Source organism: Condylura cristata, unplaced genomic scaffold (assembly GCF_000260355.1).
Source record: "Condylura cristata isolate star-nosed mole 26May11 unplaced genomic scaffold, ConCri1.0 scaffold00008, whole genome shotgun sequence".
Lineage (NCBI taxonomy): Eukaryota > Metazoa > Chordata > Mammalia > Eulipotyphla > Talpidae > Condylura > Condylura cristata.
The window spans coordinates 22,892,054-22,962,595 of record NW_004567109.1 but is presented as its reverse complement, the minus strand read 5'-3'; the positions used below and the strand labels follow the sequence as shown (position 1 = coordinate 22,962,595).

At 52.3% G+C, this 70,542-nt stretch overlaps 1 protein-coding gene across 1 annotated transcript; it reads left to right on the top strand.

Moving 5' to 3' along the window:
* The first annotated feature begins 38,491 nt into the window (after window positions 1-38,491).
* On the top strand, window positions 38,492-64,793 carry SLC2A1 (solute carrier family 2 (facilitated glucose transporter), member 1). Its single transcript, XM_012722561.1, has 10 exons — window positions 38,492-38,759; window positions 49,870-49,965; window positions 59,816-59,976; window positions 60,121-60,361; window positions 60,924-61,086; window positions 61,173-61,360; window positions 61,595-61,699; window positions 62,065-62,166; window positions 63,236-63,439; window positions 63,796-64,793. Exons 1-10 carry the CDS (start codon window positions 38,742-38,744, stop codon window positions 63,994-63,996), a joined length of 1,479 nt encoding a protein of 492 aa, XP_012578015.1. The 5' UTR covers window positions 38,492-38,741; the 3' UTR covers window positions 63,997-64,793.
* Window positions 64,794-70,542: the final 5,749 nt, after the last annotated feature.

Below are 70,542 nucleotides of genomic sequence, written 5' to 3'. Positions count from 1 at the left end.
CAATCATTTCCCCTGTCTTCCCTAAGTTAGCAGTCTTGTCTTACCACCACTTAGCACGTTGCACCTCCTCCGGTAACACGTGTCTGGATGTTCCGTGCCTGTTGCCCTCCTGCTATGACTTCCCTTACTAAATGCCTCGACAAGGGGCTGGGTTCGTCTTTGCACTCTATGTTGGTCTCAATGCCTGCCTTGGGGACCTAGTCCCCAGCAAGTGCAGTACGTAGGTGTTCCGTCACTGAGCGTGTAGTGAGTACCCACGGTGTGCCATGCCTTCCATGTATGGAGATACATTTAATCCTCACAATAGCCTTACCAACCTGAGTCATCCTGTATTTGAGAAGTACTCGTGCTGAGAGTGCTCTGTCGATCTAAGACCTTGCCATCAGAGCATTTGCAACCAAGGGGGAAGCAAAGAGGAACACATGCCAGGTCCCTGGTGCCAACTTTAGGAGGCTCAGGATGGGAAGTGGCACTAGAACTTTCTACTTTAGCTTAAAAGGAAGCCATCTGGGACCTCCCCAGTAGCACAAGCTGTTAAGTCTTAGCACCATGAAGTATCCACAGCCACTGCAGCACAAGTTTGATCCCCTGCCAGGGAGCTAACCCACATGTGGCACAGCAGACCTCTCCTGCCTTGTCCTCTGCTCCCCTCTCCTGCCTTGTCCACTGTGTTTCAGTCAGTCTGCCCATTCTGCTCCCCACTCTGTCTCTGGTGAGTCCTCTCACTGTCCCCTGTCCCCCCACCCCCCGCCACACACACCCATACCTCTTTATACCCCAGTTCTTGGATATCTGGTCTTAGAGTGATTTTTCAAGAATAGCCCATGTCAGCTATTGCCCTTCCCCCAGGACACAGGACACATGGGACCAGGCTGGCAGTGCTGGGTGCCCACGTGCTCTGAGCAGAATCAATCCATTTCTAACCCGACTAGACTCAAGAATCCTTGTGACTGGAGCCCCCTGGGTTTAAGCCTCCCTGGCTGCTCTGCTTGTAGGTGGGAAGGCCCATCAGCTGTGGCAGCCGGTGCTAAAGGTGGAGTTCCAAGAAGGTTCCCCTTGGCTGGCCAAGCAACAGAATGGCCATCTACGTGGTGGGATGGGCATCTGCCAGCTGGACCTCCCTGTAGAGGACCCACTTGTGCCACCCCAGCTTCCTTCACAGAACCATTGCTCACATCTTTATTCAAGAGATAACCAAACAGACAGGATTTGCAATTATTTACAACCCATCTCAGACTGTTCTTTTGGATTATCGCCCTTGGATGGCAGCTCAGTGTCAAAATGCCTGGTTTCTCAATGTTGACTCAGAAGTCTGGTACTTACCTCAGCGTGCACTGGCGACAGAGTTTGCACACCAGTGTTATCTGTGGACCATACTTTGCAAGGCCCTGGAATAAGGGCCGGTACTAGGCTAAGATCTGCAAGTGAGGTAGGAGGTGAGTGGGGAGAAGTGAGAATGGGAAAAAGGACCCCTGAGGGCTGCCCTGGAGAAGCACAGCTTCCAGAGAAGGACTCTGGGGCTCAAATGGGCTCTCTGTGTGCTGAGCCACACACACATTTTCTCATCTGGAAAATGTGGGTGTCTACTGAGAAGAGGTCTGTTTCTTTCTGCATAGTGTCTGGACAAAGATAGCATCAGACTCTCAGGTCACATGCCAAAGTTTGGATGGGAATGGCCCCTTCCCTTGGGATCAGGGCTGAGTAGACAACTAGTAATTGTTCCAGAAAGCAGCACATACTCAAACTGAACCACTTCAGACCTGTCTTGGCTCCCATGTGGGATGTGTTAAATAAGAGATGCTCTTTTTCTGGTAGGATTGCTGAGCACAGGAGAGCCTTTCTAAAAATAAAGGAAACTGAGCCAAAGACTGGAGAAGTGTTCCTGGGGATGGTGTTTGAGCACCTGGATCCAGATGAGCCTGAGGCAGGACTGACTTGTGAAGCTTTCATACGGTAGTGTGCCGTCTTTAATTCTTGAGTCAGATTGAATTTAATTTTGCTACTTGCCACTAAAATCTTTAATACGCCTAAGATAAGATGAAGTAATATGTGAAAACATGCCTGGTATCTGAGAGTAAACATACACAAATGGAGGCAATCCCCATCATAGAGTATTGAGTGCATCTTACATACTATATGTGGGGGTATAACCACAAATCAGATAGAATATTCTATTCAGTCTCTGAGGAGACATGAATCAAAAAGACCCAATTTCTGTAAAAACCAGGGTAAACGCCCTCAGTGTTAACAGAATAGAACCAACTAAGAGCCGCAGGGGTGGGAGAGGCCAGCCAGGGTCCACTGTCAGAGCTTCCACCAGCCCCTCTCCTCCTCCCAGCCACCGTCTCTGGTCAGAATCATCAGCTCTCTGCCTCCTCTCTGACCTCCTTGCTGACACAAGCATCCAGAGTGGGTAAGGTCAAAGGATGTAGTTTGAAGTCAAGGGCAGGGGCCAGGTATGTGGCTTTGGATAAGTCTCTGGGTCTCAGTGTTCTCATCTGTCAAATGGGGCTGCTGTCTGTCCCTGACTCACACAGTTCTCAAGCCCTCAGCACAGTCACGAGCAAACATGACTCAGAAACGTAAAGTGATGGGCATTCACTCAGGGCGGGTGCTGCCCTTTACTGGGCGCCCTGAGATCACGTGATGTGTGCAGGCACACACAGCATAGAGAAAGTGCTTCGTCAAAAAGGCAGGGAGGCTCCATCCTGGGAGTCGACAGCTGCCAGAACCAGCACCCGAAGGCTCAGCACAAGAAGCACAAGAGCCAGGACATCTACCTAAGGCCCTGGCTTAAGCTGTACAGGTTTCTGGCCAGGTGAGCCAGCTCCACCTTCAACCAAGTTGTGCTAAAGGTTCCAACCGACCAGCTACCCTGTCCCTTTCCCGAGTGATCTGGAGAATGAAGGTCCCTGGCAGCTCCGTGATTGTCAGATCTAACGTGTGACATGCCCGTCCAAGAGGCACCACACTGAAAGCCTGCGCTCTGCAGCTGTTCCCAGCAGTGTCGGCAAGGCCAAGGGTGCGCTCCTCACTTTCTACCAGCTGGCCCTGGACCCCGCCAGGGGCTGTGGCACCAAGGGCTGCTCTCTGTCCTGGAAAGGGAGAGACGGTGCTGGGGGTGAGGGTGGGGGTGGGTGGGGGGAGTTCCGCAAAACCTTGGGCACCTCCCATGGCCACACCAAGACCTACATGCGCTGGAAGGACCCGCTGTTCCAGTGCACCAGAACTAACCCAGGATCCTGCCTTATTATTATTATTTTTTAAGGATCCTACCTTAATATGAAAAAGATTGCGGACCCTGACCAAAAATAAAATAAAATCCAGTCTCCATGTTAGCTGTATGACACTTTGCCCATGGTCCAGTCTTAGTCCTTGTTTCTCCAACTATAAAATGGGATAAGAACAGTACCTACCTGCCAGGTTAGCGTGAGAATGGTGGTAATTAGATAAAGCCCGTGACAGATAACAGGGGCTTTAAGTTGACTTAGTTAAAACATTTCTTAAGGAAGAGGTTTCTTGTCTGTCCAGTATACAGTGTTCCTCTCTGGATGCTTCCTGAGTAAAAGGCATCGTAGAGATGCTCCCCATTCTGGCCTGAGACACACCATCCTCTAGGGACCCTCCTCCCTCCCCTGCTCCTCTTTAGATCCAATCCAAGGCCATTGAAACTCTGCCACACTCTTGTATTCTGGTCTCCTCCTCCACCTCCTACCCCCTCTGCCTGCTGATAACCAACAGGCTGGGTCTGCCCCACCCAGCCCCTTCTGCCCCAGCTCAGCGCCTCCCCCTGCACCACCTTCTGGGTCTGGCAGAAGCACCCCTCAAAGTTCAGAAACCCTCCACATTGCCAGTCTCTAGTGGGACCAGGGGCTGCCATGAGCCTTTCCTTCTCAACTTTGCTTTCTACGACAGGTGCTGTGGGTACAAACGCAACCTCAAGCCCCCTGAAAGTCCTGCACACCCTGGAGGCCCCTACCTGTCTTCCCGAGGGGGGGTGGCGGCAGAAGCGGGCTCCCCCCCCAGGCAGGATTTGGTGGACAAACACTGCAGCACCCCTGTCCTTCAGTGAGATGATTCTGGAGTGTGTTCTATACTGTCTCTCAGGGGCCCCCTGTGGGACTAAGCCCCAGTTACCCAAGGGGTAACCTGTTCATCTCCTAGAGACTTTCTTCCCTTCTGTCCCCCTTCCCCTTTACTCTGTCCCCAAATTCTTTTAAGATTTTTAAATTAATGCATACAAGATGTGGGGTACAGGTCACAGGTGTGGGAAGTAAGAGGATCCACCAGAGACAGAGTGGGGGGCGGAACTAGGGGAGCAGCTTTGCCCCTAAATTCTTGATTGAGCATCTGCTTTGCAGGGTTCCCCTGGTAGGACCGTTAGGGTCTCCTCACTCCCTTTCATAGTCTTAACTAAAGCCAACTTACACAGCAAACTAGAGACCCATGTTTGCATCTTTCCGTGTCTTTGTTCTCCTGTGTCTGTTTACCTGGAAGTTCTTCTTGCTTACGCACCTGGCAACTCTTATCTATTTTTCAAGAACCAGCTCAGGTTCCATTTATTTCACGATAAGCTCAAAGACCAATCTCTCCCTTTGAACTCCCAAAGCTGCCTATCATTTCTTCGCATGACCACAAATAACCCTTATCACCCCCATTCCCCAGAATGGCTCCTGCACTGAGGTCTTAAACTCCAGGGTCCCAGGCAACCACAGCCCCCTCACTCTGGGGCATCTGCTCTGTCTTATCAGCTCTCCACTCCCCTCTCCCCTCCAGGCCAGACCTACCCTACCAACCCCACAGGTCTTCCCCCCAAACACCGGGTCTCTTGGTCTTTCCCCCGACTGTGCTATTGCACTTTGGGTCAGGTTCTCCACCAGCCTTTCTGGATTCATCTCTACCAGCCAGGGCCTGAGAAAAAGTGCTTGGCGGCTCAGGGCACCCACAGGAATCAGCAGGGTTGGAATCCTGGCTCTACTACATATTTGTTGTGAACTTTGGGTGAATTACGTAAGTTGTGGTAGGCAGATTCTTTAGCTATAAAAGAGAAAAATAATAAACTACTAGGGTAGAGAGTTCAATTTTTTAAATGCCAAAGACATGGCAACCCCCCAATAGCTGGTCATGTTGACCTTGCTTTCATTACCACGTGTCTACTTCTTCAAGCTGACAGAGGAGAATCCAATGAAAGAAAGCTCGCAAGGCACTTAGAGCCCCACTGGGCACAGGACAGGCACTCCATGATGACAGGCTGCTCTTATTATTACTGAACTAGGTCCTTGGGCTGTCGTGTTAAGTTACCACAAACTGGGTGGCTTTAAACAACAGAAATGTATTATCTCACAGTTCTGGCAGCCAGAAGTCTGAAATTAAGGTGTCGGGAGGGTTGGCTCTTGATTCATGCCTTTCTCCACTCTGGTTGCTGCCGGTTGGGGGGAGGGGGTTGCTCCTGATTTATAGCTGAATAACCGCCCTCTCTCACCTGCACCAGTGTCCCGGTCTCAGCTCTCCCTCTGACTTTGTCAGAAAGACACCTGTCCTTGCATTTAAATGATCTCATCTTGAGACTTCCTTACATCTGCAAAGATCTTTTTCTGCCAAATACTTCACATTCTTAGGTTCCAAGGGTCAGCCTCAGACCTGTATTGGGGAGGCTTTGGGGTGGGAGGTAGCATTCGGCCCCTGACAGTGACCATTACAAAGCATTTCCTTGGAGAAGCAGATTGCAAAGAACTGAGACAAAGGGGAGGTAAAGAAATGTAGATGATATTTGAAAGACTTGATTAAGAAGGAATGCAGATGGAGGGGACTAAGTAGAAGAGGAATTTTGTTCCGGGTTAATACTTGAGTCTCTTGCTGGGGGTGGGGTGGAGGTTGGTGGGGAAGGGGGAGAATTGGAAGATGCCGAGAAAGGAGAGCGGGAGCAGAGCAGGCAGTGCCGACTCGGAGCAAGGCTGCCCTCAGTAAGTCAGGGCTGAGCAGATGACTCAGTAAGTCCTAGGATGCGCCAGCTGCACAGTGACAGGGCCACGGAACAAGTCAGAGCAGAGATATTGTTGGAGGAGTAACGGGTGAGCCAAGGATCATCAGAGACAAGAGAAAACATAACCAGCCCAGCCTCTGGGAGAGCCTGAGGTTTAACCAGGCTGAGTCAGAGATCATCCAGTGGGCAGCTTATAAAACACTTTCTCTAGTTTCTCATCGGAAGTTCCAGATACTGCTGGAGGGCAGGTGAAATTATGATGCCCCTTGGGTAGGGGAAGAAACCAAGACCCAGCAAAGCTTAGGTATTTCTGATGAGCACACAGATGGTTGGGGTTAGCTAAGGACACGTGGCGCCCCAGTTATGGCGGCCAGGGGCGCAGGGAGGTCTGGGCAACGCTACCTGCTGCAGGAAGAAGGGTCATGGCGGCTCACCCGAACAAGCACTGGCTCGGAGCTCAACAAGCCCCTGTTGCGCCCTCCTGGGCCCCTAGACGATGAAGCTCCCTGGCTTTCCACTGCCTGGACCTTTCTCAAGCCCCCCTCCAGAACTCCTCTTCTTTCCCCAACCCACAATTTTTATAAAGATTCACTTCACTGCCATTCCCCATCCCAGCCAACTGGCTCTCCCTCCTGTATTCCTGACACCTTTGCCGTCCCCCCTTCCAGAGCATCACCAGCTGCTGTCTCTTCTGCCTCCCAAATACCTCAAGACCTTGCCCTTTCTCTCCAGCCCAGTCCTTGCCAGCCTACGGCCATGGCTCTCTCCAAGCTGCTACACCGCAATCTACCTTATTACAAAGATGATGCTCTCGGCTCACCCATTTAACGTCTCTGCTGGCGTCCTCACCTCCACTGGGTAAAGCATTCAGACCCTTTATGGTCTGCCCTGCCACATTCTCTAGCTTCATCAGCTGCACTCATAGCCCGTCCTTCAGCCACACACGCAACTTGCCATTTTCAAATGTTTCCCACCTCTCCATAGATTGCTCCTGTTACCTGGAAAGCCCCTTTTCCATCCACAGTCTACCCAAAGCCAGCTCAGGCTCCCACAAGAAGCTTTGTCTCCCTCCTTCCCATGGAGCTAACTCCTGCAAATGCACTTTCCTCCACTTTCACGACACTTCTCACACTCCAGGGGTGATTGTTTACCTGCCTGTCTACCCACAGATGGGAGAGCCATCCCGTTTCCCAGGGTGCAGCTACAAAGCTGACATATGTGCTCTGTACTGGATTCGTTCCTGCTGGGCTGGCCTGAATCACCAACGTGTGTACCCATTTACAGTGTTCAGAGCTTTCTTACTTGCTGCTCCATTGTCCCCACTCTTCTCCATGACACAGAGTCTGCTGAAATCTTCCCATCCAACTAAGTTCTTTTCACCCGTCCATGATTTACTTGGTATATATTCCCTCAACTGGTTTTACTTGGCCAAAGTTTAAATTTGCGTGTGTGGCTTTTATTAAGCATTGCCAAATAGATGGCTACAAAGATTATGTTGATTCAGTCACTCATGAGTGTGTGCCTGGTTCCCTGCGACCCTGCCAGCCTGAGGCTACTGTTTTCATTCATAGCACTCCATAACTGGCACCAGAGGCCTCTTACTGCAGGGGGAGGCAGGGATGAGTGTGATAATGCCACCCAGCGGGGACCATGGGAGCCCAGGATGGAGGGGAGGTGGGTTCTAGTCCAGGTTGTGGGGCTCAGAAAGAACTTTCTAAAGGAGCTGACATCAACATTGGACCCCACAAGTTGACCTTGCCAGTTGCCTTAAATCTGCCATAACTTTGAGGTCTGCATTGGCTTTGTTGGGAACCAAAGATTTACTGACAAGGAAAGAATTCAGCCTTGCATCTAAGCTTGGTATGGGACTAATTAAAGGGGATAACAAATTGATAGTCAACTGGGCCTAGCATCCGGGAGATACAGGTGGGAGGAACTGGACCTAGCACCAGGGGACACAGTGATGAGTCACCTTTGGAATGTGAGCCTAGATCTATATAAAAGACCCTTCCCCCTTATTGAGTTGGCAGTAGCTGCAGACCCCACGCTAGGGGCTCCGTCTCAGCTGCTATCTGGGAGCAATAAACTCTGCTTGCTCAGCCTTTCTGCCTCCTGCCTTCCTTTCTTGCAGCCGGTCACAGAAGTTGGGACAAAACAGGCTTTCCCAGGCTCGTTACTCATCTCCCTACTGCTGTGATGTTCCCAAGTCCCAGGGATAGTAAACCACAGCAGTTCAATAGGAATTGAAATTTTTTTCCATCTCACAAATAGGGAAACAGGCTCTGCTGACCATGCAGCAGTGAGACCCAGAGCCAGAGTTGTAGACTGTCCCTGGGTCTATGCGCTACAGCAATGCTCTTGAGAAGTTGGAGTGGTGGGGGGCAGAGCATGCTTCCTGGCTCCATGGAAGCCACACTTCACCTGTTATCTCATTCATCACAACCCTGCAAGGCAAGTAATGCTAGCCCCAGTCTAGGAAGGAGGAAAGCGAAACCCAGAGTCTAAACAACCTCCCCAAGACCACACAACCGGGCAGGTCCAGAGGAACAGAGTGTCCCCGTGAACGGGCTCTTCCTTCCCAGAATGGCCTTACCTCCAACTCCCTGCCATACTCATCTCAAAGGGAGCGCATGGTGCGCTGTCACTTGGATGGTGACCCTCTTATGTTGAAGTCCCAACCCCTTGTGCTTCAGAGTGTGATCTTTTTTTCTAAAGATTTATTTACTTATGCATACAAGAACTGGGATACAAGCCAGAGGGCCGGTGTGTATGTGTGTGTGTGTGTGTGTGTGTGTAAGAGAGAGAGGATTCGCTTGAGACAGAACAGGGAGGTCTACTGAAATACACTGCTGAAGGGAGCACTGGGGGAGACAGGCGAGGTCTGCTGTGCCATGTGGGTCAGCTCCCTGGCCGGGGATCGAACTCCTGCTGCAGTGGCTGATGAAAGCTTCACAGTGCTGCACTGTAACCCTTGGGTCACCAGGGAGGCCCCTTCAGTGTGTGATCTTATTTGGGGAAAAGTTCATTATAGAAGGAATAAGGCGAAAATGCAGATGACTGGTGTGCCCTTATGCAGAGGGGACAGCTGGACACAGACACAAAGCAAAGCTGATGTGAAGAGACACAGGAGACTGGACATGGAGCAGCCAAGACCAGAAGCTAAGAGAGAAATCTGGACACAGATCCTTCCCTCCCAACCCCGGAAAGACCCAGCCTTGCCAGCTCTCCAGTCACCCTAGAGGAAGACAATATAGTTTTCTGATTTCAAACCACCTGGTTTGTGGTAACTTGTTACAGAGCCCCAGTAAATTAACACAAAGGGAACCCTAATACGCACCCCCAAAAGAGGAGACTGTGAAGATATTTTGAGCAAATGATTTCTGTGAGCCCTATTGTTTCTATTATTATATATTTATTGGGGAAAGTTTTGAAAAGTATAAAAAAGAAAATTAAAAACACACGCTCTCTTTGGAAGTGAATTCTTTCCTAGAGGGGGGAGAAAGAAAAAAACAATAAGCAGCACGAGTTCTCTCATCTCCTGGTTAAGAATTTGGTGGAGTTCCTTGAGTAACACCCCAGGCACCCCTCATCCCCCACCCCTACAGGGACTTGACTCTGCTCTGCAAGGCTGCCGAGCATAGACTAGGTGAAGTTCTCAGCACATGGTGTTAAGCACCTGGCCCAGCACTGCAAGGGTAGCCACTATGCATATTTATATAAACATTGTATAAAATTGGACTCATGCTGCTTTATAACTTCCTCTTCTCGCTGACCAGCATATCTGGAGTGTTTTCCCCAATCTTTCATATTCTTCAACAGCATGATATTTAATTTGTGCGCCTCCTTCCACAGTGACATGGGATTCCTGCCACTGGGTAATTAGGGGGTTTCCCATTTTCCCCAGTTATAAATAAAGTTAGGAAAATCATCTTTAACCTTAGGATACATGCTGGAAGTCGAATTGCAAAATCAAAATGTAACTCTTTTCAGGGCTTTCCTACATATTGTCAAATGGCCCAGAAAGGCCCCCAATTAACCTCGGTGGTGAAAAGGCACAGACCTCACTTACACCATCTAAGGGTTTTCACTAGTTTGGTCTCGACCGACTTCTACAGGCAAGAAAAACGGGAATCTCTTTTGCATCCATACTTTGGGGTTTCTAACATTTTCGTGAGGTTTTGTACTTCCTCGGTGAATTGCGTTCATCATCCCTTGCCGGGTATCCACAAGGCAGTTCCTCTTATTGTTACAGGATTAGCAGCACTTGAAAGGGCCGCTGCAGATGGAAGCCCCAGGAGGCTTCCTCCCCGCCCTTCTGACCCTCCTCCTCCCCTTTCCCATCCTCACCAGCTTTCCTTTACACCCCAGGGAACCTTTGTCATTCAAACGAGGCCTCCGGACGGCCCCCGGGAACGTCGAATCCCTGGACCCCCAACACCTTTTGCTCGCTTTCTCTCCGGTCGCCCCGCATTCCTGCGGCTCCCACCTCTTCCCTCGCCACGCCCTGCACATTCTCCCCTCCAAATTCTTCAAGGAGGCTCAAAGCCACAGTGGGGGCCAGGCTGACCCAGCCCTGCAGCTGGAATCCCAGCCTCGCCCATCTCTGACCTGAAAGGGGGACTTAGCAGCGAGGTGGGGTGCGGTTCCGACAAGCAGTTATGCCCAGGGGAAGGTCGGGCCAAACGGCGACAGTGCGGGGTGGGCGAAAGAGCTCGTCTGTGCTGTTTGATGTTCTACAACTCAGCTCAAACCCCGGGCCAGTCCTAGCAGGCAGGCACCTTACTGTAACCTTCAAGGGTCCACAAGAGGCAGAAATGTAACATTACTTATAAAGCACCTGGCACAAACCCAGGCGACAGATCACGACAAATGCCAAAGATCATGCATTCTCCAGAAGAGATGGGTTTGGGAGGGTCAAGTTTGCACTTGACAATGGAGAGTGTGTCAGGCCGGAGGAACGCCTTGAAAAAAGGCCAGGAGGTCGGAGGTTCGGGCTGAGTGTGATCGTGGAAATAAAGGGTCTCAAGGCATGGGAGGAGTCCCCTCCCGCAACCGGAGGGCTCCGGACTGGATCCTTCCCTGCGGGCCTCGGCCTCCCCTTCTCTACCCCGCTAAGGCGTTTATGTGGGTGCCAAGACCGTGTGCTGAGGACAAGTCTGGGCCGGAACTATCGGAGCAGAGAGGCCGCCCGGAGGAGTGACACAATGGAGACGGCGGCTTCCCAGAGCACCTTTAACTGGGCCTTGGGGTGGGGGGCTGGTCAGACGATGGCGGGGCGTGTGTGTGTATGGGGGGGTACTAGATAGGCGGCACTGCCTGCAGAGAGGTCACCTGCAGGGACCCGGGGTCGGCGACCCGGGGTCGGCGGCGGGGTTGACAACGCAGGTGGAGGCGCGCGAGAGGCTCCAGAGATGCCTCTGGAAGGCCCCAGGCCCGGGGAGAGGAGGAGAGGCGGGAGGGAGAAGAAGGGTGGGAGGAGCCGGCAAGCCCCCCACCCCACCCCGCCCTCGCGGGCCCGCTGCACGTAGCCCTCGTCGCCTCCGCGCGCGCCTGCAGGTAACAAAGGCCCAGTGTGGAGCCGCGGCGGGGTGACGCCCCAGCTACCTGCCCCGACTCCCGCCCGCCCGCCTGATTGGGGTATGGGGCCCCGCAAACGCTAAGGGGAGGCGGGGTAGGGGCAAAGGCCTTCGGGCTTGATCAGCCTAGGCCAGAAACGTCGCTTTCGCTTTGAGCTTTCCCTCCCCGGTGGCCCCCAAGGCCCGAGGAAGGCGGCGGGGTCTCATTGTGGCAGAAGGGGTGTCTGAGGCCCACACAAAGAGAGGGGCTGGCTCTGGCTCCCGCAGGGGAACTTCATGACCGGGATGAGGGGGCGAGGGACGTGTTTTGCAGGAGTGAGGCAGGCAGGGCTCCCCTCGTAAGTACTCCTTCATGCCCCAAGTGCTCAGCCACCCTCACCCTACACCCCCATGAGGGCAGCGACTCTGCCCCAGGCCTCAAAACGGAATTTTGTGGACGAGAATATTCAGGCACACAAGTCTGCGCTCCGGAATGCCTTATCTTGCAGGGGTCCACCTCGATTTTTCGCAAGACTGAAAACAGTCGGTCCTGTCTGCATCAAAGCACGAGAGAGGTGGCGCCATCAGGGGTTAGGCAGAGGCCCCAGCCGCCTGGAGCCCAGGGCGCTCCCCCACCCCACCCCCACCCCCGTGCCCTGCTGCGTGCTCACAGTGCCCGAACAGGGGTCCCCACGTCTGCTAGCGCACGTGTGTGCAGACCCTCAGGCCGTGTCCACACCTGACTACCCCCCAAGAGCCATTCTAAAGGCCTTAGTTGTCAAGGAGGGCTGGTGTGGACCTTTGGGATTGTCCCCCCCCCCTTCGCTGCCCCCATTTTGTCCTCTAGGCAGGGCAATGGGGCAGATGGAGGAGGAGAGAGGTCAGAAAGTACTTTGGGAGGGAAAGCCCTCTGGCCGGGAGTGGCTGCCCTCTCCCACACTCCCAGGGCCCATTCCATTGAGAAGGGCCCTCCCATCCCCCTTCAAAGAGGCCTTGGTGGAGGCCAGAGGACCACCCAGACAGGTTTTTAGGCCTTGAGAGAACGTAGCTTAGAGGTTCCCCCCCCTCCCCCCGCGGCTGTAGAGGGTAAGGGGCTATTACTTCCTCAGCTTCATCAGTACACTGGGGAACCTGGCTGAACCCAGTGATCTGGGATCCTCAGCAGAGCTAGGGTCTGGGGATACTGTGTGTGCAGAACCTGGCCTGGAGCCCCGTTCCTGCAGGGGTAGCTCTGGATGTGAAGCTCCCAGCCCCAGGTAGCCTGGTGCGCTGGCCTCTAGGTGAGCAACAGCAGTGAGGCCAGGCGCCCTGCAGAGGTGTCCACGGCTCTGTGCATCAGTTCTAACACAGATGCAGACGTGGGGCAGCTTCTGGGCACTCAGGACTGCTGTTCAGAGAGGGAGGGGTGGCTCCCTGAGCAGATTGAGGTCAGGTGCACAGTCTGGAACTGGATGAAAGAGCAGGTGATCAGACATGGGAATGAACCTCCGAGGCCATGTACGCATTTGGGTGGGAAACCCTCCCATGGCCAGCCTGGGACTTCTTGGGAATTGTTGCTGCTCACCCCGGGGCCCGTCACCCTCAGCAGGCAGTTAGCTCCTAAGTGCACAGAACCCCTTTGACTCAGCCTGAGTCCTTGCTGAACAGCCAGAGTGGGGTGTTGATGTGACAGCGCCCCACCAGACTGAGAACTCTTCCCAGGCATCTTCAGGCCTGACTCAGATTCCTTCCTGCCCCCCACTCCCTCCCCCCAAGCAGGGACCCTTGGCTGCAGGGCAAACTTGCCCAAGACAAAGACTTTATGAGCCTGACCACTGCCTGGCTCTGGCCTTTCTCTTTATGAGCTTTGGTTTCCTGACCTGTAAAATAAAGATAAAAATGCCTGTTTCACTTTACCAGATGTGTGGTAACTTGCAGCACTGCTCCTCCCCCAACTTCTCCCCCTCAGCAGCCTCCCTGCAATACTTTCACCCACCCCTCCCTTCATACCTGCACATACCTGCACTGCAGGGGCTGGGTCTCCCTCATCTCTGCTGTCTGTTGCCCAGCACTTCCTAACTCATGGTCAGGCACAGGGCAGGGGAAATTTGCATGAATGGGAAGTGATGAGTGAGAGCACTTTTCTAACCAGACAGGATGGTACAGAGATGAAAGCCTCTTGGCTTCAAAGTTGTGACAGTATTTTAATTCAGAGCTTCAGGACTCGGAGCTATTTTCCAGATTCATTGAAGCCCCCATTAACAGATGAAGAAACTGAGATCCAGAATGTGAAGCAGCCTGCTAGACATCTCTGGAGGAGGTCAGCCTACTTGCACCTCAACTAAAATCTTCCACCTCCCAGGGGCCTCCTTCATGGCACCTGCCTAAGTCATTCTCACAGGCTCCCCCCACCCCCACCCCCCTCTTGGCCCCTGACTCAAGCCAGAGGAGACACAGCACATGGACCCCTGTCATCCCCTCTGGTGACTGCTTCCTCAATACCCAGAGCCATGAGCAAATGGGGGTTCTCAAGGCTGAAAACAGGGTGCTGCTGTAAAGAGGCTGTGGCCTCTGAGTTGGCATTTTGGTGGGAGGTCAGCGGCTCTGAGAACAGCCGAGCAGCAGATAGGGCTAGATACAGCTGGCACCTCAGCTGTGGGGTCCCAGCAGAGCCCAGAGCAGTGAATCAGCCTGAACTTCAGAGCCAGCCCAACCCGGTTTCAAATCCTCACTTATGCTCATTAAACAGGTGAGTTGTTGGGACACGTTACTTCATCCGTGAGCCACCTGTAGGAACACTCATCCTTAGCTGACAACGCAGTTGAGAAATTCATTAAGAGCAGAAGCAACTGTTATAGATGGAATGTTGTGCCCCTCTCCCACCCGATTCAAATATTCAAGCCCTCACCCCTAGGGTGTTTGCAGTTGGGGATCTCTAAAGAAGTAATTAAGATTAAATGAGGTCCCATGGGTGGGACCTTGACCCTACCGGATTAGTGCTTTTACAAAATCCCAGGATTAGAGTTTTTCTAAGATCTCTCTCCTCCTCTGCAGAAGAAAGGCTTCTCACTGGACACAGTGAGAAGGCCGCTGTCTAGACGCCAGGAAGGGAGCTCGCCCCAGAACCAGCAACACTGACACCCCTGGGCTCAAAGTTCCGGCTCCCAGGACTGTGAGGAAATAAACTTCTGCTGTTCAGACCGTGGCATTTTGTTATGGCAGCCTGAGCTGTGTCTACTTAAGGAGAAGGGCCATCTTGGCTGTCTCCAGTTCCCCTCTACTCCGGGAATCCTGGTTTGCTGCTCCTTCCCCCTGCCCAAAGAGAGTAGTAGTGTGGGGGTGAGGGCTGTGGTAGGCCCAAACGGCTACCCCAGAAGATGTTCAATTCCCGGTGCTCATTGCCATCTAAGGCAAACTATGTGAGTAAGAGACGTGTGAACAGGCGCTTTTCCTGAAATGCTGTCTTAAGTGTCCTTATGAGAGCAGGACAGAGGGACAGACAGAAGTACAGAAGCAGAGGAGAGCAGCAAAGACATGATAGCCGAGGAGCGGCTGCAGCCCCCCAAGGCAAGGGGCAGGTCTTTCCCAGCATCCCAGGGGACACAGAGCCCTGCAGACACCTAGCTTCAGTCCTCTGGCCTCCCAAACGGGGGGAGAACACATTGCTGCTGTTTTAACTCACTGATACGGTCATACAAAGTGGACACTTGTCTACTGGCTCTGCTCCCTGGCCTTCAGGTATGTGCCCACTAAGCCGTTCTTCACCCAGTCTGGACCCAGACCTCAAGCACTCACCCACTAGGCCTTCAGGCCCTGGGCTCTAGGGACCCTGCTTCTCACCGCCAGGCCAGGCCTCAGCTGCCCCCTGCTCCTTGGCCTGCCGGCTCCTTGTGTTGTAGCACCAGCTTTTGGACCCATCACATCCAGTGGGGGTAGGAGATGGGTGGGCACACTTGCTGAGGCCCAGGATGGTCACTAGGGGAAAACCACTAACAGGGAAATCAGGAGGCCTCCAGATGAACTTGAGCACGTCACTTAAGCTTGCTGGCTCAGTTTTCTGACTGCCAGACACCCAGTTAGAGGACATGATTTTTTCTGGACCTTTCAGTTTTGACAACATGAGCAGAAATATCAGGGAGAGGCCAGCAGGGAGGGAAGAGAATGTTCAGTTTTCTAAATAGGGTTTGGTTTTCTTTCGTGGATTAGACGAGAAGCGATGTTAAGGTCACACAGTGAGTCAAGGCTTGGGAGGAGGAAGCACTTGAGGCTGGAGGTCTGCATAAGGGGTGACTATCACAGGGCCCACACAGCACACTCTTTTCAAGGGAAATGCTTCTGCCCCCACCACACAGCCCAAGCAAGGGCATTCATCCCCTGCAGACCGAACCAACCAGAAGATGGAGGGACCGAACCAGATACATGGAAAGGAAACATGGAGAAATCCAGAGATGTGAGCCCATTCAAGCCAGTGACCGAAAAAGAAAGAAAAACAACTAAAGAACATGAGCCAGAATGAAGGAAACCTGGCTGGGATGGTAGTTGTGTTCATGCTGAGCTGTGAAAGTTGGTGCTGCTAAAGGTTCCTGGCATGGGGTGGGGTTGGGGACAATTGACTTCGAATTAGAAGGAACATGGTTTTGAAAAGTGCACACTTAATCCCTGGCGATACAGGGATAAGTCTCATGCTATTGCTGCTGTGGCCAGGGAGCTGACCCACATGGCGCAGCAGACCTCTCCTGTCTCACCCCTCAGCAGTGTATTTCAGTGGCCCTGCCTGTTCTGCTCCCCAGCTCGGTCTCTGGTGAGTCCTCTCGCCCCTTATGCCTCTAACCTGCATCCCAGTTCTTGTATGCACAAATAAATAAATCTTTTATAAAAAGGAACGTACACTGCAGGAGAGAAGGAGCTCACTCACCAACCAGAATTTGAGAAATATCTCACTGGTTTCTTAACACATCAAAATTATAGACATCTACTAAGCTACTAAAACTAAGTTTAGCAAGTTCATAGGATACAAAGTAAATATTCTAAGTTCAATATTCCCATATACTAGCAATAAGCCATGTGCCACTGAAATTTCAACACTTCCCGGAAATAAAATGCTTAGCCATACATTTAACAAAATAGTTGCAAGATGTGTGTATTACCTATCTAGTGATGGGTAACAAATTATCCAAACATAGTGGTTTAAAACAATCAACATTTACTTCTCCTTTTGCACGGGCCAAGAATTCAGGAGCAGCTTAGCTGGATGGTTCTGGCTCAGGGCCTCTCTTGAGGTGACAATCCAGATGTGAGTCAGAGTTCAGTCCTTGGAGGCTGATATGGCTGTCAGCAGAGACTCAAGTCCCTTATCTCATGGAACTCTCCGTAAGACAGCTCTCAACATGGCAGCTGGCTTCTCCCAGGGTGAATGATCCAAAAGAGAAAGGACAAACCACCTACAAAGCCACAGCTTTTTGAGACCAAAGCCCCGCCCCACACTCTCACTTCTGCTTGTTTCTGTCTGCTGTTGCACATCAAGTCACTAAGTCTCGCCGATACATAAGGAGAGAGAAATGGTCAAATAATTTGTGAGATGTGTTTATTTGTTTATTTAAAAGATTTATTTTATTTATTTATGCATACACGAGCTGGGGTATAGGCCAGAGGTACAGAGAGGGGCATGCGTGAGAGGACCCACCAGAGACAGAGCAGGGAGCAGAACAGACTGACAGAAATACACTGCTGAAGGGAGCGGCAGGCGGGTCAGGAGAGGTCTGCTGTGCTTTGTGGGTCAGCAACCTGGGATCGAACTCCTGCTGCAGTGGCTGCAATATCTTCATAGTGCTTTGGTTTAACTCCTTGTGCCACCAGGGAAGGCCCCCAATTCCAAAATTTATATGAAATAAAAAGGTCTTAGTGTAACCCACCTGAGACTTATTAACTGGGAATGTTAAGGGGCAGCGTTCCAGATACATGGTTAGCTCACTGTACCTCTGCCCTTTTCTACATGAGGAATGAGGTGCAGAGAAATACTTGCATCGTGCCTGCATTTTCCTAGTAGCCTGGGCCTAACCGGCTCTGGCACCCTCTGCTCCCAGAGTCCACACTTCCCCTTCGCTCCTGTTTAACCTTCTGCTGAGATACGCCCAGACATGGGCCTGACCCTCTTCCCTTCCTAGGCCTTGGGTCTTGGGTTGTTTCCAGCTTGGGACTCTTTTTTTGTTTTGTTTAAAGATTTATTTATTTGTGCATACAGAAATGGGGTACAGGCCACAGGTGCAGGGGTGGCGAAAGGATTCACCAGAGGCAGAGTGGGGAACAGAACAGACAAAGTGATGAAGTCCACTGCTGAGGGGAGGAGCGAGCGGGTCAGGAGGGGTCTGCTGCACCATGTGGGTCACCTCTGGGGCTGGGGATCGAACTCACGCTGAAGCAGCCACCGGTTGGCTTAGTTTTGCAGTGTAGCGCTCCAACCCACTGTGCCACCAGGGAGGGCCTCCAGTTTGGGACTTTTGCATATAAGTCTTATGAATATTCATTTAGAGTTACAAAATGTTTTCATGGCTCTTGGGTAAATAATTAGGTGAGAAGTGGCAGGATCATACTGTAGATGTATGTTTAACTTTTTAGAAGCTGTCAAAGTGTGTCCCAAAAGAGTTAGACCACCAACATAGGAGAGATCCAATTGTTCTACTTCTTCATAGTCAGTCTTTCATTTTAGACCTTCTAATAGATATGTAGTGGTGTCACACTGAAATTTTAATTTGTATTCCCTCAAGACTATAATATGGAGTTTCTTTCCATGTCCTTGGTAGTATCCATATATTTTCTTTCGGAAAGTGTTTGAATCTTTACACGTATTTTAATTTTTTGTTTTCTTAGTGCTAACTTCTAACAGTTCTTTCTTTAGTCTTCAAATAGATCCAGACATTTAATCTTTTCTTTATTCCAGTCTGTAACTTACCTGTATATTCTCTTGACAATGTCTTTCTAAAACTGTAAATTTAAATTTTGATAGTCAAATTCATCAACATGTTTATAGAGAGTGTTTATTCATCTCAGCAAAATTTTATCATTTTCGGTATTCAACTCCTTACACAGTTTTTTACTTATCACTGAATATTTCATTTTTTGAGGCCATTAAAGTATTTTTTTAAAGATTTATTTATTCATACAGAACTGGGGTACAGACCAGAGATGCAGAGGGTGAGAGGCTTCACCAGAGACAGAATGGGGAGCAGAATAGGCAGATCGACGAAGTACACTGCTGAGGGGAGCAGCGGGCGGGTCAGGAGAGGTCTGCCACGCCACGTGGATCTCCTCTGGGCAGGCAGGGATTGAACTCATGCAGAAGTGGCTTAAGCTTCTTAGTGCAGTGCTTTAACCCACTGCGCCACCAGGGAGGGCCCAGCCATTGAAGTATTTTTAAAATTTCAACTTTTGACTGTTGCTAGTGTGTAGCTATAGAATTGAGTTTCCTGTTTGATCTTATGGCCCACATACATTCTGAATTCTTGTGTTAGGTCTAGTCACTTTTTGTGTGGATATCACAGGATTTTCCACCGAAGCAATCACCCCTGTGCCGTGACCTGGGAACTGATCCTGGCAGTGAGCCGAGTCAGTCCTAGGATTTGCCAGTTTATGTCCCCTTCTCTCAGTGACCACTGTTTGTCACTGCCTGATGTGAAATGTCTTAAGTGTCACTGTTTTGTCTCTTTTTCCCTTTGTTTCCAAGGGACAAAAATTCCTTCTGCTTCCAGCAGGAGAAAGGGAAAAGGAACCAACCTGAAGGATTCCAGAACTTTGTTCTCCTTGACAAGTTCTCCCATGGGATGGGACTATTTTCCCTGCTGGTTGAGCAGAGCCTAACTCACCTGGGGCGAGGGGAGTACCCAAGTATGACCCCTCTAGTCCTCTTCTGCCTGAGAAGAACCTGTGAAATTCCAAGTCCGGAGCATAGGTTAACTAAAAGACCAAAACCTAATCCTAACACCAGAGAATGCTTCCCATTCCTTGTTACCACATCATAAAAGTTCTATTTACTCAAGTTCTTTTGTGTTATATGTCATATCCAATTGCCTGCCAAAAATTGAAAGGTATACTAAGTGACCAGAACACAGACTAAAGAAACAGGACAAGACTCAAAACCAGACTCAGCTATGGCAGGGCGATTGGAATTATCAGATGGCAAATTTAGGACAACTAAGATTAATTAATATATTAAAGACTAGTCGAAAACATACATGAACAGATGAATAGTGTAACCATAGAGATGGCATTTCTAAGAAAATATCAAAAATGAATGCTAGAGATAAAAAAATCATGAAAGAATAAAGAACGTCTTTGATGAACTAACTAGTAGACTGGCTATGACTAAGGGAAGAACTTCAGCCTTTTCATGATATGTCAATGGAATCCTTCAAAACTGTTAAGCAAGAAAAGAGTGAAGGCAAAAAAAAATGACCAGAACAGAATAGCCAAGAACTTCAGGGCAACTGTAAGAGGTGTAACTGTTGTAATGGGAATACATAACAGAGAAGCAATATTTAAAGTAACAATGAGTGAGCATTTCCCAAAAATTAATGTCAAGCACCAAACTACAAATCCAGCTCAAAGCTCAAAGAATACTACGCAGGACAATTGACGAGACACTGGCAAATTATATTCAAACTACAGAAAATCAAAGATACAGAAGATATTTTGAAAGATGCAGGGGAAAGGTGGGGGAGGTGGGGTGGTCTGGGACGTTGTTTCTCTCTACAGAGAAACAAAGATAAGAATCACATCTTCTCAGATAACACAGAAGACAGTAGAATGAAATATTTAAACTATTGAGAGAAAAAGACCACCAACCTAGAATTCGGTATCCTGTGAAATTTCCTTCAAAGTGGAGAAGAAATATTTTCTCATGAACACAAAAATGTAGGGAATTTGTTGCCAGTAGACCTGCCTTAAAAGAAATGGGAAAAGAGATTCTTCAGAGAACAGGAAAGTCATAAAGGTCAGAAACAAAGACATAAAAAAGGAAAAACATCAGAGGAGGGATAAGCAAAGATAAACGTTTTCTTCTTCCTAATTGATTTAACAGAAAACTATTGTTCAAAGTAGTATCAACAATGCATTTGATGGTTCTAGCTTGTGTATAAGCAAAATGAATGACATCAATGATACAAAGATTGGCAGGGAAGAATTAGAAATATTTATTATCGTAAGGTATTTACACTACCCATGAAGCAACAGAATGTTGTTTGAAAGTAGACTTGAATTCTTTGTAAACATATCCTATGAACTCTGGGGCAATCAGTCACTCAAAGGAAAAGAATGGAATCATAAAATGCTCCACTATAACCACAAAAGATAGAAAAAGGAACAAAGCAAAGACAAAAATAGGAACAAAGAAAGGGGAATATATTTTCTGAAGTGACAAATATAGTAGGTATTAATCCAGCTCTGTCAATAATCATTTTAAACATCAATTGTCTAAATATACTAATTGAAAGACAGCGATAATCAGGGGAGATTTAAAAAAAAACAAGACCCAAGTACATGCTGTCTATAAAAAAACCCACTTTAAGTATGAAGACACAGACAGATGAAAAGGAAAGGGATTGAGTAAGGATTACCATGTGAACACTAATCCAAAGTAAGTTGGAATCATTATATTCATTTCAGAGCAAGGGAGCTTATCAGATATAAAGAGGAGCATTCATAATGATAAGGAAGTCAATCTTCACATAAGACCTAACAATGCTTATGTGTATATGCCTAATAGTAAAGCACCAAAATAAGTGTGGCAAAAGCTCACAGAACTGCACAGAAAAATAGATAAATTCACTCTTAGAGTCGAGACTTCAACATCCCTTTATCAGAAATGGACAGATCTAAGGCCCCCCAGGTGGCACAAGAGGTCGAGTCTCAGCACTATGAAGATATTGGCAGCCACCGCAGCACGAGTTCAATCCTTGGCCAGAGAACTGACCCACATGGCACAGCAGACCTCTCCTGTCCCGCCCGCTGCTCCCCTCAGCAGTGTATTTCAGTAGATCCACCTGCCTCTGTCTCTAGTGAATCCTCTCACTCCTGCGTCTCTGGCCTACACCCCAGCTCTTGTATGCATAAATAAAATAAATTAAGAAAAAAAAGAAGTGGACAGATCTAGCAGGAAGAGACTGGAACAGAACACTGTTGAACTCAACAGTCCCCAAATTAATACAGTTGACATCTGTCAACTACTTCATACTATAACACAGTGCCCACATTCTTCTCCAACCAACATGGACTAGTCACCAAAGTAAACCACCTTTTGGTGCATAACAAATTTAAAAGAATTGAAGTCATACCATGTCTACTCTCAGACCACAGTGAAATTAAACTAGAATCAATAACAGAAAGACAACTGGGAAGTCCCCAAAGACTTGCAGATTGAACAAACATTTCTAAATAACACAGGGGTCAAAGGAAAAATCTCAAGACAAATTAAAAAATATTTTGGACTAAATAAAAACAAAAATACAACTTACCAATACATGGTAGCTACCACTGTTCTCTTCACCCTTTGGTGTAGCCTGGCCCCATCACAGCTGATCACCTGGTTTATAACGTATCTGAAGCTTCCAGGTCCTAGGTCTTGGTCTTCCTGACACCACTCTGAAATTTCAGCACACCTTGGGCTGGAGTCAGAGCATGATCATAGCAGAAGGAAATTATTTAAGGAACTCTTTATCGAGGCATCTCTACAGCCAGATCAAGACAGACATTATAATCCCACCATGGAGCAGGCCACCTGGCAAGCGAGTTTTGAGTAAAGGACAAGAAGATGGGCACCCGCCAGCCATGTTGTCACAGAGTATCTGCACTGAGTGAGTGATGGGCATGATGGCCTTTATGCCCCTTCCCACTTAGAAAGTTCTGGAGGTTCTGGAGTTCTCCATAATTAGAATTTGTAATCCTTACGTGTGAGATGATTCAAAAATTCCTAAAATTATGCCAAATTAATAATCTGTGAGTTCCAGCTTTTTGTTAGTGGGATATACAAAAATAACCACCTAAGTATATGAACAAGAATTCCTCTTGGGAAGGAAAGGAACTACCTTTATGGGGGGAAGTGTTTGGATAAGGGCTTGAGTAGAGACTCCACCAGAGTTGGGATCTGGAGGAGAGAACAGGGAGAGAGGGGTGAGAAAGAGCTATCAGGTGGGGGAGGGGCTTGGGTCTCATCGCTCCATCTAGATGCAAGAAGAATGTGCTCCACAAGATGTAATCCTTCTCTGGAACATTCAAAAAGCACTGTACAATCTGCTCTAAAGAATGCTTGGGAGGAATGATTTTGTTTCTTATAAGAAAACCTATTAAGAGTCTACGTTTTCTCACATTTGAGTCTGTATGACTCAGGGCAAGCCAGTATCCTTCCCTGGAGGGAGACATTATAGGGTCAGTGGGGATCACGTAGGATTTAGCCAGCTCCTGTCGGGAGAAGAAGCCAAAATCTAGGGGTCATATGACATCTAGGGGGCCCCACTCACATGTGAAAGGCTCTCTCTAAAGGTGCACAGATCACACCCCAAGCCACTGAGTGTGACAGCCCTTGTCCTGAATGTCATCATCATCTGAAGGAGCTCGGAGGTCCATCTGCTGATAATCAGACTGTTTTATTTAGGCTCCAAGTGTAGCGTCTAAGATCCTGGAGTCTGTGAGCCTACAGTTCTGCAACTTTAAGAACCTAAACATAGACCAAGGTTTTATCATTCGAAGGCAATGGCTCCCACCTCAGCCAATGCTATAGTTGCCACATGCCAGGTGCTGCGCCAGGCACATTTTGTGTATTATTTCAATTAATCCTCAACCCCCATGAAATATACACTGTTCTCTCCATTTCCCAGATGTAGAAACTGAGGCAGAGAGTGAAGTCATCAGGTCTAGATTACGACGGCAGAACGCATCAGGGGATCTCTATCTCTGCACTCTACTGCCAGACCCTGCAAGCATCTCCCCATCCTAACAAACAGCCCTCACACCCCTCTCTGGTACTCAGCCCTTGTCTCAGCTCAGGCTGCAGGTGTCTAGAAAACAGAGCCGAGGTCTGAGATGTGTTGAGCTGAGTCACCTTGGGTTGCATTGTTTCGTGCTGTAATAAGTTGTGCTTTGTTGAATGTGTTGGTGCGTTTCACTGGGAACCTTCTAGGTCAAGGACGGAATCTGATTCAACCTGTACATCAGCTAGAAGTCTAGGGACTCACAGCCATGGGGTTGAGACAAGTGTCTGTGTGTAAGGCTGGGCTCTAGTGAGTGCTCTGGTGTCTCTGTCCTCCTACATCATCATTCTGCGGCCGTCTCCTGATGGGGCTGGCAAGGTAGGCATGCCCCCAAAGCTAGCTGAGCAGGTGGAGCCAAGCCAGCCATCCTCACCAGGAGCTTGGAGCTAAGAGACAGGACAGAGGCCAACTCTGGATCTTCCAAAGCAGATGGTTACTGGGGTGACCATCTCAGGAGCTGCCTGAGGGAGTCTCCTTTGAGTAGGGGCAGTTATGGGTAAGAAAATAATTCCAGTGCTCCATGGCCTGTCTTTACAGGTGGTAAGGGACCCAGGTGACTGTTCTAGTAGCTTCTCTCTTCAGCACCATGTCTCCATCTGACTTTCTGCCTGCCTCATAAGGACTTCCCTATGGGGAGACCTGGCCCTGATTCCTACCTGGGAGTCAGGTGCTGCTCTGGAGCCCCCCAAGTCTCTAGACATAGACCTTGCTGCTTCTACGGACCTTGAGCCTCCTCACTGCCAAAGCCCAGGGCCTCAGGATTTCCTGCCAGCCACAACTTCTCTCACCTCGAGCCCTAAAAACACCCCGCTGCCTTTGGTGAGGCTGACTCTGCAGCCTGCCTGCTGCACAACCCCCTTAGTTCTGACCCCCAAATGTGTTCACACCAGCTGAGCCCCCTGCCCCTACCCTAGGTCAGTTTTGGCTTCGCCTACTGGGCTATGTCTGTTCCTCCTCACTGGTGTACCCTTCTCCAGTCACCCCCCAAACTAACATCCACATGTCCTAAAATGTAATCTGCCCCAGTCCCGCCCCTGCTTATAGTTCTTCAATAACTCCCCTCTGCCACCAACGGAACTTTCTGGTGCCTTAGCCCAGTGCTGAAGGCCCTTCATGGAGAACCCCTCTGACCTATCCAGCCTCTACTCCCTTCAGTCTCTTGAAGCTTCTGGGAGCTCTAGCTATTGCAAACCACCTTTCCATGCCTCTTTTACACTGTTGTCCTTGCTGTGGGACACGCTCTTTAAGTTCCTACTCACTCATCCAGAATCAGCCTTCCCTGGGCTCCCCACTGTGCACATAACCCAGGGCACAACCCCGCAGTGGCAATAATCACATTGTGTTATAGTCTCTGTTTGCGTCTGCACCCTAAACACGCAAAGCCAGATGTTTGCAGCTCACCCTCCTTTCTGACACAGCTTTTATGGGCTGAATGATCAGAGGGAGAAATTGAATGGCAACCAGTGGGTGAGTGAGACAATGCCATCCACAGCACCCACCCTGGTGACAGTGTGAGTGGGTCGGGGGGTGGGGGCAAGGGGTCAGGAGACAATGAAGAAACAAACAAGTGCCTGAAGACACAAGGAGAAGACTCCAAGACAGAGGTGAGGAAGTCGCCACAACAACATTCTAGCCCCATCTCGCTGCGTGGGTCCATCCTGTCCCGGGCCGCACACTCTGAAAGCCCCGGAATCCCTGTCATTTCCTCGTGTTTGTTATTTCTGCTACCCTGTAAGGAAATGATCCTTGAGCCTGCCCTTGGGAAGTATAGCTCAGGCCTTACCCACGGTTGTTGCTGCCTTTTTCATGGGCTGGGAAGGTGAGGAGGGGGTTGTATAGCTCACCTGGGCACCTGGCAGGAGCCAGGCCAGGGAGATCCTGGGGACTGGGCAGGCAAAGCCTGAGTCATACAGGAGAGGAGACCGTTCCCTGTGGGGAACCAGGAAACCGTGGGGTCCAGAGGCCGGACGACCGGGCCTCGCTGTGTGGCTGTCTGAGCTCCCGGGTGGCTTCCTGTCCCAGCTGTCTTGTACTGAACCACATTCCTGATTACAAAGGATGCCACGCTCAGCTACGGGAACCAGGACTGACAGAGAACTTTGTAGGAGATCGAGGAGTGATGTCTTATTCCCCACTTGACCTCAGGCCCCAGGTAGAGAACCAGATTGGACTGATTAGGTGGGAAACCTGCTCTCAACCTGCTCTCAATATATGTTGCTAGACCTGCAGTCCTCACCACAGCCAGATGAGGTGGGTACAATGTGACCAGACCTCACAGATGAGGACAGGGAAGCTCAGGGAAATAATTTGCCCAAACCCCCCATTTTCATAAATAGTAGCTCTAACTTCACCGGGAGTTTCCTCTGGTTCCAGAGTCCATAATTCTCCCTGGTTCTCATTTAAACCTCCATTTAGCCAAGTCTCTCCTCCTCTCCTGAGAGATCTACCTTCTGCTTATCCTAGTATGGACTGACCTCTGATCTTACTCCCACCCACCTGCCCCACCTTGACTCCCTGGAAATGACGCCCAGTCTTGCTGAGGTCACAAACCCATCTGTCAAATGAAGGTCTAGCAAGGTTCCACGAACTGAGAATGACTTTAACCATCCATCAGGGTGACTGTAGGTTTTTAAAATTGCACTGTAGTTTTAATTTTCTTTAATCATGGAAGTTATAAATGCTTTCTAATGTGTCCTGTCCTTGTCTGATCTTTATAAAGCCTACTGGAGTTTTCATGGTGTCTGGCTGACCTGAATGCATTTCCAGTGCTGTTACTTGATTCCTGTGAGATCATGAGCAAGTTTTCTTTTCTGGGCCTCACTTTGCCTCATCTATAAGCCGGGCAGGGTACTCACAACCTTTGTGAGGCCTTACGAGCTTTACAAGTGTCAGGCATAAAGCCCTCAATAATCCTTAAAGCACAGCAACCCATAATCTCTAGATGGAGCAACTGTGGTTCAAAAGATCCCCATTGCTTGTTCCATGGTTAATAAGAAGCTGGGCTGGCTCTGAGGTCTGGACCCTGCTTCTATACAGGAAGGTGTCCCCCATTTCACAGGTGTTTGGGGCCGAGTGGAATACCTCTGGTTGCTCAAGGTCAAGGACTACTTTCTATGCCTTTCCTTCGGACTCTCATTAGTCAGACTGCTAGGCCCAGATCACAGCACTAGGCTCCCCAAAGTGGGCCGGAGGGAATAGGCCTGGGTCAGGGTGGGTGTGGTGGGCATGACAGGTGAGACTATGTGTCCTTTACCCACAGGAACAACCACAGACACAGGGCAGGACAACTACAGACTTGTCCACATCATGAGGACATTGTGACCTCATCTCTGCAGCCAGCTCGGTCAGCCATTTTTACAGCTGGCTTTAGAACCTAAATCAGCAGATGGGGAGTCACACTGCATCACATGACTTTCACTCCCACTGATTTATTGGGAAAAATTTCAGGTGAAAGATAAAAACTCTCTTTAAGCATCTGGCTGAGGACAGTTACTTTTATTGTCTGTCTTTTGAAGACAATGGTGAGATGCTATTTTTCACTATGCAACGTACAGACTGATAAGACAAACCACCCCCAGGATCACCCAAAGGATTTTGAAGAGGGCTCATCCCTTTACAACTGGTAAGAGAATGTGTTTCAGAAGGGCAATTTGGCAAAAGTCTTAAAAATGCTCCTGTCCTTTCACCCTCCCTTGCTAGTATTTGTACCAAATTTTTGGTACAAATGACCTTCACAGAATTGTTTATAATAGTCTCCCAAACAAAAGCCGTCTAAATCTAAATATTCATCAACAGGGCACTGATTGTATCAGTGAGGAACTATCAATCAGCTATTAGAAGTTAAGCTGGAAAGAATATTTTCTTACAGAGAAAATGCTACAGACTTAGAGACAAAGTAAATTGCATTCAGAATGATTTACATTGATAGAAGTAGGCTTGTTATAATTTTCTACACAACTGATCCTCTAGGGAGGCTCCCTCTTGAAGCCCAGCAGGCTACCTGAGCAGGTACCCGGCTGAATGCAACTGCATGAGGAACCTCAGCAGACACCCCAGGGACACCTCTACCCAAGTCACAGCTCATGAGAAATAAAACATTGTTGCTGCTTAAAGCCACTGAGTTTGGAGGTGGTTGTTCTATAACAATAGGTATTGGAACTGGCCTGTAATTAGATTTCCTAGGTTTTCAGAACACACTTGAACCATCAGAGCAGAAGTATCTGTGTGTGAATGTCCACCCCAGTGATGGCGTTGCGTGTCTCCCACTGGCCAGTTATCCTCACTGTTGCAATTTCTACCGATGTACTAGTATGTAGTAAATATCTATTGGATACCGATGTACTAGGTGTGTAGTAAATATCTATTGGATAAGGGAACACGTGTCTTAGTTGACACATATTGTAGCCCTGTTAATGATTTATTATTACTCAATAAAGTTCAGATATTAAAAGAAAATAAAAACTATTCCAAATTCTATTACCCATTGCTAACTCCAATTAGCGTGTGGCCTGTATGGACAGAAAATCAAGTATACATGATGTGCACATTACTTTAAGCAATGTGATAAACACACTTTTTTTCCCTACTCAAAAATATCTTGAGGTTCTTTCAGTGAATGTGTATCTCTGTTCAACAGCATATTTGATGGATGCATATATTTGCCTCTGTGACTCCACCAGGGTCATGCCCACATAGAGGGTGTGTGCTGCCAGCTTGTTTATGCTCTGGGAACCCACATCTCAACAGCCAGCTGGACACAAGACAAACATCTCACTCAAACTGGACCTATCGGCTTCTCTCCTCTAGAAACTTGGACTCAGCACCAGAAGACAGTGGAGACAGCCTCTGGGGGGGTTATTGAAATGGTCCCCAGTAAATTCTGGCATTGTGGGGTGATCATATTCTGCCACGTGGAGCAGAGAAAAGCTGTCTTTGAGGAGAAAGCTGGGATGAAGAATGGCCATCTACTGAGTTCAGATCCGAGTCAGCAACTCAGCGTATCTCTGCACTGCTTTGCAAGATGCCTGTGTCCTTTAATAGAGTCTCTTTACTGGCTGAATTTGGCATAAATATACAAACGCTTGCAACCAGAAAATTTCTGGCCACCACTATTTTAGGAAATATTCTAGGGAAAATCCAGGCATCTGGAAGCCAGTAAAAAAAGAACAACCAAAGCTAGAACATGGTCTAGCACCTTCCACAGGCAGGCGGCCACAACCACGGTCAATGCCAGGCACACAGGCTGGCATGTGGCTGGCAGAGGGCAGCTCCGCAACTCGGCAGCAGGGGTCTCCTTCTGTCACTTGTCTGCAGAGCACCTGCCATACACAGGACACTGTGCTTAGGACATAGTCGTCCACCTATTCCTAGAGGTCCACATGTGACCCTGGGACAGTCACTTCCACCTCTCGAGGCCCGTGTTTCCATCTGGAAATGATTTGAAATGCAAAAATGTTCGTACCCATAAATCTAAGCCAGGGTCGCCTTCCCAGCCCTCCAGGAAGAAGGGGTATACAATAAGCTCTAGAAGTGAGCTGGAATTTCCAAATACACTTAGACCCTGGGCTCCTTAGGCTGATTTAGGAATGTGGAAACAGGAGAGGCCAAGATGTTAAGCAACCTGCCAGAGGCTATGCGGCCAGTGAATGGAAGAACTGGAACTTAAATGCAAGTCTGAGCCAATTTCCCCACTGGGAGGAGGACCCCACCCGATAACCCTTGGCTTTTATTATGGTAGTTTTAAGGATGAGGAAAGTTTATGTGAATACCCACAGTAGTCAAATTCATAGAGACAGAAAAGTAGAATGGAGGTTATCAGGGGCTGGTGGGAGGAGGGTTGGGGGAGTTATGTTTTAATGAGTAAGGAGCTTCAGTTTGGAAAATGGAAACATTCTGGAGCTCAGTGGTGGTGAGGTGTGCACAAGTGTGAGGTACTTAACATCATTGAGTTGTACACTTGAAAATGATTTAAATGGTCAATATCAGGTTGTGTAAGTTTTACCAAGTCTTTTTTTTTTTTTAAGATTTATTTATTTATGCTTACACAACTGGAGTGTAGGCCAGAGGTGTGGTGGGTGAGAGGATTCACCAGAGACAGATCAGGGAACAGAACAGACAGATCTACCAAAACACACCACTGAGGGGAGCAGCAGGCGGGCCAGGAGAGATCTGCTGCGCCATGTGGGTGAGCTCCCTGGCCTGGAATCGAACTGGTGCTGCAGTGGCTTCGGAGAGCTTCATAATGCGGTGCTTTAACCTGTTGTGCTACCAGGGAGAGCCCCTACCATGTCTTTTTTTTAAAAAAAAAAAAAAGCAACCACTGTGGTCTAGTAGGATAATAGGACCAATTGTTACAGGGCAAACCATTGAATAGCTGACTGTGAGTCCTCACCCACTAAGATTGGACTGCAAACATACATAACAGGTCAATAATGGGTTTATTGACAAGAGAAAAAGGAAATGAATCACTCAGGGAAAGAGAGAGATAAGTTAATGATTCCTACTAGTCCCGCTGACTTGGAATCCCAATAGCATGCTGAAAGATGGTGAAGAGCCAAGAGACAAACTGTTAGCCACCAGGTGGAGACCAGCCGTGAGCCACCAGGCCACGAGACCCCCAGAGCCCACATGTCCGGTTTTATCCCAGCCTGGCTGCTCAGCGCCACTCTCGGGTCCCATTGTGCCCCTCATTGGTGTTGCTGGGATTTGTAATTCCAGTATCTGTGTGTGTGTGTGTGGGGTGGGGGGTGGAGTCCATGAAACCCATGTCTGTTACACAAGTACTGGGGAAAGACGAGGTTCAGTCCTCAAATCTGCCACTTGCTTCCTTGCTGGACCGAGGACAGATGACCCTGAAATGGCACCTTAGTTTCCCTTTTGTGAGACGGGATGCAATAGTCAATTTTGGATTTAGTACGTGAACTAAAAGTGACTGTTCTGACACATCCCCCACATAGCTGTGCACATGGTAACTGTCAGAACACAGACTTCTTAGGAAGAAGCTTCTCAGCCAGAGTGAGAAAGGTCTTAGACATGCTGGAAGAGCCTGGGAGGTCACCTGCAGCCCTGCAGAAATCCATAACATCGCACAGAGTGGAGCCACCCGCCCTGTGAGTGCAGACCAGACTCCCGCCAGCTCACAGCATATTCCTTTGGCTAAGAGCTTCACTGCCAAGCATTGGGGGGAGTGAAGGGGGAGCCTCGATTTCAAGCCTCATAGAGGAAAGCGGGGCTATTCTGGGCTCTCAGCTAGGTCTCTCTCCCTCTTCTCTGCTATGTATCAGCAGCCCTGTAACGTCTTGTGTGGCTCAGTCAGCCGCCCCATGGTGACATCCAGGTGGGAGCTGGCTGGGGAGAGTCCCCACAACTGGACCTCTGAGGCTGGGGGGGGGTGTGGGTGAGCCATGCTCTTGCTTTTGACTCCCACTGCTACATGGCAGCATGTTGAAGCTGAGAGGTCCAGGTTTCATACCTTCAATTTGATACCAAGTTCTTCCTTCAGTGTGATAGCAAGCATGTGACTTTCACCTCTGTGTCTCAGTCTTCTCAGCTGCCCCACAGACCTGTGAAGAATTCTGGAGGTGCCCTCAGCCCAAGGTGTGGAAGGACCTGTAAGGTGGTTTCCACAGTTAAAAAAAAAAAAAAAAGTATCAACAAAAAGGGAATTGCTATTTCCCTTCCCAAGATAAACAGGGTTCTGAGACCAGAGTCCAAAGAGTTTGTTCCTCCATCAATTCTTCAGGATCTCCCTGCTTTTCTCCCATGCCTCAGGGCACCAGGTTAATGCCTCAGATGCAACGTTGATGGAGAAACTAACTCAGGGACAACCCTGCCCAGAGCCCCACAATGTCAAGATTATTCTGAGTGCCATTTTAGAGTGGAAGTGAGGCTCCCAGAGAGAAGGCAGCTTGGCAGAGGTGGCACCATTGGCAGGCAGAGCCCGGCCACACAGTCCAGACTCCGGGACAATGTCAGCAGTTGCCCTATGTGGGCTCAAGGACGAAGACTCGTAGGCGCAGCATCATGTCTGTTCCCAGTTCCAGAAGCCCTAAGAAGACAACACATAGAAACTGCCACGCTGAAGAAAACCAGGCTTTGTGAATGTAAATCGCTGGAGAATAGTAGCTACCTTATTCAAGTATTTCTTAGATGCCAGTCACCTAACTGTCCCTTTCCCACTGCATCGTTTCAATACATCTTTCAAGCAAGTACAGATATATTCCCATATGACTCAGAAAGGCTAAGGAAGTTGCCCAAAGTCAGCCTGTACGTTGCCTCCCACATAGCACTACTGGGCTCCTCATCCACTCACTCTTTGCTTTACTCATTTGTTAAATATTTATAGCCTCTTCCTGTGCTACAGAGCTGGGTAGCTAGAGGGAAGGTGAAATGTCTGAACCCCTAGCCCAAAGGAGGTCATTATCTCGATGGGTCATAAGGTTCAAATAAGCTCAATAAAAGTGATCAGCGCCAGACCCGTGTGTGGCTTATGCGGGTGCAGGCAGGGCCCTGAGCAAGCACTTGCATGTCTGTCTTCACTTATTTTTTTAAAATCAAGAACAAGAAGTCACAGCTGCTACCTGAGCCATCTTAGGTAAAAGATCCCACTTTCTTGAGTCTCAGTTTTCTCTTTGAGAAAGTGGAGAGAAAACTACTCGTGTCAGAGAGACCCTGTGGGAGTTAAACTAACTGCAACGATAACCGTATTCATTCCTTTCACAAAGATGTGCTAAGGCCAGTGTGTGCTGGGCGCCGTCTGGGTGCTGGCCACGCTAGAGGAAGAGCCAGCAGAATCTCCTTGGGACCACAGGACTTTTTTTTTTTTTTTAAGATTTTTTCTTATTTATTTATGCATACAAGAACTAGGGTGTAGACCAGAGGTATGGGGTTGGGGGGTGGGGGTGGGTGGCGAGAGGACTCAGAGACAGAGCAGGGAGCAGAACAGGCAGATCCACTGAAATACTCTGAGGGGAGCTGCAGGCGAGACAAGAGAGGTCTGCTGTGCCATGCGGGTCAGCTCCCTGGCGGGGGACTGAACTCAGGCCACAGTGGCTGCAACAACTTAATTGCACTAAGAATTTAACCCCTGTACCACTAGAGAGGCCTCCTGGGATGATTTAAGTAAAGAAAAAAAATATTCTTTTTTAATTGAAGCATAAAGTGAATCCAGTTCACCTTACAAAATACAAAAATTGGAAATGCAGATCTTAATTTTTTTTTTTTTTCAAAAACTGAACACACCTGTGTGACCAGCACCCTGATTACAAAATATTACCAGCAGGCTCAGGCCTGAGTGTGGCAGTGGGGCATTCACCTCCCAAGTAAAATTTAAGGGGGGGGGGGGTGCCAAAACATTTAGTCATCACGACCAATATGCTTTTAATGCAATATATTTTTTTAATGAATGCAAAAAGAATCCATGATGACAAAATATCTAAGTTTAACTAAAAGGGGAATTAGTAACAGTGAGAGTTGGAAAAAGATGCGGGCACAAAGAAATCCTGAATACTCTTGACCCTGCCTCACCTGGTTCAGCCCGATTATCAGCCCGCCAGCAAGGTAACTATCCCGACACTGACTCCTCTATATAAGTCTCGCCTGTTGTTGAGGTTTGTGTGCTCAGAATCATGCTCTCTTGCATCTGTCCTGCCCACAGCATGACTGTGAGGTTTAGCCATGTGGTTTGTGTGCCACGGAGAGATGTGTGAGCGACAGAGGCCATGGGGCCACTTGGAAAAACCAGGGTAGTGGCAGGTGGGAGGGTGCATGAACAGGGGGTCTAGAGCAGGGACCAGTGGGACTGGGGCCCACTGACCTGAAGCATAGAGGCCACCGGATAGTGGGAGTAAGGGGGTGGTAGAGGGAAGTCACAAAGACACCAGATAGCTGACGAGAGCGATGTGGTAGATAAGAGAAGCCATCTATAGAGACGGGGTGAGGACTACGAGGGATAAGGGGAAACATCCCATCCAGGGCCCTCCCTCGTGGCGCCCCGGGTTAGAGCACAGTACTATGAAGCTCTCCATGGCCACTGCAGCATGAGTTCAATCCCCAGCTGGGGAGCTGACCCACATGGCTGGCAGACCCCTCCTGGCCTGCCCGCTGCTCCCCTCAGAGTGTATTTCAGTACATCAGCCTGTTCTGCTCCCCACTCTGTCTCTGGTGAATCTTCTCACCCCCTGCACCTCTGGTCTGTACCCCAGTTCTGTATGCATTAAGAAAAAAAAAAAAAGGCCAGTCTAGATTTAAGCATGGCTGAGCATAGGTACCGAAGGGATGTTCGGAGGATTTTCCTGGAGTGGTGCTAGACAAGGCTGGTGCTCAGCAAACAGTGGAGAAGGTCTCTGCTTCTTAAACACCCCTGAGCAGCGGTAAGCAGGTGATGGCCCCAAGAACACTTGCAACAGGCTGGGAAAGGACACAGGGAGGGACAAAGTAAGGAAGCTGCCAAGTTCCCTGGGAGCAGGTGGTTTGAACAGGTGTGTAAAACAGAATGAAAATACTAAATGCACAAAGCTACCCGGCTTGACCCCTCAGGTCCCCCAGGAGTCCAGCACAGGGGTCACGGGGAGGATCTGGGTTGCAACACATCTGCAGATGAGGAGCTCTGGCAGCCCCTGCCAGCCAACCCCGCCCCCCCCCCCGTGCATCCGCAGCTGACTCAGCAAAGCCTATTTTCCTGACTGCCTTTAAAGGCAAGAAAAAAAAAGCCCTTTCTCTGCTCGCCTTACTCACTCCTGACTCTAGAGGCTGGAGCCACCCTGCATGGGCGCCGCCCCTCAGCCACAGAGCCCCCGACTGTGTGTGTGAGCGTCAGGCACGTAGCACCAGGCAGCATCCGCCTGGCCACCTGGCACCTTCCTGGCCATTCAACAACGGAGCTCTTTTCCTCTGATTGGCTAGGAATCAGACCCAGAAAAGTCTGCTTTTCTTCCAGGGGCATGCCTACGGGAGACAAAGCTAAGCAAGGTTTGGGTGGGGTCCCTCGCAGCTGAAAGTTAGGATTGCGGAGTCTCCTCCTAACCCCTCCCTTTAAAGCCATGGGGTGGGGGACACTGCACCGGTCCTAAATCTGCACAAAATCCTCTATGTCTCTCCACTGCCCGCAGAATACAGCCCTAACTCCTAGACTGGCTTTTGAGGGCCTTCCTTGGGACCCCACCTCTTTGGTTTCTTCTCATTCACTGACACTTCCCACTTCGTTGCCTTCTCTCTTCCCCAATTCCCCAGGCTCCTGCCACAGGAGCTGTTTGCTGAGCCTGCCAGACCCTGCTGAAGGGGCCCCTCCAGCACCCACAATACCCCTCCAGGCAGGTGCTCACACCCCCTCCCCTCTCCTGCATCCCACCCTTCCAGGCTCAGAAACCACCTATCTCCTTGGGCTTTTTCTTTCTTTCTTTTTTTTAATGAATTTTTAAAAGATTTTTATTTATGCATACTGGGGTACAGACCAGAGGTGCAGGGGCAGCGAGAGGATTCACCAGAGTGGGGAGCAAAACAGGCAGATGTATTAAAATACACTATTGAGGGGAGCAGCCAGCGAGACGGGAGAGGAGAGGTCTGCTGGGCCATGTGGGTCAGCTCCCTGGCTGGAATCCACCTCACGCTTAAGCAGCAGCCGCTAACTTCGAAGTGCTGCGCTCCAGCCTTGTGCGCCACCAGGGAGGGCCCTCGTTGGGCTTTTTTCAATGTTCTCTCTCTCACTTAAGTCAAATCCTGTTTCCAAGATTCAACTACCTCAATCATAATCTAGCCCGCCTGAGAGTCTAATGTCAACCAATAGCTTCTGCTGAAGTTGCCTCCAAACAGTAGCCTCCAGGGGTCATAAAACTTTTACAGAGAGAGAACACCTAGAAATGGAATTTCAAGCAGGTAGTGAATGGGGGTCTGTCTGGGCAGGTATGGTGGGGTGGGGCAAAGGTAAAGTTGTGTTGCTGGCCACTCTACTTTGTCTTCAAATGTCACCCTGACCATAGGCTAGGGATTTGATTGATTTATGACATGATGGATTCCTACGTCTCTTTGGGTAAAGTCTTATACACATCCTTTGTCCTCAGGCCAGTCCAGGAGGGGGGGGCTATGCCCATCTTACAGATGTGGGTCTTGAGGCTCCAAGAAGAGAAGGGACGTTGCTCAGTGATGTTTGGCAAGGACAAGGGTCTGAACCCAGAGTACGAGTCCAGGTCAGGAGTCTCGGCCCATCCGACTCAGTCTCTGAGTGTGGCCTAGAATTTTTCTTCCTTTCAGCATTACCCTCTGCCCAATTGCTGTCTCGGGAAGTGGTTTATTTTCTGTCAAGAACAGCTTTCCTTGTGGTTGACCTGTTGAACTCATTTCCAGCCTTTTTTTTTTTTTTAAAGATTTTATTTATTTATGCATACAGAACTGGGGTACAGACGCGGTGAGTGGATTCACCAGAGAAAGAGTGGGAAGCAGAACAGGCAGATCAACAAAGTACACTGCTGAGAGGAGCAGCAGGGAAGCGGTGGGTGAGACAAGAGAGGTCTGCGGCGCCATGTGGGTCACCTCTGGGGCGGGGATCAAACTTGCAGTGAAGAGGCTGTGGCTACCTTCCCAATGCTGTGCTCCAACCTGCTGCACCACCAGGGAGGGCCTTTTTAAAAAAAGGTTTATTTCTCTATGCATACTAGATCTAGGGCACAAGCCAGAGGTGCCGGGGGAGGGAGGGAGAGGACTCACCAGAGACAGAGTAGGGAGCAGAACAGGCAGATCTACTGAAATACACTGCTGAGGGGAGCAGCAGGCGGGTCACGAGAGGTCTGCTGTGCTTTGTGGGTCACCTTCCTGGCTGGGGATCGAACTTGTGCTGCAGTGGCTGTGGATAGCTTCATAGTGCTGCGCTTGAAGCTGAGCTACCAGGGAGGGCCCCATTTCCAGCCTTCTAAATCCTACTCAGCATGCCCTCCTCATCCTCTGCACCCCTGCTTGTTGTCTTTCCTCCATGACACAAATTCTGCTCCTGTGTTCATTCTTATCCCTGTGTACACAGCCTGGTTGTGTGCTGTGTCTCTCCTCTCCTGTATCCTCTTCAGTTTGGGGCTCCTTGTCTGTCCCTGGTTAAGTAACCAGCATAGGGCTGGCCTGGAGAATGTAGAGGTGCTGGATGGTGAGTGTGACCCCAGGCTGAGTGGGCACAGACACGCCTGGGAATGGGCATGCACCATAGACTGGACAGGGAGCTAGGCTGAGACTTTGTGCAGGAAAGTGGCAAGTTGGAGTTGGCAGGAATCAAAGAGCCTAGCCACTCACTTGTTCATGTATTCCTATGCGCATGTAGCCATGGGTCTTCCAGCTGTTCACACTAGGTGAGGACAGACCAGACTAGACTAGCAGCAGAGTTAGAAGCACAAAGGGTAAAGAGATTCCCTCTTGGGCAACTCAAGAGCAATTCCCAGGAGTGCTCTGTGCAACTAGACACAGGCCATGTTAGGGTGGAGGAGGAGGAGAGGGTCAGGCCCCGGGAACCATCTGAGCAAAGGAATAAACGTAGAAGGTACTGGAGCGAAGAAGGTAAGGCTGAGCTGGAAACTGGTGCCCCGAGGGCCCTGATGGCCAGGTAGAGCCTTGCTCCTTCAATGACAAGATGAATTGTGAGCTGGGGGTGAGGGGTGATGGTGGTGGTGGTGGGGGGTCGGGTCAGGATGGCAGGCGCTGTACACCTGCAGACAAGGCACAAAGGCACAAAGGTTGAGTGGTACAGGTAAAATCTACAGGACCGGTGGCCTCTAGCACTGGATGAAGAGAGAGGTGGCCCTTAGCTTCCCAGGCTGAGCAGCTGGGAGACCAAAGTATTAGGAGGCAGAGGGATGGGCCTGCCTTCCCTGCAGAGCCCATGCCCAGCCAGGGTGTCCCTTGGGCCAGCATTGAACACAGTCCAGAGGGCTGCTGGTCAGCCCATGTCAGCTCAGCCTCCTTCTTTCCAACACAAGTCACCCCTCCCAGTCCTCCACAGGCAAAGGGGGCTCCGCCTAGCCTCAGGATATTGACCAGACCTCTGGATTGGGGTCCTTCCTGCATCACTGTCTCAAGAAGCCACTCCTCTACAAAAAAGGTGCAGTCAGATGAAACAAAGTGAAATAACACCATTACCATTAAGGGAGGATTCACTGGATCACGATGAGCTAAACGCTTCAGAAACTTGTCTGAAACTTGTCTGGAAATTGCAACTCTCATGCTAGCACATGAAGTTGGTGGTGATAGTGTTTTATCCACAAGAAAACTGAGGGTCAGGGGTCAGCTCCTTGCCTAGGACCTTCATAGCACACAGAGGAGCTGGCTCAAACCAAGGTCTCCTGCGGTCCTACTACTCATATTTTCCACATCTACATGTCAGTGTAGATTCATATATGCTGTACTCCAGGAGTAGAGGAAGGCTTCACGGAGGAGGGGATGTTAAAGTCCACGGAAGAGGTACCTGTGAAATTCCAGGCTAAGGGCCCAGCCTCTGCGAAAGCAAGGTTTGGCTTGCAAAGAGGAAAAGGGAGGAGGAAAAGGAGACACTCGCTGAGACCTCCCTCCCGCGCAGGGTAACTTACAGACCGCGCAACGGACGCTGTGCTAAGCCCTTTACAAATATGAACTCACTGATCTTCATTACAAACTCACGAGGTGGTCCTATTAACCCGAGTTTAGCGAAGTCACAGTGACCAAACTGCAGGGTCCCGCCTCGTAAGCGCTACCCTGGGCTGACCCTCGTTCGCCTTCGATTGGTACCAGCTCCATCATTTTGCTGAGGGCCACTAAGGCTCAGAGAGGTGCACACTTGTTCAGGCCGCGGACCCACAGCACAGATCGCTGTGAGACCCGCGCCCCGGCGAAGCGCGAGCCGGGGAACCCTCCCACTCCCCTTCCCCGCCCCCGGCCCCCTCCCCGAGGAGCCCCGCCCCGGACATTGCCCAGGCCCCGCCCTCAGCTCGGCCCACACGTTCTAACTACCACACCGCTCAGACAGCTGGGGTCCTATAAACGCCTTGGTCTGTGGGCTCTTGGGCAACTCGACGCGGCTCCAGCTAACGCGAAGGTCGGGGTCCGTGCGCAGCGGGAGAGCGCGCGCCCGGGAGCGCGAGGCCAAGCCGTCGGAGTGGAGCCGCGGTCTCTGGACTTGAACAGAAGCGCAGCCCGAGAGCGCCGCCCGCCTGTCGCCGCCCTCGCACCCGGCGCTGCCAGTGCCTCCAGCGCAGCGCGGCCATGGAGCCCAGCAGCAAGGTGAGTGGCGCGCCCGCCGGCCCTGCCCGCCCGGAACAAAGGCGTGGACCCCCACCGACCCCGCCGCCAATCGGGGCCTCCCTGCGGCCCGGCGGCGCTGTGCACCCGGGGCTCGCCGCGTGCGTCTCGGAGCCTCACTCCGCGCTGGCCTAGAGCGCAGCGCCCCGGCGGGACCAGGGACGCCGGCGGGGTGGACGCGGGATCCGGAGGGCGCGCGAGCGCCGCGTGCGCCGCTGGGCCCGCGCTGGATAGCTGGCTTCCTTCCGGGGGCACCGCGCGACTCGCGCGGCGGGGCAGGCGGGTAGACCCTGGGCCCCGGCGCGGCACGTCTCGCACGACCTCCCCGGCTCCGCCGAGCGCCGACTCCTCCCGGTGCGGGGGAGGGGGCCCGAGCCGGCCGCCCATTGGCTGAGCGCTGTCGAGCCCCCAGCCCGGCTGGGCGCGGGCGGCGGAGGAGGCGGGACCGGCCCCCTCGGCTGGCTGGGAATCGCCGCTCCCCTGCCCCCGGCGCCACACTGCGTGCGCGGCCTGGTGGTGGGTGTTTTCCGCCACCTCGCGCCAGACTAAGGCGATTGCTAGGCGGAGGGCCCTTGCTGAAGGCCCGGCCTTCGCTCAGCCCCAGGGTGCCCGACTCAGGGCTGAGCAGGAAAGCCAGCCGCCCAGGTCCTGCCGAGTAGGAAGGCCCCGAAGCTTTTGCCAAGTCCCGGGAGGATGTGCTCCGAGGTGGCACGTCCCCTTGGTCGGGCGGGGCAGAGGAGGCCGGGTGGAGAGAGCACCCCCGGGAACCCCGGGAGGCCAGGGGCTGGGATGGGACCCCTGGCTGGAATAGGAGCGGGAAGAGCGCTGGCGAGGACGGGGCCTGGGGGAGGCGAGGACTCCTCTTCGGGGGACCCACTGCTGCTGGGACAGAGGATCCCCTTTTGTCGTGTAGAACTGGTTTTGCCTCTGAGCGGTTCCTTTTTCAACTAATGCTTACTAAACCTCCCCCGGGTGCTGAAGCTGTTCCTTCCTCCCTCTCTTAAACCTCCCCCCTCAACCCCATTGAGTGTTTTTAAGTTACTTTTTTTCTTTTGAAACACTCCCTCTTACTCTGTTGAATGTTCTCCTCTCCTCGCAGGGAAGGCTCTCGCGAATGCCCACTTTTTAACCTAGAACTCTGGCACTGCACACCCGTGCCTTGTGGGGTGTCCTGTGGGACTGAGTGGGGCTTGGCTGGGTAGAATGGTGTGTGGCAGTGTATCCTCAGTAGGTAAGGGCTCTTCATATCTGTTGAATCCAGACACCGTGCTCCCCACCGCCCACGTTCCCCTGTCCCTCTAGGCTTGCCGGGAAGAGGCTGAGTTGGGACATTTTCTGACAATCAGGAGTGAACCTTTATGCTGGAATATAACAAAATTAAAATAAAAGGAAAAGTGAATTTAGCTGGACACAAGGGCTCTAGACCCCAAAGTCCAAACACTTGACTGTTATCTCAGGGCTCTGGCTGGCCACTTGATCGCTCCGAGACCCAGTTTCTCCATCTCTGTAAGATCAGGATAATTTTTTCTTATTCTCAAGGGTAAGAACTGTCTGTTCAGTAAGTGATGCCGGTGCCACACCCACCAACAGCGGTCTTTAATCTGTTGAGTGGATCTTGAATATTCGGAGTGGGCAGGCGATAGCCACTTAAAGTTACTAGTCTCTTGGCTAAAATGCTTTTGGTGTCACTGATCCATAGAGCCCTGCTGGGCCATAGGCCTGGAGCTCAGAGAAGGGAATGGCTTTCCTGAAGTCACATAGCTAGTAGGGGACTAAGCTGAACTTGAACAGACACCTATCAGAAAGCGCTCCCAGACTCCACTACCATGCCCTACAGTCGCCTGCATTTGGGGCTGAGCGGAGGGAGAGCATTTGCTGTAGCAGGTGAGTATTTTTCCTATAATACTCTCCAAATTTGACTGTCCATCCAGTCAGTAGATAACTTCAAAACACCTCTCTCTGAGTCCCTTATCTGTTTTGAGAACTCATGCACTATTGCACTAGTAGATTAGAAGCATACATGAAATAAAATTTTCAAAAGACAGAAATACAGTAGGAGTTATAGTAGTTTATTTCCTTTGGTAGTGGTATGTGGCTGAGTCCTCTATGGATGACCTTGTATATATTCTAGAATAAAGCTCTTCTCGGGGAGACTGCCGATTTGATCAGACCATAACACATTTGTGCCGGATTTTAGACTGAGGCCTGGAGAGGTTGTATCACTTGTCAAGGTCTTAAAACCAGATGTATCTGACTCTGAAGTTTTCTGCTGCATTCGCTTCATGGGGGAATGGGGGACTGAGTTGCTTGTGTCCTGTTGTGCTCCTGTGCAACTTGTGGTCTTCAGCTTAATTGGCTCAAAGTAGGGAGGGAGCAGGTAGAATCCCCCAGCCCTCTACCCTGGGACTTTCTCCTGTGCACTGATGGGCCACCCTGCTGGAAGTCTTCCTGCTGCTCTCCACCCCACCCCACCCTTTTTAGGACTCCCAGCTAGTCTTTGCCATCTTTGTCCTGCAGATGAAGGAGAAATCAGAAATCTACAGGGCTCCCAGGCCCTCCGTGTTACAGAGAGCTTAAGTTCAGCAGATGAGGTTTTTGAATTACAGCTTAGGTCAGTCACCTCATCTGCAGAATGATATTTTCAGCCACAGAGTTTCTGAGAATTCAGAAGAAAATGTATCTCCACAGAAACTCTGCAAATGTTCTTTCCCTCTTTGAACTCCTATAATGTATTGCACTTACCTGTGCCCCAGGTGACCTGCACCTGGGTCGGTCCCTTTGTTCAGGAGTCTAGCTTTCTGGCAGTGTGAGTTTTGGTGAGTTCTAGCATGTCTGGACTATGAGTATCACTTAGCCAGTAAATCATTAAAACTCCCGCCAGCCAGTTGTGCTCCGGCAGGGGATGGGATCATCAGGAGCTGATTTGTGAAGGTAGTAACCAGATGAGAATAACAGGCCCGAGATGAGCCAGCTAATGTGGCTGCCCTGCCTCCCCAGTGAGGGAGGATGACATCATGGTCCAGTGAAAAATGGCTTTCCCAAGGTCACACACTGAGTCTCCCATGGCAACACATGCCACCAGCCTTTCTAGAAAGGCCTGAGTTTAAGGGAAAGTCACTTGGGAGGGACCCCCCAGAGCATGGCCCAGCCCTTCATTATACAAATGGGGAAACTGAGGCCATAGATGGCAGAAACTTGTCAGAAAATCTTGAGCTGTTCTATAGTATTTTTTAAAAAGATTTATGCTTACAGAACTGGGGTATAGGCCCCAGAGTGCAGGGGTGGTGAGAGGATTCACCAGAGACAGTGGGGACCAGAACAGGCAGATAGACTGCTTGAGAGGAACAGCCGGTGGGTCAGGAGAGGTCTGCCATGCCATGTGGGTCACTTCCCTGGGTGGGGATTGAACTCATGCTGCAGCAGCTTCGGAGTGCTTCATAGTGCGGTGCTTTAACCCATTGTGCCACCAGGGAAGACCCTCTATAGTATTTTTTTTAAGATGCTTTCCTTTGCACACCCTTGTCCCCCCTCCCAATGAGCAGGAATTCCCAGACATCAGGACCTGACAAGCTCTTTCTGGGTGCAGTAAGGTTGTAAAAGTTTAGATGTTTATACAGACTAGATTCTTAGGCAGGATTGCACGGAACGTGACAACCCGTGAGTGGAAACAAAACATAGCCTCACAGAACTGTGACCTTCGGGAAGTGGCTTTCCTCAGCCTTGGTCCCCTCCTATAAGATGGGGGAAGTTTGCTACCTCTAAGAATGTGTTAGGACTGGCCCAGGACCCTGACCCAGGTTACGCGGAGACCCTTTGTACAGCCAGGTATCAGGGATAAACGTTGCCACGGTGACCCTTGCCCTGTGCCAAGAGTCAAGGACCCCGTACTAGTGGGTGCTGGGTCAGCCCCCAGCCCCCTGGAGCTCAGTTACCCAGCTCCTCTTGGGCACAGGCTGTCAGGGTCTGGAGCTGGGCTGCAGCTCCAAGGGTGCGGGAAAACCAGCTCCCCTCCCCCCAGCCTGGCAGAGAGAAGGCTTGGAACAAAGGGGGAAGTGTGCAGCCTGTGGCATTGGCTTGGGACCTGCAGCCTCACCCTTCCCCCTCCTCACTCCTGGACTTGTGGAGGTGACAAAGCCACTCAGTTCGGTAACCAGGATAGCGGAGGCCGGCTCAGAGGGTTCCTGGGCTCTGAGAGACTGTGTCCAGGCCCGGCAGGCCCAGGCCTGGCCACCAAAACAAACCTCCAATTGTTACCTCCCTCTGTGGGAGGGGTGGGGTGGAGCAGAGCCCGAGGCCCTGTCACCCAGCCACCGGGCTGGGAGGTGGTAGCTAATGCAGAAACTTGGGGCTTTGCTTTACCTTAGCAGGGCTCCCAGGTCTTGAACTCCAGCAGAATGAGGTAGTGTCCACCCTCTGAAGACCTCGGCACCACAGACAGACTGGTGTCCGCCTCCCCAGAGCCTCACAGCTTGGGAGGGAGCTCTTGTCAGACTCCTTCTTAGGGAGCCTTTGGGTACAGGGCTTCTGTTGGATGGGGCGCCTAGCAACCACCCCCCCCCGACCCCCCCAGGAAAAGGCACAGTCCGAAGCAGCTCTCAATACCCTTTCACACCTTCGCTGGGCTTGTTTCCTCAACTATGGATAAGACCTACTTCTCTGGGTCAGGTTGTGGGGATTTTTAAAAATTGCAGAAATAATGGTGCCAACTACGAAGTTTACAAAATAAAAGAATAAAGGTCTTCTCCCACTCGTAACAGCTTGGTGTTGGTGCTCACAGACTTCCCTTTGTGCATGAGTGTCTATAAATGTCCTTTTTATGTAACTGGATCACCCTTTCCACATAGTTCTGTGCAGGCCTGCACGCCCATCCAGGTCACCCACCGCCTCAGGTATTTCTGCACATACAAGCAAATGTCAGGGTACACGCAGGTTCAGGACGTCCCCCTTCCGAAAGCAAGGTGCACACCTTCTACATTGTTTTGCACCTTGCTTTTCTCCCAACAATCTGCCCCGCTGCTCTTTTCCTATCAAGTAAATACAGATGTGTTGCATTCTTTCCAACAGCTGCATAATATTCCATTACAAGCCTATCCCCCCAACCCTGTGATTAAGAAATAGCACCTCTCATTCTTTCTTTATGCCACGCCACCTCCTTCCCACCATATATGTTAGGTATTTATTTCTGTTCCTGGCCTTCTCTAAAATATAGAGTTGCACAAAGGCAGGGATTTGGTTTCATTTATTACTGAATCCCCAGTGACTAGACTTGTGTTGAGAACTTGCATTCAGGCACTATTTCTTCAGTAATGTGGCTTCTTGTACTTACATAACCCCTCTGTGAAGAACTGGAGGTCTTAGAAGAAAGGGACTTTTCAAGGTCACACAAGTGAGGGAACTGGGACTTAAACTTGTTTGCTGAGAGTGACAGGGACCTTTTTCTATTTCATAACCTCATCAAATTAGTTGCATCATAGTTGAATTGGTACCTGTCTCACCACCGAAAGGGTCCTTCCCCAGAGATGTCAGCTCCCCCACATATCCCGGTCCTGACTCAGGGCCCACACACACAGTCCAGGGAGCCAGCTGTTTGCACTTAACACCCTGTTTTAGGACAAACACCTTTTGGTTATTTAGGGAGGGTGATTTGTTTCTGCCCGGAAGACTCTGAAAGTCTTGCGTAGTTTGTGTTTTGGGTTTGCACGAAGCAGTGCTTGGAAGCTCTCTTAGCTGAGATGGGCGGAATTTTTCTTTAAAGGATTAAATAATAAGTAAATGTCATTGGCCCTGTGAGCCACAAGGCCCTTGTCTTCTACCACTGGGCACTGCCAGTGTGGCACAAAGGCAGCTATAAGCAATAGATAAACAATTGAATGTGTCTGTTTCCGTGAAACTATCACTGGCCATTGAAACTTACATAATTTTCATGTATTACATAGCATTAGCCTTCTCCCCCCTGCCCCCCACTTAAAAAGGGTTTACTTTTAAATATAAAATATCCATCCTTAGCCAGCAGACTAAATTTGAGCCACGGGCCATAGTTCGCAAAGCTTGACTTAGAGCAAACCCACCTACGTGGCCAAGCGCTCTGTGCCTTTGGGCCTGGGCTGCCCTGGCTTGGACTGGGCAAGGCCCGGTGAGCTGCCCGCATGGAACCTGACCTACATTGAAAGCACCAGGTAGAAACCTTGTTTCCCTCAGGGACCCTATCCGGAAGTGGGGAAGAGGACATGATCATGCACACAGAATTTGGCCTTGGACATCCCCCTCCCAACATGGAGCTCCGCAGAGGCCGAGGGCCTTGGTGGTCTGTGTTTCCCTTTCTGAGCCTCCTGATTTCTCATCTGTGAAGTGGGAGCAATCTCTCCTCCAGCACATGTTCATGGTGGCTAAATCAGGGCGGGTAGACAGCCCCTGGAGTGATGCCTAGGGCCCTGTCTTGGCTGCTGACTGATAACACAGCTGCTCCCTCACATGGGGCAAAGACTGGTGAGAACTACTGCCTTAAGGGTCCCTGTGGGGTGCACAAGAGGCTCAGCCTTGCAGAAGTCCTGCCATCACTAGAACCTTGAAGGAAATGGCTTCCAGAACAATAAATGCTTAAGGTCACCCGAAGGTCAGGCATTGAGCGTTGATGCATCACTCTTCTTTTTGAAAAGGTTTGACAGGAGAAAAGAGTTCGAGGGTAAACCGCCAGCCAGCCCTGCGATTCAAGAACTCAAGCCCCAGCCCTGGCTTTTGTTTGCGGAGTATCCTGGATTCCTGCCCTCTGACCTTAGAGGCCCCATCTACCCCAGGAGGGTGTTCCAGCCCTTCCAAGTTCCTTGGGCTTCTTTCCGTTGTAATCCATATTGTGTTCAGATGGAATATTAGCAAAGAAGTGTGCGTCCTAGAAGGAAGGAAGGTGCCTGGGATGCTGCCCCTTCTCAGAACAGGAGGCCAAGAAACCATGTGGGAGGCTGTGGGAAAGGTGGGGGGAGGGAGGTGACAGATTGAACTGCTTCAGGACCCTCCTCCCACAGGGAGTGTCCTGCTCTGAATGGCAGTGACTATCGCCCTCCCTCTGCCGAGACCCACTCAGGGCCTGTAGCAGACCAACCCCCGGCTGGAGCACCGTGCGAGGAAGGGCACGCAGGCTGGGTGGAAACTTTCGTGCCATCCAGCACACCAGCGTATGGAAGAGATCCTGAAACTGGCAGCTGGTGGCTTCCCGGGAGTAGGGAGCTCTCCATGGGCTTGGGACCTCCAGAATTGGGATGGGCGGGGTGTGTAGGGGAGTGAGGTCCTCTGGCATGGGCCCTGAGCCTGGCACCTGCTGTTTGTGGCTCTCCTAGGAGAACCAGAATCTGAACTCAGGGCAGCCTGGCTTCAGAGTTCTTTCTTCCATCACCCTGTACAGGCTTGGAGTGAGGCACAGTTTTGGCCTGTTTCCATCTGTTAGTGGTGATATTTCTTTCTTCATTAATGGTTTGATAAGTGCCCAATTTAAAAGTCTGGCAAAGCGGATACACAAAGAGCCAGTTTACCAAAAAGCTAAACTCGGAAGTGGTGGCTTTGCTTTGCCTTGCCGGGTCTCAACGAGACCAGGCGCCCTTCTTTAGGCCAGGTGGGTGAACTGGAGCTAGGTATTCCCAACTGCTGGAAGCAAAAGCTGGAGCTTCACAGCAAGGACAAAGGCCTGAGGAGCATGGATGTTCTAGAAGGTGTCCCAGATTCGAGATTCTGAGTTACTCCACCACTCCTAAGAAAGTCTTTACCCCAAAACCACAAACTGAGGGGTTCACACTCCTCTAAGCCATCCGCAGCTCTTCCATCAGTTGGCCCATAAACACGCGCGGAACGGCAGGGCTTCATCATGGTGCCTCTGCTGCAGGCCCGGGGTGGCGGGGCAGGAGGGCAGGTGGCACAGCGCTGGCTCCCTGCCTGAGCTGCAGGCCGTCGTGGAGCGAGCCCTGCAGGGTCCCAGGATGAACAAGCTGACTGCAGGCCTCGGGAAGGAGCTCCCTGTGTGAGGAAACTGGCTTTGGGCAGGGCCACCACGCCTGCCGGCTCCCAGGGAAAGGGAAGCAGTCCTGGCCTGCAGCCCCCAACTCCTGATTTCCAAGTCCTGCAGTGATGGAGCTGGAGGAGGGGCGAGTGCAGATACTCACTGGTCTGGCTGCCACCATCCTCCCCCTGCAGGTACTGGTCTGTCTGTCCTGTGCATTTCTGCCACTCTTCCCAGTCCCCTGCAGACTCCTGTCAAGTCCTGCCAACTCCTTTGTCACCTCCGGCACAGTCAGATGCCTCTCCTTGCAGGGGTCTCACGTGGCCTTCTCTCACCCTCCGGCCCCCCAACCCCCACTGACGCTCAGACCACGCGAGTCTCCTCACTGGATTTGTTCCATGATGCCAGAACTGGGGCTTGTTTCAGCTGGGGCCGAGAGCATGGTCACGAGCACTTTAGTGGGTCCTGATCCAGCAGCCTGCTCAGGTAGAAGTGGATACAGCCCAGAGCAAGGGGTAAACAGGAGCAGAGTTTGACCTTGCCCTGTCCATAGCCAAATGCAGGAGCTGGGGCTGTCCTTGCTCACAGCAGCCCCATCTCCCCGGAGGCTCCATCTGCTCAGTGGGTGGGCCCCGGGTGACTCAGACTGGGAGACTTGGGAGACTGGGAGACTTTGGAACGAGGAGCCAGACTGAGATCAGGGCCTGTAATCATAGTTCTTACCTCTCAGCCTTGCTGGGGTGGCCAGGATTTTCACCAGCTCCAAGGATTGTCTGTATTATTTTTCACTTTATTTAAATTGCTTTGTTCTAAGTCATATGAAACCACAGGGCTTGTAAAAAGTTTTTCTTTTTGAATAGATGGCCAGTCACATGTTTCAAAATTCAAAATTATGCAAAAGGGTATTAAAATGAAAAGTGTGCCTCACACATCCCAAGGATGGCCTTGCCTGCCCAGTGCTCTCTGTTCTTCAAGATTTATTTACATATGCATACAAGAGTTGGGGTGCAGCCAGAAGTGGGTAGGTGGTGGTGATGGTGAGAGGCCCACCAGTGACAGAGTGGGGAGCAGAACAGGCTGATCAACTGAAACACACTGCTGAGGGGAGCAGCGGGTGGGTCAGGAGAGGTCTGCTGTGCCATGTGGGTCAGCTCCCTGGCTGGGGATCGAAGTCATGAGCCCAGGGCTGGAGACAACTTGGTAGTACTGTGTCTTTAACCCCTGCGCCACCAGGGAGGCCCAAGTATTTCTTTTTAAGTTCTTAGATTTGTATGTACTCCCCTCCCCTCCTCCAGTCACACCCAACACACGCGACTCAGGAGCTCACTTTTTACTTAAAATAGCTTGGAGGATTTCCCAAGTCACTGCGTAAAGAGCCTTATCTTTTATGTATGCCATTATCTAGCGAGGCCACATTTAATTAAATCATTGCTAGCAAACTATGCATTGCTGTGCGTACCCCGAACAACCCAAAGACGGCCCGACTGACGCAGGCGCCTCATCAGGCAGCAGCCCCTCGGTGGGGCGAGGTGCCCAGTAGCCCCGCAGAGCCCCCCGTCGATGGCTTGGGTGACAGCGTCCCTCTCCGGTGGCTTCCTGTGAGTCGGGCGGCCCCCGCCAGGGCTGGACATTGTGCTCACCCCCGCTCAGCCGCAGCCCCAGTTCAGAGGCTCGGCGGGCAGTTGAGAGCAGGGAGGCACGGTGGGCATGTTCCTGAGTGTGGCGGTGGAGGACAGGGCTGGGAGGAGGGCAGCCCACCCAGGAAAGCCCCCACATCCAGGATGAATGCCCAGTTCGGCCAGGGGCTAGGTGGCCGCCTGGGCCTCGGCGCTCCCCTGGGGCTCCTTCCCCTTTCTCAACCTCGGATATGAGAACCCCGACTTTCGCAACTGTTGGCCTGCGGGTGCTCGAGAGTGAAAAGCCATATTCAGATCATGTCTGATTAACAGCAAGCCCAGTGCGGTCTTGAGGACCCTCGGGTCAGGGCAGCTTCCCGTCCCGTGGGGGCCTCGCCCCTGCGCAGTGTGGCCGGAGTCGTGCGCCCCTCCCATGCCCGGTTCTTTGGTGTCTCTCCCTAGCTCCTTTCTTTCACAACCAGGCAAGGGCTGCCTATTGTCACATTTCTTGTCTTCTTCATTTTAAAAATGTCCTCCCTCCCTCTAGCAGAGCACCTTGCTCACACAGGCCCCTGCTGCTGGCCTCTTTTCTGCCTGCTGCCTTCAGCGCCTTGGCTCCCAGAGCCTTTTCCTCCCCAGCCCTTTCCCACTGGAAGCAGCTTGGCCCGACACCCTCACTGGCCTTGTGTGGTGTACTTTTCCAGAGTACATTCCTGGCTGGTCTGTCACCTGTGCCCAAGTAACCCTGGGAAGCTCGTGGTCTGCAGTGGGTGCTGGGAGGGACAGGGGGTGTGTCAGAGGCCCCGAGCTGCAGCCTCTCTCTGCTGCAGACCCCTGAGTGAACTGGAGCTCATCTCTGCCTCCCAGCTTCAGATCCCTCCCTGCGAAGAGAGGCCGGGGAGAAGGGTGGGCGAGACCACCTCCAGTGTCTGCAAACTGACTGTTACTTTATAGACGGGCAGGTTGGGGTCCTGGGGGGAGAGCTGAAGGGTGGCTTGGCTGGACTTCACAGAGCAAGTGGGCAGATGCCCTGGAACTGGGAGCCAGCATCCAAATCCAGGGTGCCTTCCTAATCTCTGCTGCTTCTCCCACGTAATTTTACCTGCCCTTGCATAGACGAGTTAGTTCCTAGGCCTCTAATCAGAGAGCCTGGAGCTACCTGAACCCCAGGCAGGGCTCCGCCAGGGCACTGAGACCCCAAAGAATGCCAAGACCTGTCCCTTCTAGCCCCAACCTGGGAGCAAAGAGAAAGAGAAGACCCCAACTCTCCTCTCCCCCCAGGAAGGAGTCCGGCCAGCACAGTGATCAGAAGTCAGCACGGCCGGTTCGGGCACCTGAGGTCAGGAAGTGGCCAGGTTTCCTGGGAGAAGGGCTGGTATGGTGCCAGGTGTCACACGAACCATCTGAACACGGGAACCTGCCAGCCCAGGCCCTGCCAGGCCGTGCCCTGGGCCCAGACATGCCTGTAACAGTGTGGCTTCTTTCTCTGCAGAAGCTGACGGGCCGCCTCTTGCTGGCCGTGGGAGGGGCAGTGCTTGGCTCCCTGCAGTTTGGCTACAACACTGGGGTCATCAATGCCCCCCAGAAGGTGAGTACCGTTCCTTCCTTGGCTTCTGCACACCAACACCTGTGCACTGAACACACTCACCTGTGTCTTGAAGGCAGGGTTAATTACTTCAACTCGGTCATCTTGACCAACCTGTCACCCAACACCGATGTGTAGTAGCCACTGTCCACGAGGTAGAATGATGCTGCAGTGACGCGGCACCTGGAGGTACCAGAGGTACCAGAGGGCTTATCCGGTGCTCGTCTCACTTGCTTCTCCGAGGCAGGCAGCCTGCCCGCCGTCTCCCCTCCCATCCTGCAGGTGGGGGGAGCAGTCAGCGGGGAGAAGCCTCCCCCAACCCCCCCCCACGTGTCACCCAGCCGGCCAGAGATGGAGCTGGTATCTGACACCAGCCTGCTTTGGGGCCTCCTCCTCCCGCGTGGTCCACAGGCCTGTGCTCACTCCCAGGCTGTGTACAGCATCCTGTTCTGGGTTAAAATTGGCTCTCCTCTTGGAGGCCCCGTGCCAGTCAAAGCAAAAATGGCATCTTGCCCTTGGGATCTCGGGGGAGGGCTGTGCTTGCTCCATGCATCCCAGATCTGTCCTCACTTGTCCACCTGAATGTCCAGACTGGGAGGGACCACAGTCATCACCTCCACCGCCCCCCGCCTCAGGAGGGGAGAGGAGAAGAGGGGGGCAGGAAGGGGACTGGAAAAGGCACTGCTCTAATCCGAGCCTTTGCATGTGTTTATGAGGTTGGGTGAATGAGGGCTCAGAGTCGCACAGCTAGTGAATGACCGAGTCAGAAATCTTGCAAGCCCTGTTTTCACGGTGTTGGGCTGTCCTCCCACGGAGGCCGGGTGCGTGCACGGTCCAGAAAGGGGAGGCTAGAAAGTGAGTGTGATTGACTCCTGAGTGATTGGGGCCCGTTCAGGGGCGCTGGGCAGTGTTGGGAGCCAGAGCTGGGCCGCCTCCAAATAGGCAGAGGGTGGCTGTGAGGGCCACACCCGAGCCTGGGGAGCAGGTCACCAGGAAGCCTTGACCTGCTGAGTCATAATCAGCTGCAGCGGAGGTGACAGGACTTTTCCAGACTTGTTGAAAAGCCTGGGCCCAGGCTTGTAGCAGCCCAAACCCTGCTTTTGCTGAGTGCTGTGAATAGCCCTGCCAAGGTGTGTCCCTTGAGCTGGTGCCCTTAGGGACGAGACTTCCAGGTGGCCAGTCTCCACAGTCCTAGCGTAAGGTCGTGTTCTCACTCAGTGGCACACAGGTGCCCTGGACACTCCCAGGGTCTGTTCTAATTGCGCTGGGTACAGCTTGAACACTGAGGCTTCAAAGTTCCCTAGTATAGCCAAAGGTGAATCACTCAAAGGACTGAGTGACATCTTGACTGATCACCTAGTAAATTTATGATGGAGCTAGAACTGAGGATCAGGCCAAAGGAGATGTTCTCCAGAAACAACAAGCTTGGGGTGAGCATGGAAATCCACCTGCAAATGTAGGAATAAAATGCTGAGAGGTGAGCAGCCTGGTGTATCACTAGGGAAGGCCACAAAGCGTCTTGTGGATAGATTTTATCTGCAAAATATCCAGTCCTCACATATGTCACACACAACCAAGATGGTGTGTGAGCTCCAGCCCAAGGCCAGGTTGGGAGGGATGGACTTCACAGGAGGACAGTAGGGACACAGTGGAGAGGACAGTTGGGTCCGGATTTGCATTTTAGGCAAATGATTCAGGCATCTGATAGTGGATGGACTTGAGAATGAGTGATAAGAGACCAGGAAACTAGTGAGGAAGCTGCTTGCAATAGGGTAGAAAACAGTCGGAAGAAGGGGCAGGAGCCGGTTAGGGGTTCAGTGTGAGGACAGGAGAGTAGGGTTTAAAAACGGCTCCCAGTTCTGGAGCAGCAGGTTCAGGAGGAGGTGCAGGGACTGAGATTCGGTGTGTCCAAGCCAGACCTGCACAGGAAGCCCTTGGACATGTGGGGGTCTGTTCTCAGGGGGCTGAGCTGCTGGTGAAAAGTCACTGGCTGACAAGTGGCAGCAGAGAAATCTGCTGGAAAGACTATGGAATCACAAGAGAAGTTGAGGGTCAAGCCCCAGAGAACATCCCCACTGACTGAAGAGGTTTCTTAGAAGGGAAAGCGCTGGCACCGCTGAACCAGGAGACAGGAACTCGACAGGACAGATTGGGTGCGCCGAGGCAGGGTCCTTCTCCGCCACGGCCTTAGTGGTGCCTGTTCACAGCGGCACTTAGTGAGTGGAGGGAGAGCGTGAGAGCTGCCTGGGCAAACCAGACACCTCTTTCTGAAGGCGAAAGGTCTGATGGAAGTCTGTGGTGGATCGGGGTGCAGAGGTTGCTGCTGGGTAGAGTCGACTGGGTAGACATCGCCGGCAGGCAGCTTGGAGCGGGCAGTGTAGACACAGCTCCTCCCAGAGGCAGGGGGAAGAGGAGGCCGGCGTGGTGGCCGGAGGGGACGATTTTTAAACATGAAAACTTCATCTTATGTATTTTTTAAGAGATTTGTTTATTTATGCATACAATAGCTGGGGTGTAGGCCAGAGGTGCAGGGGTGAGAGGGTTCACCAGAGACAGAGTGGGGAAAGGAGCAGGCAGAGCTACTGAGGGGAGCAGCGGGCAGGTCAGGAGAGGTCTGCTGCGCCATGTGGGTCAGCTCCTGGTGGGGGTGGAACGTGCTGCAGTGGCTGCCCACAGCTTCATGGTGCTGAGGCTTCACCCATGGCGCCACCAGGGAGGCCCTGAACAATCAGCTTTTAAGCATGTAAGAAGGAACCTGGAGGGGAGGGGCAGGAGCGGAGAGGCCCCCCTGCGGCAGGTGGTGGTGGAATGGAGGCACAGGGTCGGCTGCATCCAGCCAGGAGGGCTGGCGACACTTCTGAGGCTGTGCTTGTGCACAAATCCCGGGTGGAGTTCTCCAATTCTAGATCTTCCTGTCTAACCAGAAACAGGCGAAAGGTGAGAACGGCTGTGGGGGCTGGGTGGGGCCCACTGACCAGCACCTGAAAGACCCAGCTGAGCCTGCGGGAGCACTGTGGTGCCACCTGTCCAAAGGTCAGCTTGGAGATTGGCCTCTGAGGACCGAGGCGAGGGACCGAGTGGCCGGGACTGTTAGTGTGTACGTGGAGACGCCACGGTGCTTCCCGGCACGCTCTCAGGCCAGCCTTCTGTTTACTTCTGCACGCGTCAGCCCTTCTCACAAGCGGGCTGGGAGTTTGCCAACCAGGAGCAGATTCGGAGTGAGACATTTGACATGTGAAGAGGGGCCACAGAGGAGGACCCGGGGGAGATGTCAGTGCCTCCCCACACTGACGGTCAGGGCAGACCCTGAAGACGCAGTTCTGGGCGGGCACCACCATTCCGTTCTGCCAACGCTTCCCGTCGACGAGGACTGTGCCAGGCACTCTCCCGAACAGTGGGAGGGACCTGGCTGTGAGCTCACAGGCACATCCTGGCCCTGGTGGAGCAGCCCAACCCAGGGTCTGAGCTGGGCTCTTCCCCGCCCTCCAAAGACTCATCATCCAGGGGGCCCCCGGGTTGAAGCTGGAGGATCATTAACAGGGGCGCCGTGAGAGCAAAGAGGAAGGAAAGACTAACGCTGGGGTGGGAGTGACGAGGCAGGAGGAGCTCTGTGGAGGTGGCAGTGCACTCTGCCCAGCAGCGCGGGCCCTTCTCGGGAAGGAGGGGCAGGTGTCAGGCAGCGAGGACCTTCTGTCGGCAAGGTGGCTGCTCAGAGCCTTCCACTGGCGCCAAATGCCAGGCGCCAGACACGCTGACTGTGCCCAGAGGACGCAGAGAAATGGCACTGGCCTGGCCAGGCTGGCATGCTCTTCCGAGGAACCTGCCCCACTGAAGATAAAGATGCCAGTGCTCCTGTTAATTACCAGAAGAGCCTCGGTTTCTACTATAAAATGGGCCCCAGAGGGCTTCCTCCTGGAAGTAGTTAATTAATCATCATTAAGTGTTTACCAAGCACCTCCCATAAATGATCTCCGCGCAGTAACCCCGCAGATGGGTGGAGCTGAGGTTTCCCCCTCTAGTAGAGGAAACCAGGGCTGACATCAGGCCTCCTCATCTCCCCCCCGCACCCCCCACTTGTGTGCGTGCAGCAGCGGTCATCCCTGTGACGTCCCTCCTGGTGACTGACTGGACTTTGCTGGCCCTAACAGTCTCCCAGGGGAGGAGGTCGGGGAGATGAACTAGTGGGGGAGAAAGAGCTGGTGAGAGAACAGGATCATGAGCACCAAACTGGGTGGGTCTGAGAACTGTCTCTTCCCTCCCCCATGGCCTGGTTGCCAACAGAGATGACTAAAAGCCATGGGTTCCTGGCCAAGGGACAGTGTCAGGCATGCCTGAGAATGAGGCACCCTCAGAAGCCAGACGGCGCGGGCTGGACGGGGCCTGATGACCCGTGGGCGCCCTGTTTGACAGAGGCGGGACTTGGACCAGAGAGGAGGCGAGGTCTGCCCGAGACAGACCCAGCTCCCTGAGCAGCTACGGAGGCAGCACCCCTCCCTGGAGCCGAGCTGTGCTCTCCTGACCCAAACAGTTCTGGGTCCCCTCTTCCCTCCATCTCCACTAAGACGAACGTCACAGCCGACAGCCCCCCCCCCCCCATGTGCCTGCCAGGCGCTTGTGGTTATTCCCTACAATAACTGCAGCAAGCACTGTAGTCCCTGATTTATTAAGAACTGGGGCGCAGAGATGGACGTGATGGAACCAAGGGCGCACAGCTAGTGAGTGCCACAACGAGAGTTTACTGCAGTCTGCGTCCTTGACCACTGGGAAGGAGGGGCAGCTGCGTGCCAATCAGACGGCCCTGAGACACCCTGACACACCTGCAGCTGCTGCCGGCGAGACGCTGTGCTCTGTCTTCCCAGCTGAGTCAAGCTCAGTCATGTACAGACATCTCAGCAATTTCCCACACACGGTTGCGCAACCTCTTACACCATTATACCCTGTCACAGCAAGTCACCCCTTACGCCCCTCAGACTCAGACTCACGGCTTGTTTACCAACAGCGGCCACTCTACCTCCCCCGCCCCCCCCCCCCGGGCTGCGACACACAGCCCCCTTCTCAGGACAGTCATGGAAACGTGGACGCTGGAGGCCTAAGGCACCCCACGTTGCCAGCATAGCCAAAAATGCCTCTGGACATTGCTGAAGTCCTGGGGGGGGGCGGGGGGTTAGTGGCCCGTTTGAAGGCTCCCTCTGCAGGAAGGAGTAACCTTGCATTCTTTGAAAGGCCATTAGCAGGGAGAAGGAAAAGGGGCAGGAAAGTAAAAGTGCGAGGCATGGGGTGCCCACATCATCCGGGGAGCCTGGCAGAGTGGTGGGTGGAGGGGACACTTCCTCCAGAAGGCAGGGGGCAGGCAGGAAAGGCCGCAGGGCGTGGACGTCTGTCTGCAGGGGGACCCAGGAGGCCAGGCCGGGACCTGTGGCTGGGAGGTGAGAGCAGCAACCCAGGTGGCGCTTCTGGGTTGGGGGGCTGGGCGCCCAGCTTCTAATCTCCACCTGCTGCCTGGGCCTCGTCCCAGGCCTGGGACGAGGCCCCTGGGGACACAGCAGGCAGGGCTGGACGGGGCTATCTGTCCAGCGCACCTGTAGCATCTGGGTCCCAGCTGACCTTGGGGTGTGGCTGGAGGGTGATGCCATGGAGACATAGCCCTGGGCTGAATGGGAGCCAGCGCAGGATGGAGGGAGGGCTTGGGGGTCGGGGGAGAAGGGAAAAGCAAGGAACAGGAAATAGGGGTCAAGGCCAGGCTGACCTGACCAGCTGGCTCTTCCCACCTCCCAGCTGGAGCTCAGAGCTTGGCTGGCATTAATTCTGTGCATCCCCATCTCGCGTTAAGGAGCACTAGATGTTCAGGATGATCTGGAGACCAGGCTTTCAGGGAGAACAATGCCTGGCGGTGAGACCACCCCAGGTGCCAGTAGCCTGCAATTCTTGGTAAGGGCTGGCAGGAGGGCCGACGCCCATGAGCTAAGAGGAGTTTTTTAAGGTCTTGGTGTGGTGGGGGGGAGGGAAGGAGAACCATAAGCACGTGGTCAGACAACCCTAATGTTTTTTACCTAGTTTTTATAAAATGTTCATCCCTGCTCTAAATTTTGACTCATATGCTCCTCACTGAGTCACCACCTATAAAGTGGTCATCTCATTCTCTGAGCCCTAAAAATCTCTCAAGCTGAAGTCTGTGCCTTGGGGTGCTGCCAGCCTGCAGCCCCTCTGCCCAGGGCAGAAAAGCAGGACCTGAAGATCTTATCCCCGAGACAGGTCCCTGTTCCTTCGGGCTCTCGCCCCACTATCAGCTCCTTGTCTTCTGGCAGTTTAGAAATGGAAACCCTGCCCCTAATGCTCCTTATAGAGGGCGGCTTCTCCGTCCTTGAGAGAGTATGACGGAGTCAGGTGTGATCCGGCCCCCCAGGAGAACTGCGTTCTACTAGCAGGCCTCCAGTCCAAGGTGACTGCCCACTTCTCCAAGCTGGCCCCCATGGGGGACCTCGCTCCTTAGGCACAGTGAGGGGGTGAGTGGACAGAAGTCAGAAGTCTCTAATAAGTGCCTCAGCACCAGGGCCCCCCACCACATTAACCGGCCCTCCTGACTCCCCAGCAAGGGTGGCCCACACACCGTCGGCAGTGGGGAGGTTGGGAGTGAACTCGAAGGGAGCTGACCCAGCAGACCGCCAAGTTGGGTGCCTTTGACTCGCAGGGCTCCTGCCGCGTGCTGGAGTGATTGTGGGGAGCGGGATCTGGCTTGGGTGGATGGGAAGGTCAGGAGCAGGACCCAGGTGAGAGCTGGGTGCTGCTGCTTGGGTGGAGAGTGGGAGAGACAGAACCTGGTGACTGACTGCGACTGCATGGGGGGCAGTAGCTGGCCTGCGGGAGCAGAACCACGAGCCAGGCTAGGCGGTGGGGACCAGAGTCTGTGGACAGTTAGTGGAATAGTAAGTAGCTCTTCCCTTAGCGGTGCCTGGCTGCCACTCTGCTGGATGTGAAGGACTGTGAGTGAACCCCCAAAACTTCTCCGCAGCGGAGGTCCCTCTGATTCTCTCTTGCTGGGCTCCCTATGACTTCCCAGGGCAGAGGGCCAGCTTTGCGCCCCTATCGAACATGGGTTCTCAGGGGAACAGACACTGAGGCTCCCACACTAACAGCAGGAATGGAAACCAAGCGTAGCTTCTTTCCAGAACTCTAGCACCAGGTCAAGAGGCAAGAGCCCCTTGATGCGGGGAGGTGGGAGGAGGAGCCCAGGGCCAAGGAGAAGATGAAGGTGCCAGCTCCTCCTCCGCCAGCCCCCACAGTGGCCTGAAGAGCAGACAGCCGAGTCGCAGGAGCTGGCCCTGGACAAGGTCTGGTCCCCCTGAGCCGTGTCGCCACAGGCGGTGAGGGGTGCTGGGATGCCCCACTGACAGGTTGCCTCTCGGCTGCCACTGCACCTCCAGCCAGCCCGAGAGGAGCCTCACAGCACTGACGCAGCGCTCACTCACTTGATCTTAGTGCACAACTTCAAGTCAATTCATAAAGCTGACTCTGGGCAACATTTATAGACTGATAATGTGGACAAACCTGAGGCAGGGTGGGGAGACTTGAGAGCCACAGATTGCAAATATTTAAATACCATCAGACAAACAGCTCTGCCGGAAGCACCTGGGACACCAGTGCCCTGGGGCCTTGCTCCCGCTGGGTCTGATTACGTAGAGCAGCCAGTTTGATGGTGGGTCAGGGAGCCGGGCCATCAGAGGGCCAGCGTCACTTATCTGGAGAGTGCCTTATCCAGGACAGCGTGTTCTTTGCAGAGCTTGATAAATGAAGCATTGCTGTACCCACCCAGTTGTCCTGTGGGGTTGGTTTTGTCCCCCAAAGAACACAAGCACTTTGTGTTTTGTTTTGTTCAGATCTGCCTTCTCTCTGCCCCCAGCAAAAGCCAGGGCTTCCGGACAAGGACCTAAGGCCCTTTCTTCACTGACCTTTCCACTCGCTGGCCCTGGCATGTGTTCTGGGGCAGGCCCAGCTGTGAGCCGCTGAGGCCCCTGCCCTCAGGGAGCACAGGCTTATGGGAGACCTCTGCGGGTTGCAGGTGGCGAGGCAGGGTGGGCTCCAGGCCGGTACCCGGAGTGGTGGGCAGCAAAGGCAGAAGCAGCTGGCGGCAGGTGGAGAGGTTGGACCGTTCACCGGCAGGGGCCTTGATTTTGTATTAGGGGACGAGGCCTGGTTAGACCTTGTCAGTGGTCTGCACTCCCCCCAGATTAGAGCAGGAACACAGTGGGGTGCTTTTAGGGTTCCTTGGCTCAGGAGTGGTGCCAGTGCCAGGCACTGTGTGAGCGCCCTAAGTATGTTTCACTGTTACCCTGCAGCACTGTGAGGTGGGGCTTGCTGAGGTCCCCAACGGAGGTGAATTAGCTTGTTCTCAATCACACTGGAAATAGACCCGAGGTGGGCACTGGACGTGGCTGTGTCCACATCCAGAACCAGGTCCCTGACCCCTGTGCCCCCTGGCTTTCCTGGGACAGACTTCCAGTTCAGGAAGGCCGCTCTGGAGACTGCCCTCTGCCAGGGACAGATCAGGAACAGTCATGGCAGCAGGGCAGGGCAAAGGCGGTTAGAGGTTAAGGGCGTGCTGCACCTGTGGGACCAGGTCGAGCCCACTCAACGGGCATTCCTGGGACCTGGCCTTGGCGTCCCCTTTGGCAGTTGTGGCCAACCTCAGCCTCCTCTTCTGCGCAACCCCCAAGACTCGGGAGGTCGAGGGTGGGCAAGAGCAGCTGAACAGAGATGCTGCCGCTGCGTGGCAGTGCGTGTGGCCACGGCCACGTGCCAGCGTGTGGGAAGGCATGCGGGGTGGTGGCTGTGGGCAGGTCGAGCTGGAGTTGGAGCTGGTGAGGGGCAGGGCATGCAGACTTGGGACTGAAGCCAGGATGATTCACATCAGAGAGGGGGAAGGGGAGGGAAGGAAAGAGGTGGTGAGAGAGATGGGTATACAGGAAGCTGTTCAGCCTCAACCCGTGGCTGGGGGTGTGGCCAGGGCCAGGTGTGTTTTGCTGATGGCAGAACGTGCTGCCTGCCACATAACCAGGCATCTTCCAGGTCCACCCCTGGGAGGGGCAAGCTACCGGACATTGCCATTGCTGGAACAGGTGTCTGGTTCCTGGAACTCCTTCCTTGTCCTCGCTTTCCTTATACCTCCCTCCCCCGACACTTGGGAGAGGGGAGGGGCTGTCAAGGTAGCACTCCCTGGCCTGGTCAGCCACCAGGAGCTGGACCTGGGGCAGAAAGCAGCAGCGAGGTCTCTGTGCAGCAGGTCTCTGCCAGCAGGCTGGTGTGTGTGAGTGGGTCACAGCAGGCCCCAGGAGCCGGCCCATCCCTCCCTCCCAGGACTTTCAGACTGGCAGAACCATCTGGCCACCTGCCTTTTCCTGCCAGTGGCAGGAGCGGGAGGGCTGGCTGCGGCAGGAGCTGAGGCCTCTGCACCAGGAGGCGCAAAGGGCTGAGTGGGAAGCATTTCTTTCTCTGCCTGAACTTCCACCTTTGGTCATTTGGGGTCATTATCCCCAAAAACCCTTTGACCATGTGAGAGCACTGGTTGTCAGAAGTGTGAGGCCTATGCCCTTGTTCCTCACCTGGGGAAACAGGCCCTCAAGAGGGAAGGGGAGGAGGGAAGAGGGAGGAGGGAGGAGGGAAGAGGGAGGTGGGAGGAGGGCTCGGCTCCCCGTAGGAACCGGCTGTGCCTTTGTGTCTGACTCAGGGCTGGCGCCAGGCCCACTCCTGCATCCTTTAATAAAACGGGCCTCTAAGCTGCCTCTGAGCTAGGAGCAGAGGAAAGAGGGGCGGGTCCTGGCCTGGGGCACGCCCCACCTGACCGCTTCTCCCGCTGCAGGTGATTGAGGAGTTCTACAACCAGACATGGATCCACCGCTATGGGGAATACATCTCACCCACGACGCTCACCACGCTCTGGTCCCTCTCTGTGGCCATCTTCTCTGTCGGGGGCATGATCGGCTCCTTCTCCGTAGGCCTTTTTGTTAACCGCTTTGGCCGGTGAGCAGAAGCGGGGTCCTGACTGCCCAGGGAGCCCCGGGTGGGAGCGGGACGTGGAGACACATCCTGGCCTGTTACTATGCCTCAGCCTTTGGGGATCTAGGGTGACCCCCAGACCCGCCTGACCTTTGCCCCCACCCCCAGGCGGAACTCGATGCTGATGATGAACCTGCTGGCCTTCGTGTCCGCCGTGCTCATGGGCTTCTCAAAACTGGGCAAGTCTTTCGAGATGCTGATCCTGGGCCGCTTCATCATTGGCGTGTACTGTGGCCTGACCACAGGCTTTGTGCCCATGTACGTGGGGGAGGTGTCCCCCACGGCCCTCCGAGGAGCCCTGGGCACCCTGCACCAGCTCGGCATTGTCGTTGGCATCCTCATCGCCCAGGTAAGCGTCTGTCGCACTGCCCTCACTCAGCCTCCCACGGCCCTGCCGACAGCCTCGAGCGACATGTCCCGGGCGCAAGTCCCAGAGAACACACCGCCACTTACGGTCCCCTGGGCTGTTCCTCTCCCTGTGGAGTGCAAGTCCAGCTGGCTTGGCCCTCTTCACCCCAGCCCGCTGGATCTGGCGTGTCTTTTCCTCACCCCAGGGACCCGACCACAGGGCAGCCCACTGTTTTCTTTACACACTTTTCTTTACTTTTACACTTTACTTTCCTGCCTCCAGCCTTTCTGTAACCACCCTGCAGTCAGCCGCCCTGCCCCGTGTGTGAATGTCCTCTGGTACAGTTGGGACACGCTCTGGGCCTGACACGTGTCCTCCCACTCATGTGAGGAAGGACCTGCTTCTCCCCTGTGACAGATGAGCAAATTGAGGTTCAGTGAGGTTGAGCTTTTAAAACTGGAGCCCTTGCCCTAAAGCAGGAACTGGCGTGATGCCCCTGCAGGCCTCCAGGGGTGGGCCCAGGGCCGGGGCCCTCACAGCCACTTCCCCGCCCCGCCCCCAGGTATTCGGCCTGGACTCCATCCTGGGCAACGACGACCTGTGGCCCCTGCTACTGAGCATCATCTTCATCCCGGCCCTGCTGCAGTGCATCCTGCTGCCCCTCTGCCCAGAGAGCCCCCGCTTCCTGCTCATCAACCGCAATGAGGAGAACAGGGCCAAGAGTGGTAGGGCAGGGCCCGCCCCCTCCCCACCCCCCGGCCCCGGCCTCTTTCCGCTGAGTCACCCCCACCTCCCCTCCGGTCCTCGCCAGTGTTGAAGAAACTGCGTGGGACGTCAGATGTCACCCGCGACCTGCAGGAGATGAAGGAGGAGAGCCGGCAGATGATGCGGGAGAAGAAGGTCACCATCCTGGAGCTGTTCCGCTCGCCCGCCTACCGCCAGCCTATCCTTATCGCCATGGTGCTGCAGCTGTCGCAGCAGCTGTCAGGCATCAATGCTGTGAGTGCCCCACCCGCCCTCTCCTCTGGCCCCAGACCAGCCCTGTGGTCAGATGCCCGCTGCGAACAGATCCCAGCTTAGAGTAAGCAGCAAGCCCCGACCGTGGGGGGCCCTGGCCTGTGGAACCACACCCCGAGGGCAGGGACGCAGTGCCCTCTTTACTGTCAGCCCAGGACAGAGGCCAGGGAAGGGCCACAGTGTCCAGCCAAGCCTCAGCGACTGCTTTGTCCATAGGTTTTCTATTACTCTACGAGAATCTTCGAGAAGGCGGGCGTGGAGCAGCCCGTGTATGCCACCATCGGCTCCGGCGTGGTCAACACGGCCTTCACTGTTGTGTCGGTGAGTCCAGCACAGGGCCTCTTGGCCGAATGGCGCCGGGACTGAGCCGGGCGTGTGCCGCCTGCTCGCAAGCCCCAGCTCGCTCGTCCTCACTACATGTCGGATTCACTATGCAGCAGCCGATGACACTGATGACCCCAGTGCAGTGCTCATCCAAGGTCACGGCCTGGACGCTCAGCTGTGTGGCTGTGGGGCCAGCTCTCTCCCCCTCACTCCTTGTGTGACCCCCAGAGAGGAGGCGGTACTGTCTTCCTCTCCATATCTGCAGCGCTTCTGGCCTCCCAAGCTCGTGGGGTGAGCCTCGGGTGGCAGGGAGCGACCCAGCGGGCCCTGGCAGGGTGGCCTGACCCTTTCTCTGTCCACAGCTATTTGTGGTGGAACGAGCTGGCCGGCGGACGCTGCACCTCATCGGCCTGGCCGGCATGGCGGGCTGTGCCGTGCTCATGACTATCGCCCTGGCATTGCTGGTGAGTCGCCACACTCTGGGGAGAGGCACAGAGGATAGGTGCTGAGTCACGTGGGGTGCCAATCCCAAAGAGCTTGGCCAGGGTGGGGTGGGAAGGGGCTGCTCGCTTTCTGGTTCTGACCCCTACCCTCCCTCGCTTTGGGCCTGGCCCAGCCTTCTGGCTCCCTCCATCCCACTTACATCCTGATTCACCCTGCTTGGTACTTTCTCAACGCACCACCTCTGTCCCGGATGTCAACTTCCCTCTCCCCAGGGGATCACTCTGCCCAATAGTAAGTCTTCACCTGTGGCCTTAATTCATCTTCAGAACAGTCTTGAAAATGCTGTCCTTGTCAGCAGAGGCGTGGAAAGGCCTTATCTTACTTCCTTTCTCAGGAATTGTAGGTGTGGCTCAGTATTCCACTTCCCAGGTGTGGAAATTTAGCACCAATCAAGCTGATGTTTCAGACGAAGGGTGAACACAGGAGCTGACCTCAGGTTACCTATAACCCCCGTGATAACCTGTGTCACAGGGAGGGACGTCACCGCCTAAAGTCTGGCAGGGAGAGCAGCAGGGCCGCATTGTGCAGCTGAGCCAGGTCAGGGTGGCTTGGCAACTGCTCAGAGCTGGCCTGGCCCATGGCCAGGGATCAGCAGGTGACCAGCAGGTGACGGTTTGAGATGTGAAACCCCCAAGGCTACAACTCACTCCAAAGCCTTCTTAAAGAGAATGACTATATGTAGAACCACTCCCTGGGGGTCTGCTTAAGGGGGGCCCTTGTGGGAGTGTTCTTGCGAGCTGTCTGAGGAGGGTGCACTGTTCCACAGCCAGTCGCGGCTCCCTGAGACCTCTCCTCCCGCCTGCCGCCTCCCCCACCACGCCGCAGGCCCATCCCGAGGGTGGGCCGGAGCTCCCAGCCAGACTGCAGGAATTAAATCATTTTGCTCAGAGGAGGAAACAATCCAGGCAGCAGGTCCAGAGTGCGCGTCTCCTGCCTGCCGGCCAGCGACAGCGACGGCTGCGGTTCCTCTTTCCCGAGGCTCCACCTCACCCAACCTAATGCCCCTCCCTTCTCTCTTATCCCCAACAGGACCAGTTGCCCTGGATGTCCTATCTGAGCATTGTGGCCATCTTCGGCTTCGTGGCCTTCTTCGAAGTTGGCCCTGGCCCGATCCCGTGGTTCATTGTAGCCGAACTCTTCAGCCAGGGTCCGCGCCCAGCTGCTATCGCTGTTGCTGGCTTCTCCAACTGGACTTCCAATTTCATTGTGGGCATGTGCTTCCAGTATGTAGAGGTGAGGGCCCCAGTGTCTCCGCACTTGCTGCGAGCCTTGGCGCAGGAGTCCTGATGTGTCCCAGCTGTACTCAGTGAGTCCTGCTGAGGAGGGGTCAGGCTCAGGTGTGCAGGGCTTAGTGCTGGGGAGCCTGACTTGCTCGGTTCCAGTTATCCCTTACTCTGCACCACAGCAGGAGTTTGCTCCTGAGAGCCCGTTACTTGTCAGGCACAGGCGGTGCCTCATTTCCTTGGCCCCACATTCCTGGGTTACAGGTGGTGATGTTCCCTTTTTCCAGAGCAAAGGTAAAGGTACTCAACCGGCCGACAGCCAGGATGTGGTAGGTTCAAGACTTCGTTTGTCTGTGTGTCTTTCAGCAATTGTGTGGCCCCTACGTCTTCATCATCTTCACGGTGTTCCTAGTTCTGTTCTTCATCTTCACCTACTTCAAAGTTCCTGAGACTAAAGGCCGGACCTTTGATGAGATTGCTTCCGGCTTCCGGCAGGGGGGAGCCAACCAAAGTGACAAGTCGCCTGAGGAGCTGTTCCACCCCCTGGGGGCTGATTCCCAAGTGTGAGGCAGCTCACACCGCCAGCCGGGCCTGCTCCCAGCAGCCTCAAGGATCTCATGGAGCACACAAGCAGCTGGAAGAGACTTCCAGACCGACCCATCTCAGCGGAGCTAGGCCTGGGGCTCCTTTCTTCAGCCAGCAGTGATGTCCAGAATAATATTCAGAACTTAATGGCTCCAGGATTTTAACAAAAGCAAGACTGTTGCTCGGCTCTATTTATACAAGCAACAGGTTTTATAATTTTTTTTATTACTGGTTTTATTATTTTTTTATCAGCCATAGTTTCCTGTACCCACACCCCCACCTTCACCCTAGTAGCTCAATGCCTGAAGGGCGAAGACCAGGTCCTTCCTAGACATTTGCCTTCTTCACCAAGTTAATCTATAGGGCTGGACCTAGGACCCGTCGACGACACACTAATCGAACTATGAACTTAAGGCTTCTACCCCAAGTAGAGGATGTGGCCACTCTCTTCTGCAGGCCTGGATCTCATCTTAGAGGTCAGGCTCCACTAGGACTTGCCCCTTCCCTTCCTGCCCAACCACTCAAATTAATCTTTCCTTGCCTAAGACCAGTTGGGAGCACTGGAGTGCAGGGAGGAGAGAGGAAGGGTCCGGTTGGGCAGCCAGGTTCTAGTCTCCTTTGCACTGACAGCCAGACGTTCACCATCAAAGGAGGCCGTGGGAGGCTGAGAACTCACTGCTCAAGAACACATGGACACTCCTGCCCTGCTGTGTACAGATGGAAGATATTTATATATATATTTTTTGGTTGTCAATGTTACATACAGACACTAAGTTATACTCTCAGTTGGACAAACCAACTTGTAAATACACCACCTTACTCCCTCTGTAACTTACTTCACCATATAAATGGCTGGTTTTTAGAAACATGGTTTTGAAGTGCTTGTTGGTTGAGGATAGGGAGATTTGGATGGTGGTGGAAAAGAAGCCACCAGCCGCTAGCGTGTGTGGCTTGCCACAATTTGACTTACGCAGTCTCTTACGAGCATCTCTGATCAGTGCCTTCTGTTGCCCAAGCCTATATGCTACACCCCGTATCTACAGAGAATCTAGGTAGCATGGCATTCAAGGCATTCCCATTTTATATCATTTAGTTGCTATTCCAAAAATGATAGTTACGTGCTGATCTTGATGTTCAAGCCTTGATCTTAAAGGTGAGGTAGGTACTGTACCTGCATTTGACAGGCTAAAGAGTTACATGTCTAGCTTAGCAAATACATTTTTTAAAACCCTGCTTTTAACATACTAGATAAATCCTACCCCCTATCCCACTCCTCACACACACAGAAAACGTTCTGTGCCCGCTTGAGCCCAGTGAGCTTTCCAACTGCCGCTCCCATCTATTTCTTTTGGAAATATGCCCGCTCTGGTTCCGTTCTATAAACCGCTGTCTCCACCTCCCACTGTCCTCCTCTCCTCACTCCTGACCTTCAAGAGCATGTCAGCTGTTCCTACCCTGAGGCCCCATAGGCCTTTATCACAAGTTCTAACTTCCTAGTCACAACTTCATGGAAGGAAGTCAGTTGGCTCATTGGGTCTTCAGCGCTAAATACTTGGTACACCATGGGCCATCTGAAGAGTGGATGGTATCAGCAGCTAGGTTATCTATCCCTAGAGGCTCAGCTGACAAAGTCTGGGGGGAGTTTGCCTATCGAAGCCTTCCTAACTGCACATATGAAACTATAACATTTGTGGTGTGAAGAGGGGTTATGGAGGGAAACAGGTACCTGGTAAGTGGCAGCACCTGTGAGGATTAGCCTTCGGTACAAGAATCTTCGGTGTTGACCATCTCATAGATGAGGACCCTCGAGTTCGGAGAAGGGTTGTGTGTAGCCTGAGCTCGGGAGCATGGTAGCTAACCAACAAGAGTTCGGGCCAGGTAAAAGGAGGGCGCCTTACATGTAAGCTTCCCGCGGCCCCTGCAGGGCAGTGCAAAGAGGGGGGACCGGGACCGGGGTGCACGCGAGGTTCTTACATCCGTTGGTGGAACCTGTTCCCACGGGGTGAAAAGAAAACGGGACTGGGTAAGAGGAGTGGGTGAGGAACGCTGCAGGCAGAGGCCAGAGCTTATCGATGCAACGCAGATGGCGCGCGCCGCGCCTTGGTGCTTATAACCCCGTAGCCGAAGTGGGGCAGAGCCAGGCAGCACCCCAGCCTTGCCCCTGCCCAAGACTCCAGACCTGGTTTCAAAAAGCTTGAGCAGCCACACCGGCCCGCTCCCCGCACCCGGCTGCACCGACCGACCGAGGCCCCGCCATTTCCCAAACTGAGGTGCGCGCAGGCGCCCCCGGGCCCGCCCCGGCAGTGGCCCACAATGCTCCGGGAGGCGCAGCTTCCGGCCCCCCGACGCCTTCTCTCGGGAGCTGCCTTCCCCCGCGGGTGCAGACGAGGGGCCGGGGGCGACGACCCGTCCTCCCCGGGCGCCGCCAGCGACGCCGAGCCGGCTGGGTTACCGCGCCCCGCACGGCCAGCCTCTAAGTGGCAGGAGAGCGGGGCGCGGGGGTGCCCCATCGATCAGCCGCACTGCTGCGCTGGTGAGGGGCGGGCTCCCGCCCAGCGCCAATCAGAGTCTGGCTGCCCGCGCGCTCTGCGCGCGAGCTCTTGGGGAGACTGTGCGCCCCAGTCTCCCCGGAGGCGCGCTGGATCGCGAGAGAGGGGCGTGGCTAGTTCTGCGCCGGCATCCTGGGACTGTAGCTCACCTAGGGTACGGGTGGAGTGTCAGGTGAGGTGTGCAGGTTCTGATGACAGTGTAGAAGGGAACCGGGGCTGTCCTCAGGCCCCCTTCTTCTCACTGCATAGTTAGGCTCTCTGACAGTTCTCAGATCCCTCGTCTGAAATCTTGGGTGCTGGGGTCTCCTCTCCCCTGCCTTCTGGATCAGGTTACCCCGCTGGGCCCCACAACGTCCTGTATTGCCTGGGTCAAAGTGCTGTCCACACTCTGCAGTTCACTTCCACGAGACTGGGGCGGTAACTGCTAAGGTATTCTTCTGTTCCAGGTTCCCAGCAGCCTCTGATTCAGTACTGAATGAACTAAGAGTTAAAATTTAAAGAAGTTCCACTATCGCAGTTTTTCTAGGGCAGTTTTTAGGTGGAAAATGCAACCACTCCGAATGTGTATTCAATAATAGGGGAAAGATAATAATTCATTTTTCTCTATTTTTAATGCCATCTTTTAAGAGAAAAAAAGATTTGTATTTTATGCATACAAGAGCTGCGGCGTAAGTCAGAGGTTTGGGGTGAGAGGATTTACCAGAGACAGAGTGGGAAACAGAAAGGCAGATGTACTGAAATGCACTGCTGAGGGGAGCAGCCAGTGGGACAGGAGAGGTCTGCTGGGTCATGTGGCTTCCCGGCCAAAGATGGAACTCCTGCGGCAGTGACTGCTGGCAGCTTCAGAGTGCTGATACTTAAATCCTTGCGCCATCAGGGAGGCCCCTTTAATGCCTTCTTTTTTATTCTGTGGTTTTTCTTTAAGTTTCCTGAACATCTGATCCCTTGTGCCCACTGCAGTTGGCCTTAGTGTCCTGCACTCATCAACTCTCTGGGGATCCTGCAGCACCCCCTCACTGCTTCCTGTCACTTTCCCCTTGTTCTCCACGTTGCAGTCTTGGTGACCTTTCTAAAACACAAACCCAGTCATACCTCCTACTTAAAACTTTCCCTGGGTCCCTATTTCCCTCAGGCTAACCTCCAGCTTCTTTAGTCTGCAAATTAAAGCTTTTCTTCATCAGGTTCTAACTGAAACATCCAGCCTCCTTTCTTACCACTGCCCCTCCCACCCTCACCATATCCTCCAGGTATTGCTCACTATCTCCTGACCTCCACTACTCCTTCCCTGGAGTTCCCTCCACTCTAGACTGCTCTGGTACCTAGTCTGATTTCCCACCAGATGTTTATGTTCCTTTCACAGCACAATGAATTGATTGGGGAAGCTGTTAGCTGGGGATCTGTTGCGTTCAATCCTTGGACATTGCTAACAACTAGTGGCTGTTATCTGAACATTTAGATCAAGGCTGGACTTTAACCTTAACTTTACCAGTTCAGGAAAAGTATGTTGTTTTAGAGAGAGAACCCTTCACTCAGACTATTACAACAGGTTTGGGAAACCTGTTCCTGAGCTCTGGAATGATCTTCTTCGAGCAGTGTCTGACCATATTACTGCGTATGACTGCGTGCCAGAACTCCATAAAACAGCTGTCAAGAACGTTCACACTCTATCCATTGGAGATGAGATGCCTGCACTCCTCCCAGTTCACTCTTTCAACTACCTAGATTCACCTACGCAGATACAGTCAGTGTTCCTCAGACAACTCACCTGTCTCACCCTGAAAGTTTTTCTTCAGCCTCCTCCTTTTTCCTGTTCTACCTGTGGTCTCTCCGTACGGTGATCTGATCTATTATTTTTTTTAATGTCACTTTCTCTACAAAGCATTTGTTCATTCCTTACTTAACTGAGCACATAGCCCTCCGTGAGATTTCTCCTAAACTATGTGGTGTCTTGAAAAGAACATGGTTTTTAGATCCAGAAAATCTGACTTCACATCCCTGCTCTGCTGCTTCACTGGATAACCTGGGGTATGTCCCTTTACCTTTCTGATCTTTAGTTTCCTCATCTACTAAGAATGAAGAAGTAAGATAATATATGTGTAGTGTAGATATCAACTGGAGTCCCTCCATATTCCTCTTCCATCTTTTTCAGAAAGTCTGGCATTCACCTCCAAGATTTCTGTGAGTTTCCAGGGGTCTTTCTAAAGGTCACTTCTGGCTCTGAAGGTCAACATCCCCTAAACCAGCTGCAGGGTGCCCACTGCCAGCTGCCTCCAGCCATGGAACTCAGGTCTTTTCTTTCATTTCACTTCAGTCCTGAGCACCATTGGGCACCCAACACTATTCCCTTGTGACGAGATTTGCTTTCATGAATTCACATTCTGGTGAGGAAAACCCAATAAGCAATCAAGAAATGTACATTTGTACATTTTAAGTTGCAGTTTTTATCCTAAGTTCAAATATTTGCAGGAGACTTACTTTGTAATGTGTGATAAATATTGTCATTAAGAAATTGTTCGATTTATCTTTTAAATGTTTTCAACAGTTTACAGCAATATAGTACTCACTATGTCCATTTAAAACATATGAACAGACTCTTTGATAGCTGGAAATTTTACATTGTTTCTTTATATTGTTATTTTATATTGCTCCTTTATAACTTGAACTTTGTATTTCCATTTCACATTCACACTGTATAGTACTTACCCTGATAGAGTAATTCTATGCTTTAGTCTTACTAAACACTATTGTATTCAAAATAAATATATGCATTAACCTTTTTATATTATTCTGTTGAGATACTATAATTACTATTACTCTGCAATTGGCCAAAATAAATATAAACTTAAAGATGTTGATAATACTTAAACATAAAAAGTAAAATTCTGTCAGGACATAAAAAGAGGTAGGTAGGGCTTTTCAGTTTTTTAATTAATTTCTGTACTGATGTATGAATATTAGTTGTTGTAAGGTAAGTGCAGGCTTACATATGAATATTAAGGATTGTGTTAATGTGGTTATTTACAGTAGAAAGCACAAAATAGTTTACATAATTCAAATACAAGAAGAATGTGGTAGAAAGCACAAGATTAACAAGTATCAACAGGCAGGAGACCTGCACCCAAGTAAAACATACTGATTTACAGTATCCAAAATATTTTGGCAAATGTTAAAAACACACTATGGATGCCAATAAATGAGAAAATGTAATTTATCGTATTATGATGTAACAGTATGATGGAGGCAAACTTTCACCACTTTCCCCTTGAAATAAAGTAAAATGTGTGGCCCAGTCATATGCAAGGGAATGTGAGTGACTGAGAGTTCTCACCAAAATCTCCTTCATTACCAAAGATGGTAGAAATGCAGAGGACACACTTGGTAGCAGTTTTAAGGCTCTACACCAGTTTAAGGGCCAAGTTTCAGTAGCTGCCACAGCCCCACGCTGCCCTGGTACTTCTAACCCACACTCCACTCTGCTCTCAGGAAGGTTCCCTCAGGAGTCGTTCATTCTTTTGACAGTAGCCAGAGGACAGAGGGTCAAGGCTGTTGGCTGTCCACCCACTCTACAGCATACCTGAATTCACAACATCCCAGCAGCTCTAGCCTACACGCTCTGTCTCTGTGCCTTCCTTAACAGACATGCAGATAAGAGCCTCCCTGGTGGCTCAAGGGGTTAAGCCTCAGCACTATGAAGCCATCTGCAGCCACCGCAGCACAAGTCGGGCCAGAGAGCTGACCCGCACAGCACAGCGGATTTGCAGCAGTCCTCTCCTGTCTCGCCCACTGCCGCCCTCAGCAGTGTATTTCAGTCAACCTGCTTGTTCTGCTTCCCTCTCTGTCTCTGGTGAATCCTCTCACAGTCCCCCACCCCACATCTCTGGCCTGCACCCAAGCTCTGGCATGCATAAATAAATAAGTCTTTCAAAAAAGAGGAAAAAATACAGATGAGGGAAGGGCCACAAGGTGGCCATTCATACAT

Coding starts and splice junctions, on each gene's coding strand:
- SLC2A1 (XM_012722561.1), top strand. Junction 60,362..60,923: donor TTGGCATCCTCATCGCCCAG/GTAAGCGTCTGT, acceptor CCCCGCCCCCAG/GTATTCGGCCTGGACTCCAT. Junction 63,440..63,795: donor TGTGCTTCCAGTATGTAGAG/GTGAGGGCCCCA, acceptor TGTGTCTTTCAG/CAATTGTGTGGCCCCTACGT.